Raw genomic sequence first — 71,279 nt, 5'->3', positions numbered from 1 at the left:
CGGGCTTCACCAGCTCTCTCAGAGCTTGTTCCACACTCTGAGCCGCCGTGATGTCCAGGCTGATGTCCAGATAAGGGGCAAACGTGTCCGAGACTCCGAGGCGGTGGACACACTGGATCTGAGACCTCCAAGTCCCGCCGAAGATCTGCCGGATGAGGGTGGTGTCCTCGGAGGGATGGCCCGACGGCTGCGATGCACTCAAGCACCCTTGCTGCATGGCATTCAGAGTGAATATCAGAAACTCGTGGGCATCGTCCTGCTGGTGTCTGTGGAAGCCCGCCAGCAGGTGCTTGCGGGGCCAGATCACCTCTCCCGGGTGAAGGAGGGCTCGGGTCCAGTGAGCTCGCACGGCACAGAGCGTGCAGGAGGTGCTGGCCGGACAGAGGGTGGCGTGCTGCTGGGACACCATCCAGCCGGCCAGGGGCGGCGTGTGGCTCAGACACTGCAGCGCTGCATTCACGTGGCAGGTGTTCCCCAGATTCTGAAGCCCAGCCCCGACCCCCCACGGCCCCCTGCAACTCAGGGCGACTTGGTGGCCAGGCGCCAGCCCTGCTGACCCAGGAGCCAAGTCACCCCGCTGGGGCCGCCCGACCACCGGCGACGGCCCCTCACGGACACAGGGTTCCCGAAGGGCATCCGCACCAGCGGCGCTGGGCCGACAACCTTGCCCTCCGGGGAAGACGTTGAAGGGAGCCGGACATGCACCTCCCCCGTGCGCAGAAGCAGCCCCCGGGTCTCTGCAAACAAGGCCCACGCGTCTTTCCATCTCCTACCTGCCTCTGCACAACGAAGCCTCCTTCCCTCAGAGGGTGCTTCTCTGAGAAAGGGCCTGGGCCCCGCCCCCTCGGGCCTTTCATGGCTTTCCCACAGCCCCACCCCCGCACGCGCAAGCTCCTCATTGGCTGAGGCGTCCCAGGGCGTGCTCACTCCCACTCCCGACATCCCACCACCGACACTTTTCTCCGGGAATTCCCCATGACGAAGCCCCGCACGCACTTCCGATCTGGCCCTGCACCAAAGGGCTCAGGATGCAAATGATTCCAAGGGCCTTTGGCCTTCCAGACTTGCCTGCTAGACAGTCACTGCAGGGCTTCCAAGTTCAGCACACACATGCGGGCTGGGGAGGAATTCCGTGGGCTCGCCCTTCAGATCCTAACACACTTGTGGAAACACATGTCTGCCCACCTACCCTCTCCCCTTGAGGGCTCTCCCCACCCCAGTCCCCTGCCTGAGGACAACCCCACCCCAGACAACAAGAAACCCTTGCCTCAACTTTGCTCCCGACTGAGGTCCACTCCAATCTCTGTGCTTTCTCATGAGCCACTCTTCTAGCGATCAGGGTCCTGCCACCAAAACATGCCGCGACTGTAGCACATATGCTTTTCTCCCTTCAGGGCCGGAGGTCATGTTCCAAGGCGAGCTCCTTCAGAAAGACACAGGCTCGCTGAAACTTGGATTCATTTCTTCAGCTCCTTTTCAACCTTAGTTGTCTTGTTTATTATTTCTTTCTTTTTTTTGAGGGGGGGGGGTATTCGTTCATTTTTCATTTTTATTTTTTTTTTGTATTTTCTGTTCATTTTATTTATTTATTTATTTTTTCTTGTTATTATTCTCTGTTTCTACCTTAATTACACTAGTTGACTTCTAGAGTCATCTTTCCAATGTAGGGGCTCAAAACGCACTATAACGTAAGGTATAAAGAGATTTCCCTCCTGGAGGAGGATGACTGTTGCTTTCCTTCTTGGCGTGTGACATGTATGTTTGTTTGCTCTGCCGACCTGGATATTGTGCTTGCCTTCCAACACTTCGGGCGTTCCACAGTCCATGGGTTTGCCATAGCTGATGTGGTGATTGCGTTGATCCTTACTAGGAAAAGACGGTCCTGACCCCGCTTTCTTCCTTAGCCTATTGCACCCCTCCCACCTCCCGCTGCCCCATCCCATCCCAGGACCCCACTGCTTTGTGCTTTATGACGCACGTCCTCACACACTTGCTGTCCTTTTGCCTCCTTCCTATGGCACAGAGAAGGCAAATCAGCCAGTATTTGTCTCTCTTTTCAACGGATTTCCCCCAGCATCAGGCGACATTCCCCTTCCCTCTGCCACGCCATTCCAATCACTGTTCTTCTCCTTCTTCAACTTCTTCACCTCCTTCTCCTTCTCCTTCTTCTGCTCCTTCTTCTTCTTCTTCGTCTTCTTCTTCAGAGGGTGTAGATGGGGCAAGGAGTAAGTTCACTTGAGGCGATGGGGCAGAGGAAGACTGGTGGTGATACTGAGGGCGGCCTGTGGGTGGCTCGACTTCCTCGTCCAGGGCACGCTTGTTTGTGTTCTTGGGCGAAGGTACTGCTCATCATTCTTTTTCCTCTCTGCGTGTGGTGGGCACGGTGCTTTGTAGGTAACCGTGCGGGGGGAAAAAGCCAGCGGAACGTTCTCTGTTCCTTGCCAAGCCGACTAGCGCGGTCAGGAGCCACACTTGTCCCTCTAGGTCCGAGATGCTAAATCGCTAATTCCAGGCCCACCGTTTTGGGTTTGAAGCCGGCAACCAAGAGAAAGAAAGAAACCGCAAGAGGGGATTGATAAGGGTCCTCGGGCGCCCCTCCACCAGGTCACGGGATCACGAGGCAGGCGGGAAAGCAGCTAGGAGAGGACAGTTTCCCCACCCCCCCAGACACTTCAGAGGCCGGCCGCGTCTCATGGCGTCCACCCGCTTTTGTCCGGGGCCAAGCTGGACGAGACAACTGACTGACAGGTAGGATGGGCAGAGTCGGATGTCCAGTTGTCTTGCTCTCACAATCTAGGGCGGGCTTGGGTCTTTTCTCAGTGCGGGGAGGACCTTTGCTTTCAGAAAGCAATGGTTGCATGACCCATCTCCACTTAGGCCCCTGTGCCATGCTGGTGGAGAAGTTTCTTTGGGACTCCATGGGTCGCCTTTCTCCCCTTGGCCTTCGTGTTGGTGCCGGTGGTGCTGGTGCTGGTGCTCGTGGCACGGTGAATCACTTGTCCCATTTGGCACTTGGAGGTTCTGCAGCAGACTCCTTGCACTGGAAATGGAGCCCAGGCAACTCTGGCACGAGCGTCCTGCCGGTGACGAACACATCCCTGCGTCATTCCTGCCGGAGCTCCCTTTCCCAAGTAGCACTACACCTCCCAAGGACATTCCACATATAGAGCCTGGTCGCCCATCTTCTCCCCGGACACTGCTCGACGTGTGGGGCGTTATCGAGAGCCTGACCGGCCAGAAGGAGATGATTCACGGACCTGCACCCGCTCCTCCCTGCACCCCGGAGGGCTCAGGAGATCGTCTCCTTGCTCCGTTGGCTGTGGGCGTTCTGGGAGAAGTCTCCCTGCCGCATCACTCACCAGAGGCCAGCGGTGCGGCCAGAGAATGCAGACGGGGAAAGAAAGGCAAACCCACACCCAAAGTCCCGTCCAGAGAGGACTCTCCCACCCCCGCAGAAGAGTGAGGCCCTCGGATCGTGCTCAGACCCAGTCACGCACCCCATGTTCTCCAGGAACTTCCCAGCAGAGCCAGCCCTCGAGAGCTCGGCTGCTCAGCGCGATCCAGGTGAACACCGTGGCCCCGGGCACACTGCAGGCCCCGCCTTTTTCCAGGAGGCTGCACCAGCCACACTGCCGAGAGGAACTCGCTCCTCGCCGGAACACTTGGTGGGTCACACAGGGCGTGCCGCACGCAGAGTGTGCCTGGGCGTCTTCACGCATGTGCCTCAGAGCCTACCTCAGAGCCACAGCCCCAGAGATGGCCTCGGCTTCTTGTTCTTCCTCTTGGTCGCTCGGGCCCTCCCGCTGGCATAAGGGCCGTTGCCAACGCTCGTGAGGCCCGGAGGCGGGCTGTCCATGCTGGAATGGCCGAGCCGGTCATGCTCCTGTTCAGGCAGCTTGCCGTGTCTCCCTCCTCCGTGGTTGGACTGGTGAATCACGACTGCACCGGCAGGCAGGGCTGACTGGGTCTTCCGGAGGTCGAAGGTCGGCTTCGGCCGTTTCTGCTCTTGGAGGCGTCTCCACTGCTCTAAGCTGATTCCTTCGACCTCTGTGTCCCCCGTGGACACCTGCGACCCAGGAGCTCTGCGGCTGGCGACTCCCGCAGGCTCCCCGGGGCCGGCGCGGTCAGGCTCCCCGGGGTGTGTGGGGTCAGCCGTGAGGGGGGCCGCTGCCCCTCCCCCAGCACCCCCTTGCCACACACCCTCCCGGGAGTAGAAGAGCACGTAGGCTCTCTGGCTCAGGGCAGCACTCTCGTCACAGGCGCTCACCTTGGCATCGTCCATCTTATACCACTGGCTGTTGCCCGCTCGCACGTAAGAAAAGTAGTGTCCTCGCTCACAGCTCCACTCGGAGTGCACCAGCACGGCATAGAGCACGTAGCCCAGTGGCCCTGCCTTCCGCTCAGACGTGTAGGGCTGCAGGCCGAGGCACTGGGGATAGCGCACTTCCTGAGCCCTTTTGGCCCCGCTCACCTGTGTCAACCGCTTCAGCACCAGCACCACGACCTGGGACGTGCTGTGCAAAGTCAACCTCTTGGTGGCAGGCACCTTCCGGAGACAAACGCCACAGTCATAGGCGTTTTCAGCGTCCAGCTTCTCGGGCTTCACCAGCTCTCTCAGAGCTTGTTCCACACTCTGAGCCGCCGTGATATCCAGGCTGATGTCCAGATAAGGGGCAAACGTGTCCGAGACTCCGAGGCGGTGGACACACTGGATCTGAGACCTCCAAGTCCCGCCGAAGATCTGCCGGATGAGGGTGGTGTCCTCGGAGGGATGGCCCGACGGCTGCGATGCACTCAAGCACCCTTGCTGCATGGCATTCAGAGTGAATATCAGAAACTCGTGGGCATCGTCCTGCTGGTGTCTGTGGAAGCCCGCCAGCAGGTGCTTGCGGGGCCAGATCACCTCTCCCGGGTGAAGGAGGGCTCGGGTCCAGTGAGCTCGCACGGCACAGAGCGTGCAGGAGGTGCTGGCCGGACAGAGGGTGGCGTGCTGCTGGGACACCATCCAGCCGGCCAGGGGCGGCGTGTGGCTCAGACACTGCAGCGCTGCATTCACGTGGCAGGTGTTCCCCAGATTCTGAAGCCCAGCCCCGACCCCCCACGGCCCCCTGCAACTCAGGGCGACTTGGTGGCCAGGCGCCAGCCCTGCTGACCCAGGAGCCAAGTCACCCCGCTGGGGCCGCCCGACCACCGGCGACGGCCCCTCACGGACACAGGGTTCCCGAAGGGCATCCGCACCAGCGGCGCTGGGCCGACAACCTTGCCCTCCGGGGAAGACGTTGAAGGGAGACGGACATGCACCTCCCCCGTGCGCAGAAGCAGCCCCCGGGTCTCTGCAAACAAGGCCCACGCGTCTTTCCATCTCCTACCTGCCTCTGCACAACCAAGCCTCCTTCCCTCAGAGGGTGCTTCTCTGAGAAAGGGCCTGGGCCCCGCCCCCTCGGGCCTTTCATGGCTTTCCCACAGCCCCACCCCCGCACGCGCAAGCTCCTCATTGGCTGAGCCGTCCCAGGGCGTGCTCACTCCCACTCCCGACATCCCACCACCGACACTTTTCTCCGGGAATTCCCCATGACGAAGCCCCGCACGCACTTCCGATCTGGCCCTGCACCAAAGGGCTCAGGATGCAAATGATTCCAAGGGCCTTTGGCCTTCCAGACTTGCCTGCTAGACAGTCACTGCAGGGCTTCCAAGTTCAGCACACACATGCGGGCTGGGGAGGAATTCCGTGGGCTCGCCCTTCAGATCCTAACACACTTGTGGAAACACATGTCTGCCCACCTACCCTCTCCCCTTGAGGGCTCTCCCCACCCCAGTCCCCTGCCTGAGGACAACCCACCCCAGACAACAAGAAACCCTTGCCTCAACTTTGCTCCCGACTGAGGTCCACTCCAATTTCTGTGCTTTCTCATGAGCCACTCTTCTAGCGATCAGGGTCCTGCCACCAAAACATGCCGCGACTGTAGCACATATGCTTTTCTCCCTTCAGGGCCGGAGGTCATGTTCCAAGGCGAGCTCCTTCAGAAAGACACAGGCTCGCTGAAACTTGGATTCATTTCTTCAGCTCCTTTTCAACCTTAGTTGTCTTGTTTATTATTTCTTTCTTTTTTTGGGGGGGTATTCGTTCATTTTTTATTTTTATTTTTTTTTTGTATTTTCTGTTCATTTTATTTATTTATTTATTTTTTCTTGTTATTATTCTCTGTTTCTACCTTAATTACACTAGTTGACTTCTAGAGTCATCTTTCCAATGTAGGGGCTCAAAACGCACTATAACGTAAGGTATAAAGAGATTTCCCTCCTGGAGGAGGATGACTGTTGCTTTCCTTCTTGGCGTGTGACATGTATGTTTGTTTGCTCTGCCGACCTGGATATTGTGCTTGCCTTCCAACACTTCGGGCGTTCCACAGTCCATGGGTTTGCCATAGCTGATGTGGTGATTTTGTTGATCCTTACTAGGAAAAGACGGTCCTGACCCCGCTTTCTTCCTTAGCCTATTGCACCCCTCCCACCTCCCGCTGCCCCATCCCATCCCAGGACCCCACTGCTTTGTGCTTTATGACGCACGTCCTCACACACTTGCTGTCCTTTTGCCTCCTTCCTATGGCACAGAGAAGGCAAATCAGCCAGTATTTGTCTCTCTTTTCAATGGATTTCCCCCAGCATCAGGCGACATTCCCCTTCCCTCTGCCACGCCATTCCAATCACTGTTCTTCTCCTTCTTCAACTTCTTCACCTCCTTCTCCTTCTCCTTCTTCTGCTCCTTCTTCTTCTTCTTCGTCTTCTTCTTCAGAGGGTGTAGATGGGGCAAGGAGTAAGTTCATTTGAGGCGATGGGGCAGAGGAAGACTGGTGGTGATACTGAGGGCGGCCTGTGGGTGGCTCGACTTCCTCGTCCAGGGCACGCTTGTTTGTGTTCTTGGGCGAAGGTACTGCTCATCATTCTTTTTCCTCTCTGCGTGTGGTGGGCACGGTGCTTTGTAGGTAACCGTGCGGGGGGAAAAAGCCAGCGGAACGTTCTCTGTTCCTTGCCAAGCCGACTAGCGCGGTCAGGAGCCACACTTGTCCCTCTAGGTCCGAGATGCTAAATCGCTAATTCCAGGCCCACCGTTTTGGGTTTGAAGCCGGCAACCAAGAGAAAGAAAGAAACCGCAAGAGGGGATTGATAAGGGTCCTCGGGCGCCCCTCCACCAGGTCACGGGATCACGAGGCAGGCGGGAAAGCAGCTAGGAGAGGACAGTTTCCCCACCCCCCCAGACACTTCAGAGGCCGGCCGCGTCTCATGGCGTCCACCCGCTTTTGTCCGGGGCCAAGCTGGACGAGACAACTGACTGACAGGTAGGATGGGCAGAGTCGGATGTCCAGTTGTCTTGCTCTCACAATCTAGGGCGGGCTTGGGTCTTTTCTCAGTGCGGGGAGGACCTTTGCTTTCAGAAAGCAATGGTTGCATGACCCATCTCCACTTAGGCCCCTGTGCCATGCTGGTGGAGAAGTTTCTTTGGGACTCCATGGGTCGCCTTTCTCCCCTTGGCCTTCGTGTTGGTGCCGGTGGTGCTGGTGCTGGTGCTCGTGGCACGGTGAATCACTTGTCCCGTTTGGCACTTGGAGGTTCTGCAGCAGACTCCTTGCACTGGAAATGGAGCCCAGGCAACTCTGGCACGAGGGTCCTGCCGGTGACGAACACATCCCTGCGTCATTCCTGCCGGAGCTCCCTTTCCCAAGTAGCACTAGACCTCCCAAGGACATTCCACATATAGAGCCTGGTCGCCCATCTTCTCCCCGGACCCTGCTCGACGTGTGGGGCCTTATCGAGAGCCTGACCGGCCAGAAGGAGATGATTCACGGACCTGCACCCGCTCCTCCCTGCACCCCGGAGGGCTCAGGAGCTCGTCTCCTTGCTCCGTTGGCTGTGGGCGTACTGGCAGGCGTCTCCCTGCCGCATCACTCACCAGAGGCCAGCGGTGCGGCCAGAGAATGCAGACGGGGAAAGAAAGGCAAACCCACACCCAAAGTCCCGTCCAGAGAGGACTCTCCCACCCCCGCAGAAGAGTGAGGCCCTCGGATCGTGCTCAGACCCGGTCACGCACCCCATGCTCTCCAGGAACTTCCCAGCAGAGCCAGCCCTCGAGAGCTCGGCTGCTCAGCGCGATCCAGGTGAACACCGTGGCCCCGGGCACACTGCAGGCCCCGCCTTTTTCCAGGAGGCTGCACCAGCCACACCGCCGAGAGGAACTCGCTCCTCGCCGGAACACTTGGTGGGTCACACAGGGCGTGCCGCACGCAGAGTGTGCCTGGGCGTCTTCACGCATGTGCCTCAGAGCCTACCTCAGAGCCACAGCCCCAGAGATGGCCGCGGCTTCTTGTTCTTCCTCTTGGTCGCTCGGGCCCTCCCGCTGGCATAAGGGCCGTTGCCAACGCTCGTGAGGCCCGGAGGCGGGCTGTCCATGCTGGAATGGCCGAGCCGGTCATGCTCCTGTTCAGGCAGCTTGCCGTGTCTCCCTCCTCCGTGGCTGGACTGGTGAATCACGACTGCGCCGGCAGGCAGGGCTGACTGGGTCTTCCGGAGGTCGAAGGTCGGCTTCGGCCGCTTCTGCTCTTGGAGGCGTCTCCACTGCTCTAAGCTGATTCCTTCGACCTCTGGGTCCCCCGTGGACACCTGCGACCCAGGAGCTCTGCGGCTGGCGACTCCCGCAGGCTCCCCGGGACCGGCGGGGAAAGGCTCCACGGGGTGTGTGGGGTCAGCCGTGAGGGGGGCCGCTGCCCCTCCCCCAGCACCCCCTTGCCACGCACCCTCCCGGGAGTAGAAGAGCACGTAGGCGCTCTGGCTCAGGGCAGCACTCTCGTCACAGGCGCTCACCTTGGCATCGTCCATCTTATACCACTGGCTGTTGCCCGCTCGCACGTAAGAAAAGTAGTGTCCTCGCTCACAGCTCCACTCGGAGTGCACCAGCACGGCATAGAGCACGTAGCCCAGTGGCCCTGCCTTCCGCTCAGACGTGTAGGGCTGCAGGCCGAGGCACTGGGGATAGCGCACTTCCTGAGCCCTTTTGGCCCCGCTCACCTGTGTCAACCGCTTCAGCACCAGCACCACGACCTGGGACGTGCTGTGCAAAGTCAACCTCTTGGTGGCAGGCACCTTCCGGAGACAACCGTCACAGTCATAGGCGTTTTCAGCGTCCAGCTTCTCAGGCTTCACCAGCTCTCTCAGAGCTTGTTCCACACTCTGAGCCGCCGTGATATCCAGGCTGATGTCCAGATAAGGGGCAAACGTGTCCGAGACTCCGAGGCGGTGGACACACTGGATCTGAGACCTCCAAGTCCCGCCGAAGATCTGCCGGATGAGGGTGGTGTCCTCGGAGGGATGGCCCGACGGCTGCGATGCACTCAAGCACCCTTGCTGCATGGCATTCAGAGTGAATATCAGAAACTCGTGGGCATCGTCCTGCTGGTGTCTGTGGAAGCCCGCCAGCAGGTGCTTGCGGGGCCAGATCACCTCTCCCGGGTGAAGGAGGGCTCGGGTCCAGTGAGCTCGCACGGCACAGAGCGTGCAGGAGGTGCTGGCCGGACAGAGGGTGGCGTGCTGCTGGGACACCATCCAGCCGGCCAGGGGCGGCGTGTGGCTCAGACACTGCAGCGCTGCATTCACGTGGCAGGTGTTCCCCAGATTCTGAAGCCCAGCCCCGACCGCCCACGGCCGCCTGCAACTCAGGGCGACTTGGTGGCCAGGCGCCAGCCCTGCTGACCCAGGAGCCAAGTCACCCCGCTGGGGCCGCCCGACCACCGGCGACGGCCCCTCACGGACACAGGGTTCCCGAAGGGCATCCGCACCAGCGGCGCTGGGCCGACAACCTTGCCCTCCGGGGAAGACGTTGAAGGGAGACGGACATGCACCTCCCCCGTGCGCAGAAGCAGCCCCCGGGTCTCTGCAAACAAGGCACACGCGTCTTTCCATCTCCTACCTGCCTCTGCACAACGAAGCCTCCTTCCCTCAGAGGGTGCTTCTCTGAGAAAGGGCCTGGGCCCCGCCCCCTCGGGCCTTTCATGGCTTTCCCACAGCCCCACCCCCGCACGCGCAAGCTCCTCATTGGCTGAGGCGTCCCAGGGCGTGCTCACTCCCACTCCCGACATCCCACCACCGACACTTTTCTCCGGGAATTCCCCATGACGAAGCCCCGCACGCACTTCCGATCTGGCCCTGCACCAAAGGGCTCAGGATGCAAATGATTCCAAGGGCCTTTGGCCTTCCAGACTTGCCTGCTAGACAGTCACTGCAGGGCTTCCAAGTTCAGCACACACATGCGGGCTGGGGAGGAATTCCGTGGGCTCGCCCTTCAGATCCTAACACACTTGTGGAAACACATGTCTGCCCACCTACCCTCTCCCCTTGAGGGCTCTCCCCACCCCAGTCCCCTGCCTGAGGACAACCCCTCCCCAGACAACAAGAAACCCTTGCCTCAACTTTGCTCCCGACTGAGGTCCACTCCAATTTCTGTGCTTTCTCATGAGCCACTCTTCTAGCCATCAGGGTCCTGCCACCAAAACATGCCGCGACTGTAGCACATATGCTTTTCTCCCTTCAGGGCCGGAGGTCATGTTCCAAGGCGAGCTCCTTCAGAAAGACACAGGCTCGCTGAAACTTTGGATTCATTTCTTCAGCTCCTTTTCAACCTTAGTTGTCTTGTTTATTATTTCTTTCTTTTTTTGGGGGGGGTATTCGTTCATTTTTTATTTTTTATTTTTTTGTATTTTCCTTTCATTTTATTTATTTATATATTTTTTTCTTGTTATTATTCTCTGTTTCTACCTTAATTACACTAGTTGACTTCTAGAGTCATCTTTCCAATGTAGGGGCTCAAAACGCACTATAACGTAAGGTATAAAGAGATTTCCCTCCTGGAGGAGGATGACTGTTGGTTTCCTTCTTGGCGTGTGACATGTATGTTTGTTTGCTCTGCCGACCTGGATATTGTGCTTGCCTTCCAACACTACGGGCGTTCCACAGTCCATGGGTTTGCCATAGCTGATGTGGTGATTCCGTTGTTCCTTACTAGGAAAAGACGGTCCTGGCCCCGCTTTCTTCCTTAGCCTATTGCACCCCTCCCACCTCCCGCTGCCCCATCCCATCCCAGGACCCCACTGCTTTGTGCTTTATGACGCACGTGCTCACACACTTGCTGTCCTTTTGCCTCCTTCCTATGGCACAGAGAAGGCAGATCAGCCAGTATTTGTCTCTCTTTTCAACGGATTTCCCCCAGCATCAGGCGACATTCCCCTTCCCTCTGCCACGCCATTCCAATCACTGTTCTTCTCCTTCTTCAACTTCTTCACCTCCTTCTTCTTCTCCTTCTTCTGCTCCTTGTTCTTCTTCTTCATCTTCTTCTTCAGAGGGTGTAGATGGGGCAAGGAGTAAGATCATTTGAGGCGATGGGGCAGAGGAAGACTGGTGGTGATACTGAGGGCGGCCTGTGGGTGGCTCGACTTCCTCGTCCAGGGCACGCTTGTTTGTGTTCTTGGGCGAAGGTACTGCTCATCATTCTTTTTCCTCTCTGCGTGTGGTGGGCACGGTGCTTTGTAGGTAACCGTGCGGGGGGAAAAAGCCAGCGGAACGTTCTCTGTTCCTTGCCAAGCCGACTAGCGCGGTCAGGAGCCACACTTGTCCCTCTAGGTCCGAGATGCTAAATCGCTAATTCCAGGCCCACCGTTTTGGGTTTGAAGCCGGCAACCAAGAGAAAGAAAGAAACCGCAAGAGGGGATTGATAAGGGTCCTCGGGCGCCCCTCCACCAGGTCACGGGATCACGAGGCAGGCGGGAAAGCAGCTAGGAGAGGACAGTTTCCCCACCGCCCCAGACACTTCAGAGGCCGGCCGCGTCTCATGGCGTCCACCCGCTTTTGTCCGGGGCCAAGCTGGACGAGACAACTGACTGACAGGTAGGATGGGCAGAGTCGGATGTCCAGTTGTCTTGCTCTCACAATCTAGGGCGGGCTTGGGTCTTTCCTCAGTGCGGGGAGGACCTTTGCTTTCAGAAAGCAATGGTTGCATGACCCATCTCCACTTAGGCCCCTGTGCCATGCTGGTGGAGAAGTTTCTTTGGGACTCCATGGGTCGCCTTTCTCCCCTTGGCCTTCGTGTTGGTGCCGGTGGTGCTGGTGCTGGTGCTTGTGGCACGGTGAATCACTTGTCCCGTTTGGCACTTGGAGGTTCTGCAGCAGACTCCGTGCACTGGAAATGGAGCCCAGGCAACTCTGGCACGAGCGTCCTGCCGGTGACGAACACATCCCTGCGTCATTCCTGCCGGAGGTCCCTTTCCCAAGTAGCACTACACCTCCCAAGGACATTCCACATATAGAGCCTGGTCGCCCATCTTCTCCCCGGACCCTGCTCGACGTGTGGGGCGTTATCGAGAGCCTGACCGGCCAGAAGGAGATGATTCACGGACCTGCACCCGCTCCTCCCTGCACCCCGGAGGGCTCAGGAGCTCGTCTCCTTGCTCCGTTGGCTGTGGGCGTACTGGGAGGCGTCTCCCTGCCGCATTACTCACCAGAGGCCAGCGGTGCGGCCAGAGAATGCAGACGGGGAAAGAAAGGCAAACCCACACCCAAAGTCCCGTCCAGAGAGGACTCTCCCACCCCCGCAGAAGAGTGAGGCCCTCGGATCGTGCTCAGACCCGGTCACGCACCCCATGCTCTCCAGGAACTTCCCAGCAGAGCCAGCCCTCGAGAGCTCGGCTGCTCAGCGCGATCCAGGTGAACACCGTGGCCCCGGGCACACTGCAGGCCCCGCCTTTTTCCAGGAGGCTGCACCAGCCACACCGCCGAGAGGAACTCGCTCCTCGCCGGAACACTTGGTGGGTCACACAGGGCGTGCCGCACGCAGAGTGTGCCTGGGCGTCTTCACGCATGTGCCTCAGAGCCTACCTCAGAGCCACAGCCCCAGAGATGGCCGCGGCTTCTTGTTCTTCCTCTTGGTCGCTCGGGCCCTCCCGCTGGCATAAGGGCCGTTGCCAACGCTCGTGAGGCCCGGAGGCGGGCTGTCCATGCTGGAATGGCCGAGCCGGTCATGCTCCTGTTCAGGCAGCTTGCCGTGTCTCCCTCCTCCGTGGCTGGACTGGTGAATCACGACTGCGCCGGCAGGCAGGGCTGACTGGGTCTTCCGGAGGTCGAAGGTCGGCTTCGGCCGCTTCTGCTCTTGGAGGCGTCTCCACTGCTCTAAGCTGATTCCTTCGACCTCTGGGTCCCCCGTGGACACCTGCGACCCAGGAGCTCTGCGGCTGGCGACTCCCGCAGGCTCCCCGGGGCCGGCGGGGTCAGGCTCCCCGGGGTGTGTGAGGTCAGCCGTGAGGGGGGCCGCTGCCCCTCCCCCAGCACCCCCTTGCCACGCACCCTCCCGGGAGTAGAAGAGCACGTAGGCGCTCTGGCTCAGGGCAGCACTCTCGTCACAGGCGCTCACCTTGGCATCGTCCATCTTATACCACTGGCTGTTGCCCGCTCGCACGTAAGAAAAGTAGTGTCCTCGCTCACAGCTCCACCCGGAGTGCACCAGCACGGCATAGAGCACGTAGCCCAGTGGCCCTGCCTTCCGCTCAGACGTGTAGGGCTGCAGGCCGAGGCACTGGGGATAGCGCACTTCCTGAGCCCTTTTGGCCCCGCTCACCTGTGTCAACCGCTTCAGCACCAGCACCAGGACCTGGGACGTGCTGTGCAAAGTCAACCTCTTGGTGGCAGGCACCTTCCGGAGACAAACGCCACAGTCATAGGCGTTTTCAGCGTCCAGCTTCTCGGGCTTCACCAGCTCTCTCAGAGCTTGTTCCACACTCTGAGCCGCCGTGATATCCAGGCTGATGTCCAGATAAGGGGCAAACGTGTCCGAGACTCCGAGGCGGTGGACACACTGGATCTGAGACCTCCAAGTCCCGCCGAAGATCTGCCGGATGAGGGTGGTGTCCTCGGAGGGATGGCCCGACGGCTGCGATGCACTCAAGCACCCTTGCTGCATGGCATTCAGAGTGAATATCAGAAACTCGTGGGCATCGTCCTGCTGGTGTCTGTGGAAGCCCGCCAGCAGGTGCTTGCGGGGCCAGATCACCTCTCCCGGGTGAAGGAGGGCTCGGGTCCAGTGAGCTCGCACGGCACAGAGCGTGCAGGAGGTGCTGGCCGGACAGAGGGTGGCGTGCTGCTGGGACACCATCCAGCCGGCCAGGGGCGGCGTGTGGCTCAGACACTGCAGCGCTGCATTCACGTGGCAGGTGTTCCCCAGATTCTGAAGCCCAGCCCCGACCCCCCACGGCCCCCTGCAACTCAGGGCGACTTGGTGGCCAGGCGCCAGCCCTGCTGACCCAGGAGCCAAGTCACCCCGCTGGGGCCGCCCGACCACCGGCGACGGCCCCTCACGGACACAGGGTTCCCGAAGGGCATCCGCACCAGCGGCGCTGGGCCGACAACCTTGCCCTCCGGGGAAGACGTTGAAGGGAGACGGACATGCACCTCCCCCGTGCGCAGAAGCAGCCCCCGGGTCTCTGCAAACAAGGCCCACGCGTCTTTCCATCTCCTACCTGCCTCTGCACAACGAAGCCTCCTTCCCTCAGAGGGTGCTTCTCTGAGAAAGGGCCTGGGCCCCGCCCCCTCGGGCCTTTCATGGCTTTCCCACAGCCCCACCCCCGCACGCGCAAGCTCCTCATTGGCTGAGGCGTCCCAGGGCGTGCTCACTCCCACTCCCGACATCCCACCACCGACACTTTTCTCCGGGAATTCCCCATGACGAAGCCCCGCACGCACTTCCGATCTGGCCCTGCACCAAAGGGCTCAGGATGCAAATGATTCCAAGGGCCTTTGGCCTTCCAGACTTGCCTGCTAGACAGTCACTGCAGGACTTCCAATTTCAGCACACACATGCGGGCTGGGGAGGAATTCCGTGGGCTCGCCCTTCAGATCCTAACACACTTGTGGAAACACATGTCTGCCCACCTCCCCTCTCCCCTTGAGGGCTCTCCCCACCCCAGTCCCCTGCCTGAGGACAACCCCTCCCCAGACAACAAGAAACCCTTGCCTCAACTTTGCTCCCGACTGAGGTCCACTCCAATTTCTGTGCTTTCTCATGAGCCACTCTTCTAGCGTTCAGGGTCCTGCCACCAAAACATGCCGCGACTGTAGCACATATGATTTTCTCCCTTCAGGGCCGGAGGTCATGTTCCAAAGCGAGCTCCTTCAGAAAGACACAGGCTCGCTGAAACTTTGGATTCATTTCTTCAGCTCCTTTTCAACCTTAGTTGTCTTGTTTATTATTTCTTTCTTTTTTTTGGGGGGGGGTATTCGTTCATTTTTTATTTTTTATTTTTTTTTCGTATTTTCTGTTCATTTTCTTTCTTTATTTATTTTTTGCTTGTTATTATTCTCTGTTTCTACCTTAATTACACTAGTTGACTTCTAGAGTCATCTTTCCAATGTAGGGGCTCAAAACGCACTATAACGTAAGGTATAAAGAGATTTCCCTCCTGGAGGAGGATGACTGTTGCTTTCCTTCTTGGCGTGTGACATGTCTGTTTGTTTGCTCTGCCGACCTGGATATTGTGCTTGCCTTCCAACACTACGGGCGTTCCACAGTCCATGGGTTTGCCATAGTGGTGATTCCGTTGATCCTTACTAGGAAAAGACGGTCCTGACCCCGCTTTCTTCCTTAGCCTATTGCACCCCTCCCACCTCCCGCTGCCCCATCCCATCCCAGGACCCCACTGCTTTGTGCTTTATGACGCACGTGCTCACACACTTGCTGTCCTTTTGCCTCCTTCCTATGGCACAGAGAAGGCAGATCAGCCAGTATTTGTCTCTCTTTTCAACGGATTTCCCCCAGCATCAGGCGACATTCCCCTTCCCTCTGCCATGCCATTCCAATCACTGTTCTTCTCCTTCTTCAACTTCTTCACCTCCTTCTCCTTCTCCTTCTTCTGCTCCTTCTTCTTCTTCTTCGTCTTCTTCTTCAGAGGGTGTAGAAGGGGCAAGGAGTAAGTTCATTTGAGGCGATGGGGCAGAGGAAGACTGGTGGTGATACTGAGGACGGCCTGTGGGTGGCTCGACTTCCTCGTCCAGGGCACGCTTGTTTGTGTTCTTGGGCAAAGATACTGCTCATCATTCTTCTTCCTCTCTGCGTGTGGTGGGCACGGTGCTTTGTAGGTAACCGTGCGGGGGGAAAAAGCCAGCGGAACGTTCTCTGTTCCTTGCCAAGCCGACTAGCGCGGTCAGGAGCCACACTTGTCCCTCTAGGTCCGAGATGCTAAATCGCTAATTCCAGGTCCACCGTTTTGGGTTTGAAGCCGGCAACCAAGAGAAAGAGAGAAACTGCAAGAGGGGATTGATAAGGGTCCTCGGGCGCCCCTCCACCAGGTCACGGGATCACGAGGCAGGCGGGAAAGCAGCTAGGAGACGACAGTTTCCCCACCGCCCCAGACACTTCAGAGGCCGGCCGCGTCTCATGGCGTCCACCCGCTTTTGTCCGGGGCCAAGCTGGACGAGACAACTGACTGACAGGTAGGATGGGCAGAGTCGGATGTCCAGTTGTCTTGCTCTCACAATCTAGGGCGGGCTTGGGTCTTTCCTCAGTGCGGGGAGGACCTTTGCTTTCAGAAAGCAATGGTTGCATGACCCATCTCCACTTAGGCCCCTGTGCCATGCTGGTGGAGAAGTTTCTTTGGGACTCCATGGGTCGCCTTTCTCCCCTTGGCCTTCGTGTTGGTGCCGGTGGTGCTGGTGCTGGTGCTCGTGGCACGGTGAATCACTTGTCCCGTTTGGCACTTGGAGGTTCTGCAGCAGACTCCTTGCACTGGAAATGGAGCCCAGGCAACTCTGGCACGAGCGTCCTGCCGGTGACGAACACATCCCTGCGTCATTCCTGCCGGAGGTCCCTTTCCCAAGTAGCACTACACCTCCCAAGGACATTCCACATATAGAGCCTGGTCGCCCATCTTCTCCCCGGACCCTGCTCGACGTGTGGGGCGTTTTCGAGAGCCTGACCGGCCAGAAGGAGATGATTCACGGACCTGCACCCGCTCCTCCCTGCACCCCGGAGGGCTCAGGAGCTCGTCTCCTTGCTCCGTTGGCTGTGGGCGTACTGGGAGGCGTCTCCCTGCCGCATCACTCACCAGAGGCCAGCGGTGCGGCCAGAGAATGCAGACGGGGAAAGAAAGGCAAACCCACACCCAAAGTCCCGTCCAGAGAGGACTCTCCCACCCCCGCAGAAGAGTGAGGCCCTCGGATCGTGCTCAGACCCGGTCACGCACCCCATGCTCTCCAGGAACTTCCCAGCAGAGCCAGCCCTCGAGAGCTCGGCTGCTCAGCGCGATCCAGGTGAACACCGTGGCCCCGGGCACACTGCAGGCCCCGCCTTTTTCCAGGAGGCTGCACCAGCCACACCGCCGAGAGGAACTCGCTCCTCGCCGGAACACTTGGTGGGTCACACAGGGCGTGCCGCACGCAGAGTGTGCCTGGGCGTCTTCACGCATGTGCCTCAGAGCCTACTTCAGAGCCACAGCCCCAGAGATGGCCGCGGCTTCTTGTTCTTCCTCTTGGTCGCTCGGGCCCTCCCGCTGGCATAAGGGCCGTTGCCAACGCTCGTGAGGCCCGGAGGCGGGCTGTCCATGCTGGAATGGCCGAGCCGGTCATGCTCCTGTTCAGGCAGCTTGCCGTGTCTCCCTCCTCCGTGGTTGGACTGGTGAATCACGACTGCGCTGGCAGGCAAGGCTGACTGGGTCTTCCGGAGGTCGAAGGTCGGCTTCGGCCGCTTCTGCTCTTGGAGGCGTCTCCACTGCTCTAAGCTGATTCCTTCGACCTCTGTGTCCCCCGTGGACACCTGTGACCCAGGAGCTCTGCGGCTGGCGTCTCCCGCAGGCTCCCCGGGGCCGGCGGGGTCAGGCTCCCCGGGGTGTGTGGGGTCAGCCGTGAGGGGGGCCGCTGCCCCTCCCCCAGCACCCCCTTGCCACGCACCCTCCCGGGAGTAGAAGAGCACGTAGGCGCTCTGGCTCAGGGCAGCACTCTCGTCACAGGCGCTCACCTTGGCATCGTCCATCTTATACCACTGGCTGTTGCCCGCTCGCACGTAAGAAAAGTAGTGTCCTCGCTCACAGCTCCACCCGGAGTGCACCAGCACGGCATAGAGCACGTAGGCCAGTGGCCCTGCCTTCCGCTCAGACGTGTAGGGCTGCAGGCCGAGGCACTGGGGATAGCGCACTTCCTGAGCCCTTTTGGCCCCGCTCACCTGTGTCAACCGCTTCAGCACCAGCACCAGGACCTGGGACGTGCTGTGCAAAGTCAACCTCTTGGTGGCAGGCACCTTCCGGAGAAAAACGCCACAGTCATAGGCGTTTGCAGCGTCCAGCTTCTCAGGCTTCACCAGCTCTCTCAGAGCTTGTTCCACACTCAGAGCCGCCGTGATATCCAGGCTGATGTCCAGATAAGGGAGAAACGTGTCCGAGACTCCGAGGCGGTGGACACACTGGATCTGAGACCTCCAAGTCCCGCCGAAGATCTGCCGGATGAGGGTGGTGTCCTCGGAGGGATGGCCCGACGGCTGCGATGCACTCAAGCACCCTTGCTGCATGGCATTCAGAGTGAATATCAGAAACTCGTGGGCATCGTCCTGCTGGTGTCTGTGGAAGCCCGCCAGCAGGTGCTTGCGGGGCCAGATCACCTCTCCCGGGTGAAGGAGGGTCAGGTCCAGTGAGCTCGCTCGGCACAGAGCGTGCAGGAGGTGCTGGCCGGACAGAGGGTGGCGTGCTGCTGGGACACCATCCAGCCGGCCAGGGGCGGCGTGTGGCTCAGACACTGCAGCGCTGCATTCACGTGGCAGGTGTTCCCCAGATTCTGAAGCCCAGCCCCGACCCCCCACGGCCCCCTGCAACTCAGGGCGACTTGGTGGCCAGGCGCCAGCCCTGCTGACCCAGGAGCCAAGTCACCCCGCTGGGGCCGCCCGACCACCGGCGACGGCCCCTCACGGACACAGGGTTCCCGAAGGGCATCCGCACCAGCGGCGCTGGGCCGACAACCTTGCCCTCCGGGGAAGACGTTGAAGGGAGCCGGACATGCACCTCCCCCGTGCGCAGAAGCAGTCCCCGGGTCTCTGCAAACAAGGCCCACGCGTCTTTCCATCTCCTACCTGCCTCTGCACAACCAAGCCTCCTTCCCTCAGAGGGTGCTTCTCTGAGAAAGGGCCTGGGCCCCGCCCCCTCGGGCCTTTCATGGCTTTCCCACAGCCCCACCCCCGCACGCGCAAGCTCCTCATTGGCTGAGGCGTCCCAGGGCGTGCTCACTCCCACTCCCGACATCCCACCACCGACACTTTTCTCCGGGAATTCCCCATGACGAAGCCCCGCACGCACTTCCGATCTGGCCCTGCACCAAAGGGCTCAGGATGCAAATGATTCCAAGGGCCTTTGGCCTTCCAGACTTGCCTGCTAGACAGTCACTGCAGGGCTTCCAAGTTCAGCACACACATGCGGGCTGGGGAGGAATTCCGTGGGCTCGCCCTTCAGATCCTAACACACTTGTGGAAACACATGTCTGCCCACCTACCCTCTCCCCTTGAGGGCTCTCCCCACCCCAGTCCCCTGCCTGAGGACAACCCCTCCCCAGACAACAAGAAACCCTTGCCTCAACTTTGCTCTCGACTGAGGTCCATTCCAATTTCTGTGCTTTCTCATGAGCCACTCTTCTAGCGTTCAGGGTCCTGCCACCAAAACATGCCGCGACTGTAGCACATATGATTTTCTCCCTTCAGGGCCGGAGGTCATGTTCCAAAGCGAGCTCCTTCAGAAAGCCACAGGCTCGCTGAAACTTTGGATTCATTTCCTCAGCTCCTTTTCAACCTTAGTTGTCTTGTTTATTATTTCTTTCTTTTTTTGGGGGGGGTATTCGTTCATTTTTTATTTTTTATTTTTTTTTTCGTATTTTCTGTTCATTTTCTTTCTTTATTTATTTTTTGCTTGTTATTATTCTCTGTTTCTACCTTAATTACACTAGTTGACTTCTAGAGTCATCTTTCCAATGTAGGGGCTCAAAACGCACTATAACGTAAGGTATAAAGAGATTTCCCTCCTGGAGGAGGATGACTGTTGCTTTCCTTCTTGGCGTGTGACATGTATGTTTGTTTGCTCTGCCGACCTGGATATTGTGCTTGCCTTCCAACACTACGGGCGTTCCACAGTCCATGGGTTTGCCATAGCTGATGTGGTGATTCCGTTGTTCCTTACTAGGAAAAGACGGTCCTGGCCCCGCTTTCTTCCTTAGCCTATTGCACCCCTCCCACCTGCCGCTGCCCCATCCCATCCCAGGACCCCACTGCTTTGTGCTTTATGACGCACGTGCTCACACACTTGCTGTCCTTTTGCCTCCTTCCTATGGCACAGAGAAGGCAGATCAGCCAGTATTTGTCTCTCTTTTCAACGGATTTCCCCCAGCATCAGGCGACATTCCCCTTCCCTCTGCCACGCCATTCCAATCACTGTTCTTCTTCTTCTTCAACTTCTTCACCTCCTTCTCCTTCTCCTTCTTCTGCTCCTTCTTCTTCTTCTTCGTCTTCTTCTTCAGAGGGTGTAGATGGGGCAAGGAGTAAGTTCATTTGAGGCGATGGGGCAGAGGAAGACTGGTGGTGATACTGAGGGCGGCCTGTGGGTGGCTCGACTTCCTCGTCCAGGGCACGCTTGTTTGTGTTCTTGGGCGAAGGTACTGCTCATCATTCTTTTTCCTCTCTGCGTGTGGTGGGCATGGTGCTTTGTAGGTAACCGTGCGGGACAAAAAGCCAGCGGAACGTTCTCTGTTCCTTGCCAAGCCGACTAGCGCGGTCAGGAGCCACACTTGTCCCTCTAGGTCCGAGATGCTAAATCGCTAATTCCAGGTCCACCGTTATGGGTTTGAAGCCGGCAACCAAGAGAAAGAAAGAAACCGCAAGAGGGGATTGATAAGGGTCCTCAGGCGCCCCTCCACCAGGTCACGGAATCACGAGGCAGGCGGGAAAGCAGCTAGGAGACGACAGTTTCCCCACCGCCCCAGACACTTCAGAGGCCGGCCGCGTCTCATAGCGTCCACCCGCTTTTGTCCGGGGCCAAGCTGGACGAGACAACTGACTGACAGGTAGGATGGGCAGAGTCGGATGTCCAGTTGTCTTGCTCTCACAATCTAGGGCGGGCTTGGGTCTTTCCTCAGTGCGGGGAGGACCTTTGCTTTCAGAAAGCAATGGTTGCATGACCCATCTCCACTTAGGCCCCTGTGCCATGCTGGTGGAGAAGTTTCTTTGGGACTCCATGGGTCGCCTTTCTCCCCTTGGCCTTCGTGTTGGTGCCGGTGGTGCTGGTGCTGGTGCTCGTGGCACGGTGAATCACTTGTCCCGTTCGGCACTTGGAGGTTCTGCAGCAGACTCCTTGCACTGGAAATGGAGCCCAGGCAACTCTGGCACGAGCATCCTGCCGGTGACGAACACATCCCTGCGTCATTCCTGCCGGAGCTCCCTTTCCCAAGTAGCACTACACCTCCCAAGGACATTCCACATATAGAGCCTGGTCGCCCATCTTCTCCCCGGACCCTGCTCGACGTGTGGGGCGTTATCGAGAGCCTGACCGGCTAGAAGAAGATGATTCACGGACCTGCACCCGCTCCTCCCTGCACCCTGGAGGGCTCAGGAGATCGTCTCCTTGCTCCGTTGGCTGTGGGCGTACTGGGAGGCGTCTCCCTGCCGCATCACTCACCAGAGGCCAGCGGTGCGGCCAGAGAATGCAGACGGGGAAAGAAAGGCAAACCCACACCCAAAGTCCCGTCCAGAGAGGACTCTCCCACCCCCGCAGAAGAGTGAGGCCCTCGGATCGTGCTCAGACCCGGTCACGCACCCCATGCTCTCCAGGAACTTCCCAGCAGAGCCAGCCCTCGAGAGCTCGGCTGCTCAGCGCGATCCAGGTGAACACCGTGGCCCCGGGCACACTGCAGGCCCCGCCTTTTTCCAGGAGGCTGCACCAGCCACACCGCCGAGAGGAACTCGCTCCTCGCCGGAACACTTGGTGGGTCACACAGGGCGTGCCGCACGCAGAGTGTGCCTGGGCGTCTTCACGCATGTGCCTCAGAGCCTACCTCAGAGCCACAGCCCCAGAGATGGCCGCGGCTTCTTGTTCTTCCTCTTGGTCGCTCGGGCCCTCCCGCTGGCATAAGGGCCGTTGCCAACGCTCGTGAGGCCCGGAGGCGGGCTGTCCATGCTGGAATGGCCGAGCCGGTCATGCTCCTGTTCAGGCAGCTTGCCGTGTCTCCCTCCTCCGTGTGTGGACTAGTGAATCACGACTGCGCCGGCAGGCAGGGCTGACTGGGTCTTCCGGAGGTCGAAGGTCGGCTTCGGCCGCTTCTGCTCTTGGAGGCGTCTCCACTGCTCTAAGCTGATTCCTTCGACCTCTGTGTCCCTCGTGGACACCTGCGACCCAGGAGCTCTGCGGCTGGCGACCCCCGCAGGCTCCCCGGGGCCGGAGCGGTCAGGCTCCCCGGGGTGTGTGGGGTCAGCCGTGAGGGGGGCCGCTGCCCCTCCCCCAGCACCCCCTTGCCACGCACCCTCCCGGGAGTAGAAGAGCACGTAGGCGCTCTGGCTCAGAGCAGCACTCTGGTCACAGGCGCTCACCTTGGCATCGTCCATCTTATACCACTGGCTGTTGCCCGCTCGCACGTAAGAAAAGTAGTGTCCTCGCTCACAGCTCCACTCGGAGTGCACCAGCACGGCATAGAGCACGTAGCCCAGTGGCCCTGCCTTCCCCTCAGACGTGTAGGGCTGCAGGCCGAGGCACTGGGGATAGCGCACTTCCTGAGCCCTTTTGGCCCCGCTCACCTGTGTCAACCGCTTCAGCACCAGCACCACGACCTGGGACGTGCTGTGCAAAGTCAACCTCTTGGTGGCAGGCACCTTCCGGAGACAAACGCCACAGTCATAGGCGTTTTCAGCGTCCAGCTTCTCGGGCTTCACCAGCTCTCTCAGAGCTTGTTCCACACTCTGAGCCGCCGTGATGTCCAGGCTGATGTCCAGATAAGGGGCAAACGTGTCCGAGACTCCGAGGCGGTGGACACACTGGATCTGAGACCTCCAAGTCCCGCCGAAGATCTGCCGGATGAGGGTGGTGTCCTCGGAGGGATGGCCCGACGGCTGCGATGCACTCAAGCACCCTTGCTGCATGGCATTCAGAGTGAATATCAGAAACTCGTGGGCATCGTCCTGCTGGTGTCTGTGGAAGCCCGCCAGCAGGTGCTTGCGGGGCCAGATCACCTCTCCCGGGTGAAGGAGGGCTCGGGTCCAGTGAGCTCGCACGGCACAGAGCGTGCAGGAGGTGCTGGCCGGACAGAGGGTGGCGTGCTGCTGGGACACCATCCAGCCGGCCAGGGGCGGCGTGTGGCTCAGACACTGCAGCGCTGCATTCACGTGGCAGGTGTTCCCCAGATTCTGAAGCCCAGCCCCGACCCCCCACGGCCCCCTGCAACTCAGGGCGACTTGGTGGCCAGGCGCCAGCCCTGCTGACCCAGGAGCCAAGTCACCCCGCTGGGGCCGCCCGACCACCGGCGACGGCCCCTCACGGACACAGGGTTCCCGAAGGGCATCCGCACCAGCGGCGCTGGGCCGACAACCTTGCCCTCCGGGGAAGACGTTGAAGGGAGCCGGACATGCACCTCCCCCGTGCGCAGAAGCAGCCCCCGGGTCTCTGCAAACAAGGCCCACGCGTCTTTCCATCTCCTACCTGCCTCTGCACAACGAAGCCTCCTTCCCTCAGAGGGTGCTTCTCTGAGAAAGGGCCTGGGCCCCGCCCCCTCGGGCCTTTCATGGCTTTCCCACAGCCCCACCCCCGCACGCGCAAGCTCCTCATTGGCTGAGGCGTCCCAGGGCGTGCTCACTCCCACTCCCGACATCCCACCACCGACACTTTTCTCCGGGAATTCCCCATGACGAAGCCCCGCACGCACTTCCGATCTGGCCCTGCACCAAAGGGCTCAGGATGCAAATGATTCCAAGGGCCTTTGGCCTTCCAGACTTGCCTGCTAGACAGTCACTGCAGGGCTTCCAAGTTCAGCACACACATGCGGGCTGGGGAGGAATTCCGTGGGCTCGCCCTTCAGATCCTAACACACTTGTGGAAACACATGTCTGCCCACCTACCCTCTCCCCTTGAGGGCTCTCCCCACCCCAGTCCCCTGCCTGAGGACAACCCCACCCCAGACAACAAGAAACCCTTGCCTCAACTTTGCTCCCGACTGAGGTCCACTCCAATCTCTGTGCTTTCTCATGAGCCACTCTTCTAGCGATCAGGGTCCTGCCACCAAAACATGCCGCGACTGTAGCACATATGCTTTTCTCCCTTCAGGGCCGGAGGTCATGTTCCAAGGCGAGCTCCTTCAGAAAGACACAGGCTCGCTGAAACTTGGATTCATTTCTTCAGCTCCTTTTCAACCTTAGTTGTCTTGTTTATTATTTCTTTCTTTTTTTTGAGGGGGGGGGGTATTCGTTCATTTTTCATTTTTATTTTTTTTTTGTATTTTCTGTTCATTTTATTTATTTATTTATTTTTTCTTGTTATTATTCTCTGTTTCTACCTTAATTACACTAGTTGACTTCTAGAGTCATCTTTCCAATGTAGGGGCTCAAAACGCACTATAACGTAAGGTATAAAGAGATTTCCCTCCTGGAGGAGGATGACTGTTGCTTTCCTTCTTGGCGTGTGACATGTATGTTTGTTTGCTCTGCCGACCTGGATATTGTGCTTGCCTTCCAACACTTCGGGCGTTCCACAGTCCATGGGTTTGCCATAGCTGATGTGGTGATTGCGTTGATCCTTACTAGGAAAAGACGGTCCTGACCCCGCTTTCTTCCTTAGCCTATTGCACCCCTCCCACCTCCCGCTGCCCCATCCCATCCCAGGACCCCACTGCTTTGTGCTTTATGACGCACGTCCTCACACACTTGCTGTCCTTTTGCCTCCTTCCTATGGCACAGAGAAGGCAAATCAGCCAGTATTTGTCTCTCTTTTCAACGGATTTCCCCCAGCATCAGGCGACATTCCCCTTCCCTCTGCCACGCCATTCCAATCACTGTTCTTCTCCTTCTTCAACTTCTTCACCTCCTTCTCCTTCTCCTTCTTCTGCTCCTTCTTCTTCTTCTTCGTCTTCTTCTTCAGAGGGTGTAGATGGGGCAAGGAGTAAGTTCACTTGAGGCGATGGGGCAGAGGAAGACTGGTGGTGATACTGAGGGCGGCCTGTGGGTGGCTCGACTTCCTCGTCCAGGGCACGCTTGTTTGTGTTCTTGGGCGAAGGTACTGCTCATCATTCTTTTTCCTCTCTGCGTGTGGTGGGCACGGTGCTTTGTAGGTAACCGTGCGGGGGGAAAAAGCCAGCGGAACGTTCTCTGTTCCTTGCCAAGCCGACTAGCGCGGTCAGGAGCCACACTTGTCCCTCTAGGTCCGAGATGCTAAATCGCTAATTCCAGGCCCACCGTTTTGGGTTTGAAGCCGGCAACCAAGAGAAAGAAAGAAACCGCAAGAGGGGATTGATAAGGGTCCTCGGGCGCCCCTCCACCAGGTCACGGGATCACGAGGCAGGCGGGAAAGCAGCTAGGAGAGGACAGTTTCCCCACCCCCCCAGACACTTCAGAGGCCGGCCGCGTCTCATGGCGTCCACCCGCTTTTGTCCGGGGCCAAGCTGGACGAGACAACTGACTGACAGGTAGGATGGGCAGAGTCGGATGTCCAGTTGTCTTGCTCTCACAATCTAGGGCGGGCTTGGGTCTTTTCTCAGTGCGGGGAGGACCTTTGCTTTCAGAAAGCAATGGTTGCATGACCCATCTCCACTTAGGCCCCTGTGCCATGCTGGTGGAGAAGTTTCTTTGGGACTCCATGGGTCGCCTTTCTCCCCTTGGCCTTCGTGTTGGTGCCGGTGGTGCTGGTGCTGGTGCTCGTGGCACGGTGAATCACTTGTCCCATTTGGCACTTGGAGGTTCTGCAGCAGACTCCTTGCACTGGAAATGGAGCCCAGGCAACTCTGGCACGAGCGTCCTGCCGGTGACGAACACATCCCTGCGTCATTCCTGCCGGAGCTCCCTTTCCCAAGTAGCACTACACCTCCCAAGGACATTCCACATATAGAGCCTGGTCGCCCATCTTCTCCCCGGACACTGCTCGACGTGTGGGGCGTTATCGAGAGCCTGACCGGCCAGAAGGAGATGATTCACGGACCTGCACCCGCTCCTCCCTGCACCCCGGAGGGCTCAGGAGATCGTCTCCTTGCTCCGTTGGCTGTGGGCGTTCTGGGAGAAGTCTCCCTGCCGCATCACTCACCAGAGGCCAGCGGTGCGGCCAGAGAATGCAGACGGGGAAAGAAAGGCAAACCCACACCCAAAGTCCCGTCCAGAGAGGACTCTCCCACCCCCGCAGAAGAGTGAGGCCCTCGGATCGTGCTCAGACCCAGTCACGCACCCCATGTTCTCCAGGAACTTCCCAGCAGAGCCAGCCCTCGAGAGCTCGGCTGCTCAGCGCGATCCAGGTGAACACCGTGGCCCCGGGCACACTGCAGGCCCCGCCTTTTTCCAGGAGGCTGCACCAGCCACACTGCCGAGAGGAACTCGCTCCTCGCCGGAACACTTGGTGGGTCACACAGGGCGTGCCGCACGCAGAGTGTGCCTGGGCGTCTTCACGCATGTGCCTCAGAGCCTACCTCAGAGCCACAGCCCCAGAGATGGCCTCGGCTTCTTGTTCTTCCTCTTGGTCGCTCGGGCCCTCCCGCTGGCATAAGGGCCGTTGCCAACGCTCGTGAGGCCCGGAGGCGGGCTGTCCATGCTGGAATGGCCGAGCCGGTCATGCTCCTGTTCAGGCAGCTTGCCGTGTCTCCCTCCTCCGTGGTTGGACTGGTGAATCACGACTGCACCGGCAGGCAGGGCTGACTGGGTCTTCCGGAGGTCGAAGGTCGGCTTCGGCCGTTTCTGCTCTTGGAGGCGTCTCCACTGCTCTAAGCTGATTCCTTCGACCTCTGTGTCCCCCGTGGACACCTGCGACCCAGGAGCTCTGCGGCTGGCGACTCCCGCAGGCTCCCCGGGGCCGGCGCGGTCAGGCTCCCCGGGGTGTGTGGGGTCAGCCGTGAGGGGGGCCGCTGCCCCTCCCCCAGCACCCCCTTGCCACACACCCTCCCGGGAGTAGAAGAGCACGTAGGCTCTCTGGCTCAGGGCAGCACTCTCGTCACAGGCGCTCACCTTGGCATCGTCCATCTTATACCACTGGCTGTTGCCCGCTCGCACGTAAGAAAAGTAGTGTCCTCGCTCACAGCTCCACTCGGAGTGCACCAGCACGGCATAGAGCACGTAGCCCAGTGGCCCTGCCTTCCGCTCAGACGTGTAGGGCTGCAGGCCGAGGCACTGGGGATAGCGCACTTCCTGAGCCCTTTTGGCCCCGCTCACCTGTGTCAACCGCTTCAGCACCAGCACCACGACCTGGGACGTGCTGTGCAAAGTCAACCTCTTGGTGGCAGGCACCTTCCGGAGACAAACGCCACAGTCATAGGCGTTTTCAGCGTCCAGCTTCTCGGGCTTCACCAGCTCTCTCAGAGCTTGTTCCACACTCTGAGCCGCCGTGATATCCAGGCTGATGTCCAGATAAGGGGCAAACGTGTCCGAGACTCCGAGGCGGTGGACACACTGGATATGAGACCTCCAAGTCCCGCCGAAGATCTGCCGGATGAGGGTGGTGTCCTCGGAGGGATGGCCCGACGGCTGCGATGCACTCAAGCACCCTTGCTGCATGGCATTCAGAGTGAATATCAGAAACTCGTGGGCATCGTCCTGCTGGTGTCTGTGGAAGCCCGCCAGCAGGTGCTTGCGGGGCCAGATCACCTCTCCCGGGTGAAGGAGGGCTCGGGTCCAGTGAGCTCGCACGGCACAGAGCGTGCAGGAGGTGCTGGCCGGACAGAGGGTGGCGTGCTGCTGGGACACCATCCAGCCGGCCAGGGGCGGCGTGTGGCTCAGACACTGCAGCGCTGCATTCACGTGGCAGGTGTTCCCCAGATTCTGAAGCCCAGCCCCGACCCCCCACGGCCCCCTGCAACTCAGGGCGACTTGGTGGCCAGGCGCCAGCCCTGCTGACCCAGGAGCCAAGTCACCCCGCTGGGGCCGCCCGACCACCGGCGACGGCCCCTCACGGACACAGGGTTCCCGAAGGGCATCCGCACCAGCGGCGCTGGGCCGACAACCTTGCCCTCCGGGGAAGACGTTGAAGGGAGACGGACATGCACCTCCCCCGTGCGCAGAAGCAGCCCCCGGGTCTCTGCAAACAAGGCCCACGCGTCTTTCCATCTCCTACCTGCCTCTGCACAACCAAGCCTCCTTCCCTCAGAGGGTGCTTCTCTGAGAAAGGGCCTGGGCCCCGCCCCCTCGGGCCTTTCATGGCTTTCCCACAGCCCCACCCCCGCACGCGCAAGCTCCTCATTGGCTGAGCCGTCCCAGGGCGTGCTCACTCCCACTCCCGACATCCCACCACCGACACTTTTCTCCGGGAATTCCCCATGACGAAGCCCCGCACGCACTTCCGATCTGGCCCTGCACCAAAGGGCTCAGGATGCAAATGATTCCAAGGGCCTTTGGCCTTCCAGACTTGCCTGCTAGACAGTCACTGCAGGGCTTCCAAGTTCAGCACACACATGCGGGCTGGGGAGGAATTCCGTGGGCTCGCCCTTCAGATCCTAACACACTTGTGGAAACACATGTCTGCCCACCTACCCTCTCCCCTTGAGGGCTCTCCCCACCCCAGTCCCCTGCCTGAGGACAACCCACCCCAGACAACAAGAAACCCTTGCCTCAACTTTGCTCCCGACTGAGGTCCACTCCAATTTCTGTGCTTTCTCATGAGCCACTCTTCTAGCGATCAGGGTCCTGCCACCAAAACATGCCGCGACTGTAGCACATATGCTTTTCTCCCTTCAGGGCCGGAGGTCATGTTCCAAGGCGAGCTCCTTCAGAAAGACACAGGCTCGCTGAAACTTGGATTCATTTCTTCAGCTCCTTTTCAACCTTAGTTGTCTTGTTTATTATTTCTTTCTTTTTTTGGGGGGGTATTCGTTCATTTTTTATTTTTATTTTTTTTTTGTATTTTCTGTTCATTTTATTTATTTATTTATTTTTTCTTGTTTTTATTCTCTGTTTCTACCTTAATTACACTAGTTGACTTCTAGAGTCATCTTTCCAATGTAGGGGCTCAAAACGCACTATAACGTAAGGTATAAAGAGATTTCCCTCCTGGAGGAGGATGACTGTTGCTTTCCTTCTTGGCGTGTGACATGTATGTTTGTTTGCTCTGCCGACCTGGATATTGTGCTTGCCTTCCAACACTTCGGGCGTTCCACAGTCCATGGGTTTGCCATAGCTGATGTGGTGATTTTGTTGATCCTTACTAGGAAAAGACGGTCCTGACCCCGCTTTCTTCCTTAGCCTATTGCACCCCTCCCACCTCCCGCTGCCCCATCCCATCCCAGGACCCCACTGCTTTGTGCTTTATGACGCACGTCCTCACACACTTGCTGTCCTTTTGCCTCCTTCCTATGGCACAGAGAAGGCAAATCAGCCAGTATTTGTCTCTCTTTTCAATGGATTTCCCCCAGCATCAGGCGACATTCCCCTTCCCTCTGCCACGCCATTCCAATCACTGTTCTTCTCCTTCTTCAACTTCTTCACCTCCTTCTCCTTCTCCTTCTTCTGCTCCTTCTTCTTCTTCTTCGTCTTCTTCTTCAGAGGGTGTAGATGGGGCAAGGAGTAAGTTCATTTGAGGCGATGGGGCAGAGGAAGACTGGTGGTGATACTGAGGGCGGCCTGTGGGTGGCTCGACTTCCTCGTCCAGGGCACGCTTGTTTGTGTTCTTGGGCGAAGGTACTGCTCATCATTCTTTTTCCTCTCTGCGTGTGGTGGGCACGGTGCTTTGTAGGTAACCGTGCGGGGGGAAAAAGCCAGCGGAACGTTCTCTGTTCCTTGCCAAGCCGACTAGCGCGGTCAGGAGCCACACTTGTCCCTCTAGGTCCGAGATGCTAAATCGCTAATTCCAGGCCCACCGTTTTGGGTTTGAAGCCGGCAACCAAGAGAAAGAAAGAAACCGCAAGAGGGGATTGATAAGGGTCCTCGGGCGCCCCTCCACCAGGTCACGGGATCACGAGGCAGGCGGGAAAGCAGCTAGGAGAGGACAGTTTCCCCACCCCCCCAGACACTTCAGAGGCCGGCCGCGTCTCATGGCGTCCACCCGCTTTTGTCCGGGGCCAAGCTGGACGAGACAACTGACTGACAGGTAGGATGGGCAGAGTCGGATGTCCAGTTGTCTTGCTCTCACAATCTAGGGCGGGCTTGGGTCTTTTCTCAGTGCGGGGAGGACCTTTGCTTTCAGAAAGCAATGGTTGCATGACCCATCTCCACTTAGGCCCCTGTGCCATGCTGGTGGAGAAGTTTCTTTGGGACTCCATGGGTCGCCTTTCTCCCCTTGGCCTTCGTGTTGGTGCCGGTGGTGCTGGTGCTGGTGCTCGTGGCACGGTGAATCACTTGTCCCGTTTGGCACTTGGAGGTTCTGCAGCAGACTCCTTGCACTGGAAATGGAGCCCAGGCAACTCTGGCACGAGCGTCCTGCCGGTGACGAACACATCCCTGCGTCATTCCTGCCGGAGGTCCCTTTCCCAAGTAGCACTACACCTCCCAAGGACATTCCACATATAGAGCCTGGTCGCCCATCTTCTCCCCGGACCCTGCTCGACGTGTGGGGCATTATCGAGAGCCTGACCGGCCAGAAGGAGATGATTCACGGACCTGCACCCGCTCCTCCCTGCACCCCGGAGGGCTCAGGAGATCGTCTCCTTGCTCCGTTGGCTGTGGGCGTACTGGGAGGCGTCTCCCTGCCGCATCACTCACCAGAGGCCAGCGGTGCGGCCAGAGAATGCAGACGGGGAAAGAAAGGCAAACCCACACCCAAAGTCCCGTCCAGAGAGGACTCTCCCACCCCCGCAGAAGAGTGAGGCCCTCGGATCGTGCTCAGACCCGGTCACGCACCCCATGTTCTCCACGAACTTCCCAGCAGAGCCAGCCCTCGAGAGCTCGGCTGCTCAGCGCGATCCAGGTGAACACCGTGGCCCCGGGCACACTGCAGGCCCCGCCTTTTTCCAGGAGGCTGCACCAGCCACACTGCCGAGAGGAACTCGCTCCTCGCCGGAACACTTGGTGGGTCACACAGGGCGTGCCGCACGCAGAGTGTGCCTGGGCGTCTTCACGCACGTGCCTCAGAGCCTACCTCAGAGCCACAGCCCCAGAGATGGCCTCGGCTTCTTGTTCTTCCTCTTGGTCGCTCGGGCCCTCCCGCTGGCATAAGGGCCGTTGCCAACGCTCGTGAGGCCCGGAGGCGGGCTGTCCATGCTGGAATGGCCGAGCCGGTCATGCTCCTGTTCAGGCAGCTTGCCGTGTCTCCCTCCTCCGTGTGTGGACTGGTGAATCACGACTGCGCCGGCAGGCAGGGCTGACTGGGTCTTCTGGAGGTCGAAGGTCGGCTTCGGCCGCTTCTGCTCTTGGAGGCGTCTCCACTGCTCTAAGCTGATTCCTTCGACCTCTGTGTCCCCCGTGGACACCTGCGACCCAGGAGCTCTGCGGCTGGCGACTCCCGCAGGCTCCCCGGGGCCGGGGGGTCAGGCTCCCCGGGGTGTGTGGGGTCAGCCGTGAGGGGGGCCGCTGCCCCTCCCCCAGCACCCCCTTGCCACGCACCCTCCCGGGAGTAGAAGAGCACGTAGGCGCTCTGGCTCAGGGCAGCACTCTCGTCACAGGCGCTCACCTTGGCATCGTCCATCTTATACCACTGGCTGTTGCCCGCTCGCACGTAAGAAAAGTAGTGTCCTCGCTCACAGCTCCACTCGGAGTGCACCAGCACGGCATAGAGCACGTAGGCCAGTGGCCCTGCCTTCCGCTCAGACGTGTAGGGCTGCAGGCCGAGGCACTGGGGATAGCGCACTTCCTGAGCCCTTTTGGCCCCGCTCACCTGTGTCAACCGCTTCAGCACCAGCACCAGGACCTGGGACGTGCTGTGCAAAGTCAACCTCTTGGTGGCAGGCACCTTCCGGAGACAAACGCCACAGTCATAGGCGTTTTCAGCGTCCAGCTTCTCGGGCTTCACCAGCTCTCTCAGAGCTTGTTCCACACTCTGAGCCGCCGTGATATCCAGGCTGATGTCCAGATAAGGGGCAAACGTGTCCGAGACTCCGAGGCGGTGGACACACTGGATCTGAGACCTCCAAGTCCCGCCGAAGATCTGCCGGATGAGGGTGGTGTCCTCGGAGGGATGGCCCGACGGCTGCGATGCACTCAAGCACCCTTGCTGCATGGCATTCAGAGTGAATATCAGAAACTCGTGGGCATCGTCCTGCTGGTGTCTGTGGAAGCCCGCCAGCAGGTGCTTGCGGGGCCAGATCACCTCTCCCGGGTGAAGGAGGGCTCGGGTCCAGTGAGCTCGCACGGCACAGAGCGTGCAGGAGGTGCTGGCCGGACAGAGGGTGGCGTGCTGCTGGGACACCATCCAGCCGGCCAGGGGCGGCGTGTGGCTCAGACACTGCAGCGCTGCATTCACGTGGCAGGTGTTCCCCAGATTCTGAAGCCCAGCCCCGACCCCCCACGGCCGCCTGCAACTCAGGGCGACTTGGTGGCCAGGCGCCAGCCCTGCTGACCCAGGAGCCAAGTCACCCCGCTGGGGCCGCCCGACCACCGGCGACGGCCCCTCACGGACACAGGGTTCCCGAAGGGCATCCGCACCAGCGGCGCTGGGCCGACAACCTTGCCCTCCGGGGAAGACGTTGAAGGGAGACGGACATGCACCTCCCCCGTGCGCAGAAGCAGCCCCCGGGTCTCTGCAAACAAGGCCCACGCGTCTTTCCATCTCCTACCTGCCTCTGCACAACCAAGCCTCCTTCCCTCAGAGGGTGCTTCTCTGAGAAAGGGCCTGGGCCCCGCCCCCTCGGGCCTTTCATGGCTTTCCCACAGCCCCACCCCCGCATGCGCAAGCTCCTCATTGGCTGAGCCGTCCCAGGGCGTGCTCACTCCCACTCCCGACATCCCACCACCGACACTTTTCTCCGGGAATTCCCCATGACGAAGCCCCGCACGCACTTCCGATCTGGCCCTGCACCAAAGGGCTCAGGATGCAAATGATTCCAAGGGCCTTTGGCCTTCCAGACTTGCCTGCTAGACAGTCACTGCAGGGCTTCCAAGTTCAGCACACACATGCGGGCTGGGGAGGAATTCCGTGGGCTCGCCCTTCAGATCCTAACACACTTGTGGAAACACATGTCTGCCCACCTACCCTCTCCCCTTGAGGGCTCTCCCCACCCCAGTCCCCTGCCTGAGGACACCCCACCCCAGACAACAAGAAACCCTTGCCTCAACTTTGCTCCCGACTGAGGTCCACTCCAATTTCTGTGCTTTCTCATGAGCCACTCTTCTAGCGATCAGGGTCCTGCCACCAAAACATGCCGCGACTGTAGCACATATGCTTTTCTCCCTTCAGGGCCGGAGGTCATGTTCCAAGGCGAGCTCCTTCAGAAAGACACAGGCTCGCTGAAACTTTGGATTCATTTCTTCAGCTCCTTTTCAACCTTAGTTGTCTTGTTTATTATTTCTTTCTTTTTTTGGGGGGGGGGGGGTATTTGTTCATTTTTTATTTTTTTTATTTTTATTTTTTTTGTATTTTCTGTTCATTTTATTTATTTATTTTTTTTTTCTTGTTATTATTCTCTGTTTCTACCTTAATTACACTAGTTGACTTCTAGAGTCATCTTTCCAATGTAGGGGCTCAAAACGCACTATAACGTAAGGTATAAAGAGATTTCCCTCCTGGAGGAGGATGACTGTTGCTTTCCTTCTTGGCGTGTGACATGTATGTTTGTTTGCTCTGCCGACCTGGATATTGTGCTTGCCTTCCAACACTTCGGGCGTTCCACAGTCCATGGGTTTGCCATAGCTGATGTGGTGATTTTGTTGATCCTTACTAGGAAAAGACGGTCCTGACCCCGCTTTCTTCCTTAGCCTATTGCACCCCTCCCACCTCCCGCTGCCCCATCCCATCCCAGGACCCCACTGCTTTGTGCTTTATGACGCACGTCCTCACACACTTGCTGTCCTTTTGACTCCTTCCTATGGCACAGAGAAGGCAGATCAGCCAGTATTTGTCTCTCTTTTCAACGGATTTCCCCCAGCATCAGGCGACATTCCCCTTCCCTCTGCCACGCCATTCCAATCACTGTTCTTCTCCTTCTTCAACTTCTTCACCTCCTTCTCCTTCTCCTTCTTCTGCTCCTTCTTCTTCTTCTTCGTCTTCTTCTTCAGAGGGTGTAGATGGGGCAAGGAGTAAGTTCATTTGAGGCGATGGGGCAGAGGAAGACTGGTGGTGATACTGAGGGCGGCCTGTGGGTGGCTCGACTTCCTCGTCCAGGGCACGCTTGCTTGTGTTCTTGGGCGAAGGTACTGCTCATCATTCTTTTTCCTCTCTGCGTGTGGTGGGCACGGTGCTTTGTAGGTAACCGTGCGGGGGGAAAAAGCCAGCGGAACGTTCTCTGTTCCTTGCCAAGCCGACTAGCGCGGTCAGGAGCCACACTTGTCCCTCTAGGTCCGAGATGCTAAATCGCTAATTCCAGGCCCACCGTTTTGGGTTTGAAGCCGGCAACCAAGAGAAAGAAAGAAACCGCAAGAGGGGATTGATAAGGGTCCTCGGGCGCCCCTCCACCAGGTCACGGGATCACGAGGCAGGCGGGAAAGCAGCTAGGAGAGGACAGTTTCCCCACCGCCCCAGACACTTCAGAGGCCGGCCGCGTCTCATGGCGTCCACCCGCTTTTGCCCGGGGCCAAGCTGCACGAGACAACTGACTGACAGGTAGGATGGGCAGAGTCGGATGTCCAGTTGTCTTGCTCTCACAATCTAGGGCGGGCTTGGGTCTTTCCTCAGTGCGGGGAGGACCTTTGCTTTCAGAAAGCAATGGTTGCATGACCCATCTCCACTTAGGCCCCTGTGCCATGCTGGTGGAGAAGTTTCTTTGGGACTCCATGGGTCACCTTTCTCCCCTTGGCCTTCGTGTTGGTGCCGGTGGTGCTGGTGCTGGTGCTCGTGGCACGGTGAATCACTTGTCCTGTTTGGCACTTGGAGGTTCTGCAGCAGACTCCTTGCACTGGAAATGGAGCCCAGGCAACTCTGGCACGAGCGTCCTGCCGGTGACGAACACATCCCTTCGTCATTCCTGCCGGAGCTCCCTTTCCCAAGTAGCACTACACCTCCCAAGGACATTCCACATATAGAGCCTGGTCGCCCATCTTCTCCCCGGACCCTGCTTGACGTGTGGGGCGTTATCGAGAGCCTGACCGGCCAGAAGGAGATGATTCACGGACCTGCACCCGCTCCTCCCTGCACCCCGGAGGGCTCAGGAGATCGTCTCCTTGCTCCGTTGGCTGTGGGCGTACTGGGAGGCGTCTCCCTGCCGCATCACTCACCAGAGGCCAGCGGTGCGGCCAGAGAATGCAGATGGGGAAAGAAAGGCAAACCCACACCCAAAGTCCCGTCCAGAGAGGACTCTCCCACCCCCGCAGAAGAGTGAGGCCCTCGGATCGTGCTCAGACCCGGTCACGCACCCCATGCTCTCCAGGAACTTCCCAGCAGAGCCAGCCCTCGAGAGCTCGGCTGCTCAGCGCGATCCAGGTGAACACCGTGGCCCCGGGACACTGCAGGCCCCGCCTTTTTCCATGAGGCTGCACCAGCCACACCGCCGAGAGGAACTCGCTCCTTTCCGGAACACTTGGTGGGTCACACAGGGCGTGCCGCACGCAGAGTGTGCCTGGGCGTCTTCACGCACGTGCCTCAGAGCCTACCTACCGCCACAGCCCCAGAGATGGCCATGGCTTCTTGTTCTTCCTCTTGGTCGCTCGGGCCCTCCCGCTGGCATAAGGGCCGTTGCCAACGCTCGTGAGGCCCGGAGGCGGGCTGTCCATGCTGGAATGGCCGAGCCGGTCATGCTCCTGTTCAGGCAGCTTGCCGTGTCTCCCTCCTCCGTGGTTGGACTGGTGAATCACGACTGCACCGGCAGGCAGGGCTGACTGGGTCTTCCGGAGGTCGAAGGTCGGCTTCGGCCGCTTCTGCTCTTGGAGGCGTCTCCACTGCTCTAAGCTGATTCCTTCGACCTCTGTGTCCCCCGTGGACACCTGCGACCCAGGAGCTCTGCGGCTGGCGACTCCCGCAGGCTCCCCGGGGCCGGCGCGGTCAGGCTCCCCGGGGTGTGTGGGGTCAGCCGTGAGGGGGGCCGCTGCCCCTCCCCCAGCACCCCCTTGCCACACACCCTCCCGGGAGTAGAAGAGCACGTAGGCTCTCTGGCTCAGGGCAGCACTCTCGTCACAGGCGCTCACCTTGGCATCGTCCATCTTATACCACTGGCTGTTGCCCGCTCGCACGTAAGAAAAGTAGTGTCCTCGCTCACAGCTCCACTCGGAGTGCACCAGCACGGCATAGAGCACGTAGCCCAGTGGCCCTGCCTTCCGCTCAGACGTGTAGGGCTGCAGGCCGAGGCACTGGGGATAGCGCACTTCCTGAGCCCTTTTGGCCCCGCTCACCTGTGTCAACCGCTTCAGCACCAGCACCACGACCTGGGACGTGCTGTGCAAAGTCAACCTCTTGGTGGCAGGCACCTTCCGGAGACAAACGCCACAGTCATAGGCGTTTTCAGCGTCCAGCTTCTCGGGCTTCACCAGCTCTCTCAGAGCTTGTTCCACACTCTGAGCCGCCGTGATATCCAGGCTGATGTCCAGATAAGGGGCAAACGTGTCCGAGACTCCGAGGCGGTGGACACACTGGATCTGAGACCTCCAAGTCCCGCCGAAGATCTGCCGGATGAGGGTGGTGTCCTCGGAGGGATGGCCCGACGGCTGCGATGCACTCAAGCACCCTTGCTGCATGGCATTCAGAGTGAATATCAGAAACTCGTGGGCATCGTCCTGCTGGTGTCTGTGGAAGCCCGCCAGCAGGTGCTTGCGGGGCCAGATCACCTCTCCCGGGTGAAGGAGGGCTCGGGTCCAGTGAGCTCGCACGGCACAGAGCGTGCAGGAGGTGCTGGCCGGACAGAGGGTGGCGTGCTGCTGGGACACCATCCAGCCGGCCAGGGGCGGCGTGTGGCTCAGACACTGCAGCGCTGCATTCACGTGGCAGGTGTTCCCCAGATTCTGAAGCCCAGCCCCGACCCCCCACGGCCCCCTGCAACTCAGGGCGACTTGGTGGCCAGGCGCCAGCCCTGCTGACCCAGGAGCCAAGTCACCCCGCTGGGGCCGCCCGACCACCGGCGACGGCCCCTCACGGACACAGGGTTCCCGAAGGGCATCCGCACCAGCGGCGCTGGGCCGACAACCTTGCCCTCCGGGGAAGACGTTGAAGGGAGACGGACATGCACCTCCCCCGTGCGCAGAAGCAGCCCCCGGGTCTCTGCAAACAAGGCCCACGCGTCTTTCCATCTCCTACCTGCCTCTGCACAACCAAGCCTCCTTCCCTCAGAGGGTGCTTCTCTGAGAAAGGGCCTGGGCCCCGCCCCCTCGGGCCTTTCATGGCTTTCCCACAGCCCCACCCCCGCACGCGCAAGCTCCTCATTGGCTGAGCCGTCCCAGGGCGTGCTCACTCCCACTCCCGACATCCCACCACCGACACTTTTCTCCGGGAATTCCCCATGACGAAGCCCCGCACGCACTTCCGATCTGGCCCTGCACCAAAGGGCTCAGGATGCAAATGATTCCAAGGGCCTTTGGCCTTCCAGACTTGCCTGCTAGACAGTCACTGCAGGGCTTCCAAGTTCAGCACACACATGCGGGCTGGGGAGGAATTCCGTGGGCTCGCCCTTCAGATCCTAACACACTTGTGGAAACACATGTCTGCCCACCTACCCTCTCCCCTTGAGGGCTCTCCCCACCCCAGTCCCCTGCCTGAGGACAACCCACCCCAGACAACAAGAAACCCTTGCCTCAACTTTGCTCCCGACTGAGGTCCACTCCAATTTCTGTGCTTTCTCATGAGCCACTCTTCTAGCGATCAGGGTCCTGCCACCAAAACATGCCGCGACTGTAGCACATATGCTTTTCTCCCTTCAGGGCCGGAGGTCATGTTCCAAGGCGAGCTCCTTCAGAAAGACACAGGCTCGCTGAAACTTGGATTCATTTCTTCAGCTCCTTTTCAACCTTAGTTGTCTTGTTTATTATTTCTTTCTTTTTTTGGGGGGGTATTCGTTCATTTTTTATTTTTATTTTTTTTTTGTATTTTCTGTTCATTTTATTTATTTATTTATTTTTTCTTGTTATTATTCTCTGTTTCTACCTTAATTACACTAGTTGACTTCTAGAGTCATCTTTCCAATGTAGGGGCTCAAAACGCACTATAACGTAAGGTATAAAGAGATTTCCCTCCTGGAGGAGGATGACTGTTGCTTTCCTTCTTGGCGTGTGACATGTATGTTTGTTTGCTCTGCCGACCTGGATATTGTGCTTGCCTTCCAACACTTCGGGCGTTCCACAGTCCATGGGTTTGCCATAGCTGATGTGGTGATTTTGTTGATCCTTACTAGGAAAAGACGGTCCTGACCCCGCTTTCTTCCTTAGCCTATTGCACCCCTCCCACCTCCCGCTGCCCCATCCCATCCCAGGACCCCACTGCTTTGTGCTTTATGACGCACGTCCTCACACACTTGCTGTCCTTTTGCCTCCTTCCTATGGCACAGAGAAGGCAAATCAGCCAGTATTTGTCTCTCTTTTCAATGGATTTCCCCCAGCATCAGGCGACATTCCCCTTCCCTCTGCCACGCCATTCCAATCACTGTTCTTCTCCTTCTTCAACTTCTTCACCTCCTTCTCCTTCTCCTTCTTCTGCTCCTTCTTCTTCTTCTTCGTCTTCTTCTTCAGAGGGTGTAGATGGGGCAAGGAGTAAGTTCATTTGAGGCGATGGGGCAGAGGAAGACTGGTGGTGATACTGAGGGCGGCCTGTGGGTGGCTCGACTTCCTCGTCCAGGGCACGCTTGTTTGTGTTCTTGGGCGAAGGTACTGCTCATCATTCTTTTTCCTCTCTGCGTGTGGTGGGCACGGTGCTTTGTAGGTAACCGTGCGGGGGGAAAAAGCCAGCGGAACGTTCTCTGTTCCTTGCCAAGCCGACTAGCGCGGTCAGGAGCCACACTTGTCCCTCTAGGTCCGAGATGCTAAATCGCTAATTCCAGGCCCACCGTTTTGGGTTTGAAGCCGGCAACCAAGAGAAAGAAAGAAACCGCAAGAGGGGATTGATAAGGGTCCTCGGGCGCCCCTCCACCAGGTCACGGGATCACGAGGCAGGCGGGAAAGCAGCTAGGAGAGGACAGTTTCCCCACCCCCCCAGACACTTCAGAGGCCGGCCGCGTCTCATGGCGTCCACCCGCTTTTGTCCGGGGCCAAGCTGGACGAGACAACTGACTGACAGGTAGGATGGGCAGAGTCGGATGTCCAGTTGTCTTGCTCTCACAATCTAGGGCGGGCTTGGGTCTTTTCTCAGTGCGGGGAGGACCTTTGCTTTCAGAAAGCAATGGTTGCATGACCCATCTCCACTTAGGCCCCTGTGCCATGCTGGTGGAGAAGTTTCTTTGGGACTCCATGGGTCGCCTTTCTCCCCTTGGCCTTCGTGTTGGTGCCGGTGGTGCTGGTGCTGGTGCTCGTGGCACGGTGAATCACTTGTCCCGTTTGGCACTTGGAGGTTCTGCAGCAGACTCCTTGCACTGGAAATGGAGCCCAGGCAACTCTGGCACGAGCGTCCTGCCGGTGACGAACACATCCCTGCGTCATTCCTGCCGGAGGTCCCTTTCCCAAGTAGCACTACACCTCCCAAGGACATTCCACATATAGAGCCTGGTCGCCCATCTTCTCCCCGGACCCTGCTCGACGTGTGGGGCATTATCGAGAGCCTGACCGGCCAGAAGGAGATGATTCACGGACCTGCACCCGCTCCTCCCTGCACCCCGGAGGGCTCAGGAGATCGTCTCCTTGCTCCGTTGGCTGTGGGCGTACTGGGAGGCGTCTCCCTGCCGCATCACTCACCAGAGGCCAGCGGTGCGGCCAGAGAATGCAGACGGGGAAAGAAAGGCAAACCCACACCCAAAGTCCCGTCCAGAGAGGACTCTCCCACCCCCGCAGAAGAGTGAGGCCCTCGGATCGTGCTCAGACCCGGTCACGCACCCCATGTTCTCCACGAACTTCCCAGCAGAGCCAGCCCTCGAGAGCTCGGCTGCTCAGCGCGATCCAGGTGAACACCGTGGCCCCGGGCACACTGCAGGCCCCGCCTTTTTCCATGAGGCTGCACCAGCCACACCGCCGAGAGGAACTCGCTCCTCGCCGGAACACTTGGTGGGTCACACAGGGCGTGCCGCACGCAGAGTGTGCCTGGGCGTCTTCACGCATGTGCCTCAGAGCCTACCTACCGCCACAGCCTCAGAGATGGCCTCGGCTTCTTGTTCTTCCTCTTGGTCGCTCGGGCCCTCCCGCAGGCATAAGGGCCATTGCCAACGCTCGTGAGGCCCGGAGGCGGGCTGTCCATGCTGGAATGGCCGAGCCGGTCATGCTCCTGTTCAGGCAGCTTGCCGTGTCTCCCTCCTCCGTGGTTGGACTGGTGAATCACGACTGCGCCGGCAGGCAGGGCTGACTGGGTCTTCTGGAGGTCGAAGGTCGGCTTCGGCCGCTTCTGCTCTTGGAGGCGTCTCCACTGCTCTAAGCTGATTCCTTCGACCTCTGTGTCCCCCGTGGACACCTGCGACCCAGGAGCTCTGCGGCTGGCGACTCCCGCAGGCTCCCCGGGGCCGGGGGGTCAGGCTCCCCGGGGTGTGTGGGGTCAGCCGTGAGGGGGGCCGCTGCCCCTCCCCCAGCACCCCCTTGCCACGCACCCTCCCGGGAGTAGAAGAGCACGTAGGCGCTCTGGCTCAGGGCAGCACTCTCGTCACAGGCGCTCACCTTGGCATCGTCCATCTTATACCACTGGCTGTTGCCCGCTCGCACGTAAGAAAAGTAGTGTCCTCGCTCACAGCTCCACTCGGAGTGCACCAGCACGGCATAGAGCACGTAGGCCAGTGGCCCTGCCTTCCGCTCAGACGTGTAGGGCTGCAGGCCGAGGCACTGGGGATAGCGCACTTCCTGAGCCCTTTTGGCCCCGCTCACCTGTGTCAACCGCTTCAGCACCAGCACCAGGACCTGGGACGTGCTGTGCAAAGTCAACCTCTTGGTGGCAGGCACCTTCCGGAGACAAACGCCACAGTCATAGGCGTTTTCAGCGTCCAGCTTCTCGGGCTTCACCAGCTCTCTCAGAGCTTGTTCCACACTCTGAGCCGCCGTGATATCCAGGCTGATGTCCAGATAAGGGGCAAACGTGTCCGAGACTCCGAGGCGGTGGACACACTGGATCTGAGACCTCCAAGTCCCGCCGAAGATCTGCCGGATGAGGGTGGTGTCCTCGGAGGGATGGCCCGACGGCTGCGATGCACTCAAGCACCCTTGCTGCATGGCATTCAGAGTGAATATCAGAAACTCGTGGGCATCGTCCTGCTGGTGTCTGTGGAAGCCCGCCAGCAGGTGCTTGCGGGGCCAGATCACCTCTCCCGGGTGAAGGAGGGCTCGGGTCCAGTGAGCTCGCACGGCACAGAGCGTGCAGGAGGTGCTGGCCGGACAGAGGGTGGCGTGCTGCTGGGACACCATCCAGCCGGCCAGGGGCGGCGTGTGGCTCAGACACTGCAGCGCTGCATTCACGTGGCAGGTGTTCCCCAGATTCTGAAGCCCAGCCCCGACCCCCCACGGCCGCCTGCAACTCAGGGCGACTTGGTGGCCAGGCGCCAGCCCTGCTGACCCAGGAGCCAAGTCACCCCGCTGGGGCCGCCCGACCACCGGCGACGGCCCCTCACGGACACAGGGTTCCCGAAGGGCATCCGCACCAGCGGCGCTGGGCCGACAACCTTGCCCTCCGGGGAAGACGTTGAAGGGAGACGGACATGCACCTCCCCCGTGCGCAGAAGCAGCCCCCGGGTCTCTGCAAACAAGGCCCACGCGTCTTTCCATCTCCTACCTGCCTCTGCACAACCAAGCCTCCTTCCCTCAGAGGGTGCTTCTCTGAGAAAGGGCCTGGGCCCCGCCCCCTCGGGCCTTTCATGGCTTTCCCACAGCCCCACCCCCGCATGCGCAAGCTCCTCATTGGCTGAGCCGTCCCAGGGCGTGCTCACTCCCACTCCCGACATCCCACCACCGACACTTTTCTCCGGGAATTCCCCATGACGAAGCCCCGCACGCACTTCCGATCTGGCCCTGCACCAAAGGGCTCAGGATGCAAATGATTCCAAGGGCCTTTGGCCTTCCAGACTTGCCTGCTAGACAGTCACTGCAGGGCTTCCAAGTTCAGCACACACATGCGGGCTGGGGAGGAATTCCGTGGGCTCGCCCTTCAGATCCTAACACACTTGTGGAAACACATGTCTGCCCACCTACCCTCTCCCCTTGAGGGCTCTCCCCACCCCAGTCCCCTGCCTGAGGACACCCCACCCCAGACAACAAGAAACCCTTGCCTCAACTTTGCTCCCGACTGAGGTCCACTCCAATTTCTGTGCTTTCTCATGAGCCACTCTTCTAGCGATCAGGGTCCTGCCACCAAAACATGCCGCGACTGTAGCACATATGCTTTTCTCCCTTCAGGGCCGGAGGTCATGTTCCAAGGCGAGCTCCTTCAGAAAGACACAGGCTCGCTGAAACTTTGGATTCATTTCTTCAGCTCCTTTTCAACCTTAGTTGTCTTGTTTATTATTTCTTTCTTTTTTTGGGGGGGGGGGGGTATTTGTTCATTTTTTATTTTTTTTATTTTTATTTTTTTTGTATTTTCTGTTCATTTTATTTATTTATTTTTTTTTTCTTGTTATTATTCTCTGTTTCTACCTTAATTACACTAGTTGACTTCTAGAGTCATCTTTCCAATGTAGGGGCTCAAAACGCACTATAACGTAAGGTATAAAGAGATTTCCCTCCTGGAGGAGGATGACTGTTGCTTTCCTTCTTGGCGTGTGACATGTATGTTTGTTTGCTCTGCCGACCTGGATATTGTGCTTGCCTTCCAACACTTCGGGCGTTCCACAGTCCATGGGTTTGCCATAGCTGATGTGGTGATTTTGTTGATCCTTACTAGGAAAAGACGGTCCTGACCCCGCTTTCTTCCTTAGCCTATTGCACCCCTCCCACCTCCCGCTGCCCCATCCCATCCCAGGACCCCACTGCTTTGTGCTTTATGACGCACGTCCTCACACACTTGCTGTCCTTTTGACTCCTTCCTATGGCACAGAGAAGGCAGATCAGCCAGTATTTGTCTCTCTTTTCAACGGATTTCCCCCAGCATCAGGCGACATTCCCCTTCCCTCTGCCACGCCATTCCAATCACTGTTCTTCTCCTTCTTCAACTTCTTCACCTCCTTCTCCTTCTCCTTCTTCTGCTCCTTCTTCTTCTTCTTCGTCTTCTTCTTCAGAGGGTGTAGATGGGGCAAGGAGTAAGTTCATTTGAGGCGATGGGGCAGAGGAAGACTGGTGGTGATACTGAGGGCGGCCTGTGGGTGGCTCGACTTCCTCGTCCAGGGCACGCTTGCTTGTGTTCTTGGGCGAAGGTACTGCTCATCATTCTTTTTCCTCTCTGCGTGTGGTGGGCACGGTGCTTTGTAGGTAACCGTGCGGGGGGAAAAAGCCAGCGGAACGTTCTCTGTTCCTTGCCAAGCCGACTAGCGCGGTCAGGAGCCACACTTGTCCCTCTAGGTCCGAGATGCTAAATCGCTAATTCCAGGCCCACCGTTTTGGGTTTGAAGCCGGCAACCAAGAGAAAGAAAGAAACCGCAAGAGGGGATTGATAAGGGTCCTCGGGCGCCCCTCCACCAGGTCACGGGATCACGAGGCAGGCGGGAAAGCAGCTAGGAGAGGACAGTTTCCCCACCGCCCCAGACACTTCAGAGGCCGGCCGCGTCTCATGGCGTCCACCCGCTTTTGCCCGGGGCCAAGCTGCACGAGACAACTGACTGACAGGTAGGATGGGCAGAGTCGGATGTCCAGTTGTCTTGCTCTCACAATCTAGGGCGGGCTTGGGTCTTTCCTCAGTGCGGGGAGGACCTTTGCTTTCAGAAAGCAATGGTTGCATGACCCATCTCCACTTAGGCCCCTGTGCCATGCTGGTGGAGAAGTTTCTTTGGGACTCCATGGGTCACCTTTCTCCCCTTGGCCTTCGTGTTGGTGCCGGTGGTGCTGGTGCTGGTGCTCGTGGCACGGTGAATCACTTGTCCTGTTTGGCACTTGGAGGTTCTGCAGCAGACTCCTTGCACTGGAAATGGAGCCCAGGCAACTCTGGCACGAGCGTCCTGCCGGTGACGAACACATCCCTTCGTCATTCCTGCCGGAGCTCCCTTTCCCAAGTAGCACTACACCTCCCAAGGACATTCCACATATAGAGCCTGGTCGCCCATCTTCTCCCCGGACCCTGCTTGACGTGTGGGGCGTTATCGAGAGCCTGACCGGCCAGAAGGAGATGATTCACGGACCTGCACCCGCTCCTCCCTGCACCCCGGAGGGCTCAGGAGATCGTCTCCTTGCTCCGTTGGCTGTGGGCGTACTGGGAGGCGTCTCCCTGCCGCATCACTCACCAGAGGCCAGCGGTGCGGCCAGAGAATGCAGATGGGGAAAGAAAGGCAAACCCACACCCAAAGTCCCGTCCAGAGAGGACTCTCCCACCCCCGCAGAAGAGTGAGGCCCTCGGATCGTGCTCAGACCCGGTCACGCACCCCATGCTCTCCAGGAACTTCCCAGCAGAGCCAGCCCTCGAGAGCTCGGCTGCTCAGCGCGATCCAGGTGAACACCGTGGCCCCGGGACACTGCAGGCCCCGCCTTTTTCCATGAGGCTGCACCAGCCACACCGCCGAGAGGAACTCGCTCCTTTCCGGAACACTTGGTGGGTCACACAGGGCGTGCCGCACGCAGAGTGTGCCTGGGCGTCTTCACGCACGTGCCTCAGAGCCTACCTACCGCCACAGCCCCAGAGATGGCCATGGCTTCTTGTTCTTCCTCTTGGTCGCTCGGGCCCTCCCGCTGGCATAAGGGCCGTTGCCAACGCTCGTGAGGCCCGGAGGCGGGCTGTCCATGCTGGAATGGCCGAGCCGGTCATGCTCCTGTTCAGGCAGCTTGCCGTGTCTCCCTCCTCCGTGTGTGGACTGGTGAATCACGACTGCGCCGGCAGGCAGGGCTGACTGGGTCTTCCGGTGGTCCAAGGTCGGCTTCGGCCACTTCTGCTCTTGGAGGCGTCTCCACTGCTCTAAGCTGATTCCTTCGACCTCTGTGTCCCCCGTGGACACCTGCGACCCAGGAGCTCTGCGGCTGGCGACTCCCGCAGGCTCCCCGGGGCCGGCGGGGTCAGGCTCCCCGGGGTGTGTGGGGTCAGCCGTGAGGGGGGCCGCTGCCCCTCCCCCAACACCCCCTTGCCACGCACCCTCCCGGGAGTAGAAGAGCACGTAGGCTCTCTGGCTCAGGGCAGCACTCTCGTCACAGGCGCTCACCTTGGCATCGTCCATCTTATACCACTGGCTGTTGCCCGCTCGCACGTAAGAAAAGTAGTGTCCTCGCTCACAGCTCCACTCGGAGTGCACCAGCACGGCATAGAGCACGTAGCCCAGTGGCCCTGCCTTCCGCTCAGACGTGTAGGGCTGCAGGCCGAGGCACTGGGGATAGCGCACTTCCTGAGCCCTTTTGGCCCCGCTCACCTGTGTCAACCGCTTCAGCACCAGCACCACGACCTGGGACGTGCTGTGCAAAGTCAACCTCTTGGTGGCAGGCACCTTCCGGAGACAAACGCCACAGTCATAGGCGTTTTCAGCGTCCAGCTTCTCGGGCTTCACCAGCTCTCTCAGAGCTTGTTCCACACTCTGAGCCGCCGTGATATCCAGGCTGATGTCCAGATAAGGGGCAAACGTGTCCGAGACTCCGAGGCGGTGGACACACTGGATCTGAGACCTCCAAGTCCCGCCGAAGATCTGCCGGATGAGGGTGGTGTCCTCGGAGGGATGGCCCGACGGCTGCGATGCACTCAAGCACCCTTGCTGCATGGCATTCAGAGTGAATATCAGAAACTCGTGGGCATCGTCCTGCTGGTGTCTGTGGAAGCCCGCCAGCAGGTGCTTGCGGGGCCAGATCACCTCTCCCGGGTGAAGGAGGGCTCGGGTCCAGTGAGCTCGCACGGCACAGAGCGTGCAGGAGGTGCTGGCCGGACAGAGGGTGGCGTGCTGCTGGGACACCATCCAGCCGGCCAGGGGCGGCGTGTGGCTCAGACACTGCAGCGCTGCATTCACGTGGCAGGTGTTCCCCAGATTCTGAAGCCCAGCCCCGACCCCCCACGGCCCCCTGCAACTCAGGGCGACTTGGTGGCCAGGCGCCAGCCCTGCTGACCCAGGAGCCAAGTCACCCCGCTGGGGCCGCCCGACCACCGGCGACGGCCCCTCACGGACACAGGGTTCCCGAAGGGCATCCGCACCAGCGGCGCTGGGCCGACAACCTTGCCCTCCGGGGAAGACGTTGAAGGGAGACGGACATGCACGTCCCCCGTGCGCAGAAGCAGCCCCCGGGTCTCTGCAAACAAGGCCCACGCGTCTTTCCATCTCCTACCTGCCTCTGCACAACCAAGCCTCCTTCCCTCAGAGGGTGCTTCTCTGAGAAAGGGCCTGGGCCCCGCCCCCTCGGGCCTTTCATGGCTTTCCCACAGCCCCACCCCCGCATGCGCAAGCTCCTCATTGGCTGAGGCGTCCCAGGGCGTGCTCACTCCCACTCCCGACATCCCACCACCGACACTTTTCTCCGGGAATTCCCCATGACGAAGCCCCGCACGCACTTCCGATCTGGCCCTGCACCAAAGGGCTCAGGATGCAAATGATTCCAAGGGCCTTTGGCCTTCCAGACTTGCCTGCTAGACAGTCACTGCAGGGCTTCCAAGTTCAGCACACACATGCGGGCTGGGGAGGAATTCCGTGGGCTCGCCCTTCAGATCCTAACACACTTGTGGAAACACATGTCTGCCCACCTACCCTCTCCCCTTGAGGGCTCTCCCCACCCCAGTCCCCTGCCTGAGGACAACCCCACCCCAGACAACAAGAAACCCTTGCCTCAACTTTGCTCCCGACTGAGGTCCACCCCAATTTCTGTGCTTTCTCATGAGCCACTCTTCTAGCGATCAGGGTCCTGCCACCAAAACATGCCGCGACTGTAGCACATATGCTTTTCTCCCTTCAGGGCCGTTGGTCATCGTCCAAAGCAAGCTCCTTCAGAAAGCCGCAGGCTCAGTGTAACTTTGTATTCATTTCTTTAGCTCCTTTTCAATCTTAGTTGTCTTGTTCTTTATTTCTTCTTCTTCTTTTTTTTTTGTTTGTGTGTATTCGGTCATTTTTTTTTTTTTTTAATTTCTGTTCATTTTATTATTATTTTTTTTTGCTTTTTTTTATTCTCTTTTTCTACTTTAATTACTCTAGTTGTATTCTAGAGTCATCCTTCCAATATAGGGGCTTAAAATGCACTATAACTAAGGTAGAAAGAGATTTCCCTCCTGGAGGACGATGACTGTTGGTTTCCTTCTTGGTATGTGATAGGTAAGTTTGTTTGCTCTCCCATCTTGGACATTATGCTTGCCTTCCAGCACTACGGCCTGTCTCTGAAGAGGTGACATTTTAGATGGGCTCCGGGCCTCTTTCACACTTCCCCTGTCACCAGAGCCAGGCAGCTATGATGGCCGCTAGGACCACATGCACTTTTCAGTCCTGAACCTGAACACCAAGCTCCCTGTTGCCTCCTGAGGAGTCACAGGAAATGACCCTGTACTGAATATCCCTCCCTCCCTCTCTGCACAAATCTGGTCCTGTCCTGTGTGGCCCAACACGTGGCCTGTCCGTCTACTTGGGAGCTGTAAGCCATTAACTCTCTTTTCAATGACGGTTGTCTCCTGATCTGTTTGCCTTATTATGTCTCAAATTTCCTATTAATACACTCTATTTTAAAGTTGCCAAGAATCACAGCAGACTCTAGACAATTACGTGTGGACAAGTGGAGAACGAAGGAGTATGACTTGCTGCAATGTCCTCGGTCAGTTTACTATTTGATTGTGTGTTAAGTGTGTTTTGCGTTTTCCTGCCTGGTTAGGTTCCTCTGGGTCAGCTGTGCTTTCATCCACCAGCTGTTTGTCCTCACAAAGTTACTTGCAAGCACAACTGAAATTCAGAATATGTTCAAATTGTTCCCTATATGGCAGGCATCTTAGAGCAAAACTTAATGCGTTCATGTCTTTCTCCAAGTTGGCTAAGAACGAGCATAGTAGTAGGGATGTAATATTAGTCCCTCTGTTGTGTCCAGCTCTTTGTGACCCCTCCTTTGAGAGAAGCCTGGCAGGCTACAGACCCTGGGGTCCCAAAGAGTTGGACATGACTCTTTGAGAGACTATATATTCTTTCAGATTCTTCCCCATTATTGATCATTGCAAGATATTGAGTATAGCTCCCTGCACTATACAGTAGGTCTTTGTTGTCCACCTAGTTTATATACAGTAGTGTGTGCATATTGATCCCAAACTCCTAATTTACCTCTCCCCACATCCCCCGTGATCCTCTTTGATAACCATAAGCTTGCTTTCTATGTCTGTGACTCTACTTCTGTCTTGTACATAAGTTCATTTGTATCATTTTTCAATATTCCACATATGTGATATCATACGATGTTTGTCTTTTTCTATCTGACGTACTTCACTTAATATGAAATCACCATGTTCATCCATTTTGCTGTGAATGGCATTATTTCATTCACTTTCATGGCTGAGTAGGTTTCCATTGCACATATATTCCATGCCTTCTGGAGCAAGCACTTCTTAGAATTTACAACTTGACTTACTTTCAAAGAACAAAAACTGTGAGTAAACCTAAGTTTTTTAGAGATGGAGAATTTCTCTGCAAATGTTCTTATATCATTTATTAGTATTTAATAGATTAGGATTTTGAGGCCAAGAATAGTAGGTAAAATTGGTGTGTGCTTTTGTTTTATGTCACTTATGTCAAGTTCTGACAGCAGGGTTAAATTATATTCACAAAATACAGATGTCTTCTGTTCTTCTATTCTTGATTCTCTAAAACTCTGTGGTACTTTTGTAGCCAGTTGTTCTTTGCTTGCATAGCTTTTACATGATTTCCAGAAGTAATTCTCAAAAAGTTTTTATTTGATAGCCTTATTTGCTTATTTTTCTTTTGCTTTAGTTGCTTTAATTAATGGTCTTGACAGTTCATATTTTTCCAAAAAGTTGTCAATTTCTTGAATATTCTAAAATATTTGAAGTGTATATAAAGGGATTTAAATTCACTTTTTATGGGTGGGTATGAGATAATATGAAATATACATCAGACCTGCTGTCTGACACAGGACTCCTAAATGTCTTAAAGCTTCCTGGGTGATAGAAATGCTTTTGTTTTGTTTTATTTATATGTTTTCTGAAAGTGTTGATTTATTCTCTCTCTCTCTCTCCCTCTTTCTTTTTCTTTCTTTTTTTTTTTTTTTTTTAGTTTCAGCTCTAATACATGCATATTTTCCTGCCTTGGTTTAATGCCCTGCATATTCAAGGAGGTTTCTTCACTCTAGCTGGTGAGGACTCTCAGTCTGACATAAACGTTGGACATTATTCAATGCATTAGAAATTTATACATTTTCCTGCAGTGGAATAACATAGGCTAAGGTTATGCATTACATTGTTTTTTGTGATGTCAAGATGTAATTGAATATTAGTGTTTATTCCAATGTGGACCAGTAAAGTGTCTTATACTACCTCATCTATTCAGTGGACTGAATTGCAGAAAATAGTGTCCCAAGAGAGAGTTTTCCCCAAGATATTGTCAGCTGAATATAAGCAAGATATAATAAAACATTGTGCACAGTACACTACTATTTATATCTTTAAATGTGGTTGTGTGCTAAGTCATTCAGTCATGTCTGACACTTTGTGACTCTGTGGAATGTAGGCCACCAGGCTCCTCTGCCCCATGGAGGTTCTCCAGGCAAGAATACTAGAGTGGATTGCCATTTCCTTCACCAGAGGATCTTCCAGACCCAGGGATTGAACCCGAGTCTCTTCTGTCTCCTGCATTGGCAGGTGGGTTCTTTACCACTAGCACCACCATATAGAATGAAGAAGAAACGATATTCATAGTTGCTTGTGTCTGCATAAATGACATTCTGGGACATCACTCCTGGTCCAGTGGCTAAGACTCTGCACTCTCATTTTAGGGGCCTGAGTTCAGTCCCTTGTCAGGAAACTAGGCCCCACATGCCACAGCTAAGAGTTCCCATGGAAAAGGTCCCACAGGCGACAACTAAGACCTGGCACAGCCAAATAAATAATTTGTAAAAAATTCAAATCTCTGGAAAGATTCCTGGGAAATGAAACACCGTGACTGATGGTGAAAGCAGCAGAGCTTTCACAAGAAGGGAGGGGGTAGGAGGAACAATGTAATATAAAATATTTTATATTTTTAGGTTCTTGAACCTTGTACATGTATTATAAATTTCTCATAAATGTCAAAAGATTATAAAAAATGTTAAAGCTCTAAAGAGTAAAGCTCATAGTGTTATTTCTACCAACTGAATGAAAGTCAAGTTTGTTTTATCAGAAAGATTACCTGGCCTCTCTAAAACATCTTCTCAGGCTTTTCCCACACTACCCAGACAGCGGTCCATATGGCACTGTCTGGACTCTTGTCATACCTTGAAGTGAATCTTTTACACTATTCTGGGTCCTTGATGTCCGGCAAATGCAGGGGGACATCATCACGTTCCTTGCAGCAGGAGCCCTTAGGTGGCACCAGCCTTTACTTCCCGGTGGAGCAGTACATCTACAGAAGGAAAAGTGAGGGTGTCTACATTAGGAATCCGAAGAGAACATGGGAGAAACTTCTGTCGGCAGCTCATGCCATTGTTGCCATTGAAAACCCAGCTCTGTCACCGTTGCGTCCTCCACGAACCCTCGGCAGCGAGCTGTGCGGCAGTTTGCTGCCGCCGCTCCTGTGGTCGGCCGCTTCACTCCTGGAGCCTCCACTAACCAGACCCAGGCAGCGTCCAAGAGCCAAGACTCCTGTGACCTTCTCACCATCGGTCTGTGTGACACAGACTCTCCTCTGCATTCTGGAGACGACCCATTCCCGGCACAAAGGGAGCTCAGTCGGTGGGTCTGATGGCGGGTGCTCACCCGGGCAGTTCTGCCCGTGCGCGGCACCATTTCCTGTGAACACTCGGGAGGTCATGTCTGATCGCCACGTCTGCACATTCTGAAGAGATTAAAATGAAAGGCAGGTGGCAGTGAGCAGGCTCTGACCAAGGAGGACGTCAGGGTGAATCGGTGACTTCAGCACCTGAGTGCAACGCTGCTCCATCTGAGGTGGTGGCCTAGTCCACAGGTGGGCAGGCGAGCTCGATGCCCACTCCGCAGTGCCCCCGAGGGCTGGCCTGCAGCGCCCACTGCTCAGGCCACGGGGTGGGGAGGGACAAGACGGAGTGGGCTTCGGCTGGTCTTGCACAGGCTCTTTCCTTGGGTGGGGCTGTGCTGGGTCCTTGCTGCTGCACGGGCTTTGCTCTGGTTGCGGTGAGCGGGGCGCACTCTCTGGTTGCGGGGCACGGCCTTCTCCTCGCAGCGGCTTCTCCTGTCATGGGCTGCGGTAGTGGCAGAGCGTGGGCTCAGCAGCTGAGGACCCCAGGCTCTAGAGCATAGGCTCAATAATTGTGGTGCAAGGGCTTAGTCCCTCTGAGGCACGTGGGATCCTCCTGGACCAGGGATTGAACTCATGTCTCCTGCATTGGCAGGAATCTTTACCATGAGCCATCATGGAAACCCCACAAACTCGTAAAATGGAAGTAGGTTGACAGAAAATAAAGTTTGTAAATAAATAAATATGTCTACTCATGACAATATTCTGTGACTTTTGATTTTTTCCTTTCACATAAGAGGAAAATTTCCTAATTCATAATTCATTATGTTCTTCCCTCAAACAACATTTACCACTGCTAATTTTATTAGCTAAGCTCGGTCCAATTTTTAAAATACTTTTCTCCCACTTTCCCCTATGCACTGTACATTCATTATGAATTGGGATAATATTTTACCATTGCTCAGTCACTCAGTCATGACCAACTCTTCCTGACCCCATGGACTGCAGCACACCAGGCTTCCCTATCCTTCACCATCGCCCAGAGACTATATTTATATACTTCATATGGATAGGATAATCATTTGACTTCATAGTTGAATTATTTCTCTGAAGATGACATATTAATATGCTAGTAAGATATAAAACACTTGACTGACTTCAGCACAATAAAGAATATTAGAATCAGGTGACCATATCTTAAGACTGATTATAAAACCAGCAGCCATGTTGATGAGGAGCAGTGACACATGGGGGGACATTTTATGTGGTGAGAGAGTGGAGCGCTGTCCTTGGGGATTTAAAGGGCTGTTTGAAAACAGAGTAAAACTAGGCTCAGTGGTTGGACCTCATGGGAATCACTTCCCCAGGACACATGGGATGGAGTCCTGAGCATCTTGAGTGCCCCACAAGGTGGTCTGAAGCGATGGCCGGAGCACCCCTCTGTGTATCAGTGGAGATGGTAGTTGCATTGTGTGTCTGTACAAGTCTGTATAAAGTGATCTGGCATGCAGAAAAGTAAATTTGACTAAATGGCAGATGACCTCAGCTCTAATAATAAGATCTTTTCTTGAATCAATTTGTTTCTCCTCTCAGCTTCTCCATCCCAAAGGAGTTACTCTTCATGAGACCCATTCTCTTTTAATTCCATTCTTCAAAGCCTCAAACTTTGTAGCTTTTTTCCAGTATTTGTCCATGTTTATTCCTCAGACAAGATAAGCAAGAGTAAACTTTTCTCATTGGGCTTTAAAGATAAACAAATACCTTTAAAATTAGACTTTCTAAAACTTCTAAATTCATTCATGTTCTCACATTAGTATGTTCAATCCTAAGTCTGTAATGAGCATTTTTACCTGATTCAAACACAACTCTGGAGAGTGAATTTGGTGGTGGGACTTCACAGACCACTGGAATCTTGAACTCTTGACAGTTAGATCTCCTTTTACAGAAATGTTAGCAGCCAATAGAACAAGGAGCATATAGTGCCAGATTACAGGGCTGACAGCAAGGAAAAGACAGTTTATTGATGACAGAAAAGATCTGCCTTCTGACAAGCAGTCGCCTCTCACCGTGAGGCAAACCGGAAGTGCCTGCAGACGCAGAGACGCGCGCGCAGGGAGCAGGACGCTTCAGCCACGTCCGTTATCCGCACAGCCGGAAGTGGGTCGTTCCTTGACTTGACTCATGCTTCCTGTCTCTTTAGCTCCCTCGAGCATCTGGCCGCTCTGCTGAGTTAGACTCCCCTTTGCTTTTCCTAGATCTCCTTGGGGCCTTCTCACAACGCCCGGCAGCAGGCAGGAAGCAGCAGGCCGTTGGGCAGGGCCGCGCCTGTAACTCGTCTGGCAGCCGTGCGGCTGGGACAGCGAGCTGAGCGTCCACCGTCCCTCTCAGGGGTGAGGCTGTGATGGGACCAGAGGTCGGAATGGGAAGATGGAAGGGCTGCCTTTGTTTTCTTTCACTCCCGGGCCAGGAGCTCTTAAGCTGAGGGATTTGGAGAGCCCAGGGAGCCTGTGGCCACCCTGAAGTGATGCATAAAATGAGTCAGTGCACAAGCTTTTGTTCAGATAAGATTAAATGCCCTGGATTCACCCCTTCAGAATATTTAATCATTGTTCCTAGTCTGTCCAGATCCTGTGCATTGGAGCAGAACACTGCTGCAGTGATTTCATCACACTTCCATTGCTACCAGGCCCTAGTAAACCCAGCTTCCAGAATCAAGAGAATCTGGTGGCTGACAAGGCTTAAAAACATCCTATGAAGTACCTAGAATCAACAGCATTTGATTGTACTCTACTGGAACATTTTATGGTCTAGTAGTTTGTTTTTCACTTGAGAGCAGCTGGGTCAAATTGTTTCCAAGCAAGAAAAACCAAACTTTATAAAGTCTATGTGTCTGACCACGGTTACAGGACACAAAGTAGTTTAGCACAGGGCCTAGGTCGACCTGAGATTCTGTCATTATCAGAAATTAAAATAGCAAAGAGCATTTGTGACACAAACACCAAAAGCATTTTATCCTGGATAATTTGGGTTGGGAAGATTCCCTAGATGCCGAGGTCCAGCCCTGGCAGAACCAGGAATACCCAAGGGATGAGTGGCATCGGCGAGGAAGAAGACAGACACACAGAAGTTTGGGTAGAAGAGGTAGCTTTTTTTAATTTTTAGGATACCTCAGTTTGTAAAGAATGAACGTTACCTCCCCCTTAAGTCACCACATATTACACCACATATTACCACGAAACTGATATAGTTTCGTGCATCTGTCAATATTTTTCTTTCCCATGTTTTTCCCCTATGCATTCATCTAGAACGTTTCTGATTACAGGGTTTATTTTTAAATGTCCTGTACATAGTCTTCTTGCCTCAATGGCCTAACATTTTCACTCTAACAAAAACAATGTCCTACAAATCTCAGGTACAGTGTAAATTCTTTGGACAATAAAACAATACATGGGAAGGGTCACAGTAACATGTTTGACATTTCTGAGAATAGTACCATGAGAAAAACCTGATATTTTTCTTTACCTGAAACCACAAAATCTCAATTTACAATGATTAACTATTAAACAGCAAAAACACCTCTAAAGCAGCAAAACACCTCTATTAATAGTGAGATAATGGCAGTGAAGCTGGTTAATATAAATCTTCTATTGAAATCTATCTACCCCATTTCCTAACTCTACAAAAATACCCATAATATCATGTTGTTTAAAGAAAGGGAAACAATGAACAAATAGCAGCAAGGAAATAACAATAAAGAAAACCCTCTCAACCAAGGAGCAAGTAAACTGATGCAGTGCATCTACTTCTAAATCTAAATGCCTCTACTCTTTTCTATTCTAGAACATTATAATCTTTTAAGCAAGCAGCCAGACTATACCTCTGACCTTTTCTTTGCTGACTTGATGTTTATGGTCACGTCCTGAGCCAGAGCAATCATGAGCATTTCCAAAAAAGGCTTGGACTTTTCCAGGGAGGCCTTATTACTATATATTATATTTCCAAAAATTAATAGAAAGCCCAACAACAGTAAGACAGAAGGAAGCAAGGGACATACCAGGCCCCCGGAACAACCTGGAGGGGAAGAGCTGCTTGCAGATTCCTTTCTCATCCTGGCGGCTCCTGAGGGGACATATTGGGCCCCTCGGGCAGCCCCGTGTGAGAAAGAGCTGCCTTGCAGGTTCCTCTCTCATCCCGTGACCTTGTCATAGTTTGGGCACACCCCGGCAGCTCCCGACACCTAGAGAAGGGAATGCAAACTCACTCCAGCATTCTTGCCTGGAGAATTCCATGGGCAGAAGAGCCTGGCGGGATTACAGTCCAAGGGGTCACAAAGAGTCGGACATGACTGAGTGACTTTCACTTTCTTTTTGCAGTTTGGATCTACAAAAAGGTAAAGTCTTTTCTGTGGTTATTTGTAAATGCTTCCTACAGATTCAGTTAAATGGCTTTGTGTTCTGAAATTGCTCCCAAGACATTGATCTGGACTTCATACACTTATGTACAAAATGACTTTCTTTTCTGTGCAATGGTGGTAAAACAGTTAAAAAGCAAGCAAAGGAGCCAAAGCCGGTGAACTGTTTTTTAAACAGGCTGAAAGTGCCACCTACTGTCCACTCCGTAGAAATGCCCAAAGAATGTAGTCTGAGCCTTATGTACTGAGAGTCACAGGAACTAGGAATTTAAGGTAAGTTAGACTCACATCTAACTACACTTTCTACTTATATGCTATTTATAACGAGTTATGTCATTATATTTATGCTCTCTCCTGAGCATTCTCAATATTTGCTTACAGAAAGTAAGATATTGAAAATCTTTGAACTCCGGCAGTTGTAAGAAACAGCATCAGGCTATCATATGCTTTCCACAGGTCCAGATTATCCAACACCAAAATGCCTTTAGAATTCTGGAGCAAAAATTCTCTTTGCCACTTTAACTCCTAGTAAGGACTGAGGCCCAGAGCTCCCTGAGTAGCAGCTCCTGCTGGGGACTCCACTGTATTTATTTTGCATGTGTTTAAGAGATGACAGAAAAAGAGAAAGCTCTAAAGTGGCAAAAGCTTTAAGGTACACCTCAACGGTGGTTTTCAATGTTAGTTTGAGTGTTTTGTTTTTAATGAAATAATCCATTGTAGGACAGGCCAAAATAACTTTTGAGAATAAAGTGTACATATTCTTCCCCTCAGAGATATTGGCAGCCAAATTAGTTAAGACATGTCTTTCCTATGGGCCTGGCATAAATTCTGACTTGCCTTGGACAGGTAACTGATTTCCAGGCTGACTTAAACCCAGCAAGTGTTCAAGGGATGTTCTAGTGACTGGAGGAGACAGCAGTGTGCAGCCCGCATTTCATTGATTGGGCTGCTCGTGTGCTCATTCTATCTTTAACCCTTCAGCAAATATTCAGTCTCTTCTACACAGCTTATCATTTGTTTGACTCTGAAATGCATTGGTTCAGTTTTTATGATAAGCTAGTTCTGTACAATCATATGTAAAGTGTTTATTTAATACAAACAGTATACACTCTTGTTCAAGTTCATCCTGAATTAAAAGTACACACAAAAACTGGATAATTTAGAGTAAAAGTAAAATTTCTCTTTCATCCCTATCAAGGTACCTATGGTTCATTTGTATATATTCCTCCAGCTTTTTAAAAAACACTTTCAAATATATATATATATATATATATATATATATATATATATGTATATATATATATATATATGTATATTTACAGAGATAATATAGTATCATTTTTTAGTTCAGTTAGACAAATAATGTGTGTTGTTTTACAACTTGCTTTTGTCATGTAACAGTATGACTTTGAGGTGTCACCATTTCCTGTTTGGGGGAATATAAAAATCTTCGTTTAGAACATATGATTCTGCTCTAAGCAAACTAGGTTCATCTAGCATCCACATTCAGGGAAATGCAGAAATGTCTTTAGTTGCCCTGCACATCTCAGCATCTGGAAGGGAGGAATCTGAGAGCAAGGAAAGCCTCAGTAATAAACCCCAAGCACCCCATTAACCCAGCTCTCAAGGAGGAGGGCGGGGCAAGGACAGCTTACTGGCTGGAGGGAGGTCTTGTGATGCCTGCGTCTCCAGCCTGGCCGGTAGCAGCCCACAGAATAGGAAGGGAAGTAAAGAAAGCCAGTAGGAGAACAGTGGAGGGCACTGAACGGCCTGCTGGCAACAAAAGACAAAGGTTGCAGCAGAGACTGGGGAGGATGAGAGGGTCCCCGGGAGGAGCCGGAGGAGACACCTGGAGGAGGCTTCCTCCTCAGCCTCCCCAGAAGGGGCCGATGGGCCGGGTGAGGGGTCACAACCGCTCCCCTCACTAAGACTGCAGTTCAGGTTGGTCTCGGGAGCACACTTCTCTCACTTGAGTGACTCATTGTGTCTCCCCTGTAATTTCAGGTTGGGTCTTCTCTGCCTGCCTTCCCCTCACTTTCACTCTGGCCTCAGTCTTCATTGTTTTCTGGCAAACAAAATATGGTCAGTAGGAAGAGCTGACGATACAAAAGGCAAAGGCGTGCCTCTGAGGAGTAATATATACCCACATTGTTATGCTAATTTATTTATAATAATTTAATTTATTTTAACATAATGTTATATAAACATATGTATATATAATGCAAGTAAATGTTAAATGTGATGTACTATTATTATTTTATTATAATAATGTCTATAAACCAATAATATATGTTAATATTAATAACATATAGGCTGATTTAGTTAACGACACCCCTGGCGAGAAGACTAACGAAGACTAAAGAAATCAGAAAAAATCAGAAATCTGAAGATCTTTGAGAACTCCATGCTCACGATGTAAATGGCAAGACGAGCATGAAGGTTCTTAGCCAGGGCTCCTCACAGGCTTTTCCAGGCCCCTGTTACGGGTCAGCAGTGAACCGGGGAGTGAGTGTCCAGGCAAAGCCCCCAGGCTGAGGCCAGGCCGGGCCTCCCGCCAGTCTCCTTCCTTCTGTCACCGCGCGTCACCTCCTCACTTACACGAGTGTAAGCGAGTGTTATCACTTCTCCTACAGAATGAAGGTGTGTGTTGCAGGAGAGCTGGAGCAAACTCACTGGTCACATAAATTTAAAACTACAGCAATAGGGAGATGGAGGGAGGGAGACAGATAAACAGACATCACATGCCGTGGCTTCAGTCTATAGTGCAAAATTTATGAAAACAGAAAATGATATTAAAACTGGTTAGTCTTCAGCTTGTATTTTTATTGGTGCCTGTATTAAACAATTGATCAGTCACCTAAATATCATAGATTCTAAATCATAAACTAGGATTTTGAAACACTGTAGTTTTCTGTGTTACCAAAATGTACTTTTGAAGCCAATGTCCAAATCATCCAGTGTCTTCGTGAGTGTTTGGTCACGTGTTGTTGTCTTTTTAACTTTTGCCTTGTATTTGAGGTATAGCCCATTAGCAAACAGTGCTGTGATAGTTTCAAGTGAACACCAAAGGGAGCAATTCAGCCATACACATCCATGTGTCCTTTCTCCCTCAAACTCCCCTCCCGTCGAGGCCGCTACATAGCAAGGAGATCCATGTGCCAAACAGTGAGTCCTTGTTGATTCTTAACCAAAGCGGACATTGGTTGCATCATCAGAGACCCTGTCAGAATGTTTCCCAGAGGTTAGAGAGGAGTTTCCTGGAAAATACTTAGCCCACCCCCTGTTGCCAGAGTGTTTATATACAGGTGCTAGTTTTGAGAGAGCTTGGTGAGCTGGATCAGCTCCTACACAGATGGAAAGAGCTTGTCACCATCAACATTCCCCAGTAGGTTCAGCCTCCCCCGAATGCGCCCTGAGTCCTGACTGCTGAGCAGGCCAAGCCCCGTCCACCCTCCGCCCCCAGCGCCTCATCCCACGAGAGCCACAGGAGACAGAGGGACTGACTGCTCATCCCCTCCTACCCCCCCACTCCCAGGCATGGACGAGCCCAGCTCCCTGCTCTGGTTGAAGGAAGAAGAAGGTCCAACAGCAGCCCCAGAAGAAGCGCAGAGGGGCCCCTCCATTCCCAGGACTGGGGCTCATCGTGCAGGGCTGATGGGACACGGGGGCGGGAGGAGCCTCAGCGCCAGACACTGTGGGAGCTTGTCTGCTGAACAGACTCAGGGACTGTCTGCTGGCCGTGGGATCTGGGGAACGGGAGAGATTTGGATGGATTGGGGCTAGATGGGAGGGTTTCTCATGTCTAAAGCACAGGCTATGTCTCTCTGGGCTGAAAATATTAACCTCTGAGCACTAGATCCCACCAAAAGCAGAGGACTGGTTAGAGATGTCCTAAGACATAAGAGTTTCTCAGGGAGATGAGAGGAGATACTAGGAGGATGTGAAATGCCTCATAGAGCCTGAACCACACACCCAGGCTTCTGACCCCAGTTTTTGGGAGGTGGCAGTTTTTTATGCATGTCTGTGGTAGCTCATGGTAAAGAATATGCCCGTAATGTAGGAGACCTGGGTTTGATCTCTGAGTCGAGAAGATCCCCTGGAGAAGGAAATGACAACCCACTCTAGTATCCTTGCCTGGAGAATCCCATGGACAGAGGAGCCTGGCGGGCTATAGTCCATGGGGTCACAAAGCTTCAAACATGACTGAGAGCCTGACCCATTTCAGGTGAGGCAGCTGGTGTCCTCGGGCCTGATCAGGGAGGAGCCCAGCTGACTGTTGCTTCTGACAGCCCTGTCCGAGAGAAGAGCGCAGACAGGTGCCCCCGGGGAGTCAACACACAGGCTGCTTAGTCAGCAAGACTGTGAGGGGTGGAGTGGGCGCCCCTCGGGGCCTCTCCCCACCGCCCTGTTGTGCCCTTCAGTTCCGAGCTTTGGCCTGAATGTGTCATAGACAAGGACCCTTCATAGTCTACCTATTATGAGGTAACAGCTAAAGGAATGTTGCCTATAAGCTTATACATAAAGTTCCATCTCTGGGAACCCTGCATCCCAGGTAATGGGCACCAAGCTAAAATAACCTTGTTCAGCTCACAGGAAACCTCCTGAGCAGACTCTCCTGTGAGTCACAGCAGGGAGGCAGAAATGAACACATCCCCTCTGGAGGGTGATTGGAATGAAGAAATATTTGACTTTCCTCCCTCTCCCCCCCCAACTCCTTTTAGTATAAATATGAAAGAAGCCTGAATTCTAATTCAGGTAAGATGGGTCCTTGGGGCAAGAGTCTCAGGTTTTGGAATAAAGCCGCTGTTCCTTGCCCCAACAACTCCTCTCTCAATTAATTGGCCTGTCGTGAGGTGAGCAGTACAAGCTTGGACTCAGTTACAGAAGAGCTGGCACTCTTGCTCTCCTGGGAAGATTTCCACTTTCATTCATTTAGTCATTCATCGTGTATTTGAGTCCTGCTCAGAGCCAGGCCCTAGCTAACTGATCACTCACCCTTGGAGACCCAGCTCAGACCTTACCTGGTCCACTATGCCTTTCTCCATCCCCTGCTCTGCCTACACCATTTTCTGCCTCACCCACGGCCCCTCAAGTCTTTAACCACAATTTAATGAGCTCTCCAGCTTGTGAGCCCAGTGAGGACCTTGACAATGCAGTATGGGGCTCAGAAAATGTGATGATGATGAATGATCAAATCAATGAGCTGGTTAAACACAAACCAGGCTTAGGTCACATTCACCAAAGTTGTCATCTTCTTCTCCCTCTTTCCAGGGCCAGAGTTTCAGGGAGGCCTTTACCCAGAGCCCAAGGATCTTCTCTGACACTAACCTCATCTAAAATATTACCTCTTTGGATGGATTTTATTTTCAATTTTATTTCTTTTTACACTTGATGTCACTTCATGACTATTCCACTGAATATTGAGTAACTGAATGATCACTTCTGTTGTGTCTGGCCCGAGAAAGCCCAATATGGGGTAGGATATTCAGGAGGAGAAGGTCAGGGGAGTGGAGGGTAGGAAACCAATGGAAGCAGGCAGGTCCCATCCCTGTTCCCACAGCCTCACCCTACCCCCTTTGTCCTTAACCAATCTGACTGTGATTACGAGGGGTCAGTTTGTCTCCTCGCTACATAGTCCATCCTATAGAGACAGCTCTAGAGGTCACAAGACAAACCTAAGTTCTAAGGCCCCTGTGTGATCCAGGAGCAGTCGCCTGGGCCTTCAGAGGGTCAGTTTCTGACCCACAGTGATGCTCTCTCAGAGTCGAGGGTGAGTTGTGGCCAGCCCTGCTCACCATGAGACACTGCAGCTCTTGCTGTGCCCTGAAACCCCTCCCTGCAGCCTGGCTGTATTTGGGGGGATGCCTGGACAAAGCAAGGCATGAGTGAGTAAAAGAGAGTGGGCACTTCAGGAGCAGAAGAGATACAGAGAAACTTGGTCTCACTGTGGCCATGTCCAACTGGTCCCAGCCTAACGCCACTTGTCATACATCCTGAGTGGACACGATCTCCTGGGAGCTCAGGGGACTCTCCTGAGAGCTGGGGATGTGGAGCTCTGGAGGGTATGGCTGGCATAGCCCCCCACATGAGGCTGGGGCTCTGGGGCTCTGCAACTGGCCCGGGGACAGAAGCTGGGCCTGGCAGGTTTGCAGTGTAGACTGTCGGGTGTCTGGCTGAAGCTGCTGCTGTCCACGGTCACACTTTCCCCACCCGTCTGACCATTTCTGATCCCAATAGTTAAGCAGGGCTGGTCTGGTGAGCATGCGACTGAGACTTCGAGCTCAGCATGGAAGGCTCTTCCACCCGCCTCTCCTGTCCTGTCTCTCCCCCCTCACCACCACTGCCCCCTCCCCCCATGGAGTTCTCTTCTTAGGCCGCCGTGGGGAGGCCTGTGTGGAGTCCTACTCAGGTGGGTGGTACGGAGGGACCCGAGATGGGTGTTGTGGCTGGGCTGGTGTTCTGTGCTAGCTGGTGGCTCAGGGCCAGTGCAGCAAAGAGGGTCCCTGCACAAAGACAGTTCTTAGTGATGTGGACTGAGCACGTAACATTGCCATAATGGAAATTTTATATCCTGTGAGTTTTTCACAATTAAAAAGAAAATAACTTGGTTGTGTGTGTGTGTGTGTGTGTGAGTGTGTGTATTATAATGGCCTAGAAAGGAAAATTCTCAAGTCAAACAGAGGAATGAATCATGTGCTAAGCCATAGATGGGTCTCAAAGACATAGCACCACGTGTAAGGAACCAGCATACATGGCCACTGTTGTACAAATCCATGCACTTTAAATATGCAGAACAGGCAAATCATTAGGGACAAAAAGCACACAAATTGTCAGAAGTTGGGGGAAGGTGGAAGGGGAAGTGACTGTTGAATAGATAGTGGCTTTCTTTGTGAGGAGATGAAATGCTCTGATTTAGGTAGTGGTGATAGTTGCACAACTTTGTAAACAGATGATAAATCATTCAGTTGTACATTTTACAGAATAAATTTTACGTGACTTAGATTTCAACTTAAATATTGTGATAGATAAAGGATTGTTGTTGTTGTTGTTGTTTTTTAAGATTTAACACAAGCAGCACATATTGTCCTGACTTTTATTTGGTTCTCACTCTTCTAACATCTGTAGGCAAACACAAATCGCCCTAAAGAGAACAAGCAGTGTTTATTGCACTCTTGCTCCATAATGTGAAGGACTCAGTTACCACCCTTTTTGTTCGGCAGAGACTTGTGCATTGTGGTTGTTGTTGTTCAGTCACTTAGTTGGGACCAACTCTTTGTGATCCCATGGACTGCAGGTCACCAAACCTTTCTCTCCTTTGCTATCTCCCAGAGTCAGGCATAGGCATGGGAAAGTTTTCTGGTAGAAAAAGGAAGCACATTGTGATCAGAGATTGTGATGCAGGAAAGCTGGGGGAGGACTGGATAAAAGATGGGCCTCCTCTATGTGTTTGAAGGACATATTTGGTTTCCCCCTTTTGCTTCTAAATAGGAAGGATGATTAAAATAAGGAAGCTGTCAGTCAGTGATTAAAGTCTGACTATCCCTGGGTCAGGAAGATCCCCTGGAGAAGGAAATGGCAACCCACTCCAGTATTCTTGCCTGGAGAATCCCATGGATGGAGGAGCCTGGTAGGCTACAGTCCATGATGTCACAAAGAGTCGGACATGACTGAGCAACTTCAAGAAGAAGAAGAATTGAGGTTTAATACTGCAGGGGTTCTGACTGGGCTTTCTGGGTTGCTTGCTACAGATTATGGATTAAGGCTTCACAGATTGGGCTGAGAAGTTCCTTGGCTCCAGGTGGATTGAGAAAATTCTCTATATTGAAGCTGTTGTCAAAAGCCAGAACTAAGAGTGTTCCCAGAAAAAAAAGATGATCCACACCTCCTGGCTCTCCACCCGTATCCACCACATGTCAACTTCAATTATCCAAAGCAGGAGTGGTGGACACTTTTGTATTCTTATACTGACTATAAATGTCTGAAAGCAAAATTATGGGATTATATTTAATGTATATACATCTAGGTGTATGTACATCTTGGTGACTCTAGTGGTAAAAGAACCCATCTGCCAATGCAGGAGTTGTAAGATATACAGCTTTGATTCCTAGGTCAGGAAGATCCCCTGGAGGAGGGCAAAGTAACCCATTCCAATATTCTTGCCTGGAGAATCCCATGGACAGAGGAACCTGGTGGGCTACAGTCCATAGGGTCACACATAATCGGACATGACTGAAGTGACTTAGCATGCGGGCACAAATGTATATCTTGAAATTCTAAAACAATGCTTGAGAGAGCATGCTTAATGTTTCTTAAATAAACAAATGCATTTTTTATCTTTTCAAATATTAAAAAAAAAATTTCTATTTCAGAATTTGAAAGAATTTTTAGTTTATTTTTTATTCCATAATTCTGTAAGTTAAAGTTACTCACTGTAGCATATAAACAAGAAAATATCAGTTGCATGAACATCATACAATCTTACCTTTACTTGAACATAGGCTTTCAAATGTCAAGTGACTCTGCTTGTTGATTTCCTTTCAACAAAAGGATTCAGGGGCCATGGTACCTTTGAGTTATAGGTTTGTCATCAACAACCGGTGGTTTCAAATCTGGCCCTGGCACTGGGTCTATTCCGCTCAGCTAGAAAGGGAAAAGGATGCCTTGTGGGACATTTTCAGAGGCCAGGCCTGTTCAGAGCCAATGGAACTTCTACTACATTTAGCTTGGCCAGAACTCATGGGCATGGCTGTCCCTGGGAGCTGGGTGGCTACAACAAGAGTCTATTGCATGTTGAGTTGCAAAGAAGTGAGAAGCTTGGTGACTACGACTCTATACTCTGTGTACAAATATTAATTGTAAAACAAATTTCTTTCTTATCCACATTTCATCTGATGAAAAATGTGACTCACTCTCTGATTCTACTAATTAATCCTGGGGAAAAGATCTGTGGGAAAAGACCAAGCATATCAAACAATGCTCTCTGAAAGGAAAAGTCACACTGATTCCCAAGAGTAAAGCTGGAAAATGTCCAAGATTAAAGCTATCCAAAAGATTTTAAAAGATATGATGAATATGTTTAGAAATATTTAAATATGAGCTGCCCTTGGTGCAATAGAATGGGAAAGACTGGAGATCTCTTCAAGAAAATTAAAGATACCAAGGGAACATTTCATGCAAAGATGGGCTCAATAAAGGACAGAAATGGTATGGAGAAGCAGAAGATATTAAGATATTAAGAAGATGTGGCAAGAGTACAAAGAAGAATTGTAGAAAAAAGATCTTCATGACCCAGATAATCACGATGGTGTGATCACTCACCTAGAGCCAGATATTCTGAACTGTGAAGTCAAGTGGGCCTTAGGAAGCATCACTATGAACAAAGCTAGTGGAGGTGATGGAATTCCAGTTGAGCTGTTTCAAATCCTAAAAGATGATGCTGTGAAAGTGCTGCACTCAACATGCCAGCAAATTTGGAAAATTCAGTAGTGACCACAGGACTGGGAAAGGTCCGCTTTCATTCCAATCCCAAAAAAGGCAATGCCAAAGAATGCTCAAAGTACCGCACAATTGGATTCATTTCACTAACTAGCAAAGTAATGCTCAAAATTCTCCAAGCCAGGTTTCAATAGTACATGAACCATGAATTTCCAGATATTCAAGCTGGATTTAGAAAAGGCAGAGGAACCAGAGATCAGATTGCCGGCACCTGTTGGATTATCGAAAAAGCAAGAGAGCTCCAGAAAAACAGCTGTTTCTGCTTTATTGACTACGCTGAAGCCTTTGACTGTGTGGATCACAACAAACTGGAAAATTCTTCAAGAGATGGGAATATCAGACCACCTTACTGCCTCCTGAGAAATCTGTATACAGGTCAGGAAGCAACCGTTAGAACTGGACATGGAACAACAGACTGGCTCCAAATCGGGAAAGGAGTACATCAAGGCTGTATATTGTCACCCTGCTTATTTAAGTTATATGCAGAGTACATCATGCAAAATGCAGGGCTTTTGCATAACTTAAAGATGAGTAAATAATTATTTCTTTGTAAATATACTTTTTTTTTTTTTTTTTTTTTGCTGAGTGCATCATGCAAAATATCGGGCTTTTGAATAACTGAAAGATGAGTAAATAATTATTTATATATTAAAATTGAGATAAAATACACATAACCTAAAATTTAGCCTCTTAGCCACTTTAAGTGGCCGGTTCAGCTGTGACCTGTACATTCACATTAATGTGTAACCCAGCTCCAGAACTCTTAATGCAAAACTCAAACTCTGCACCCACTGACCCAGTCCCCATTTCCCTATTCCCAGCCTCTGCCCACCACTGTTCCACTTTCTGTGTCTATGAATTTCTCTACTTTGAATCATTAAGTACTCTAGGTACCACATGGGCTTCCCTTGTGGCTCAGCTAGTAAAGAATGCCCCTGCAATGTGGCTGATGTGGGTTCGACCCTGGGTTAGGAAGCTCCCCTGGAGAAGGGAAAGGCTACCCACTCCAGTATTCTGGCCTGGAGAATTCAGGCCATGGGGTCTCAAAGAGTTGGACATGACTGAGAGGATTTCACTCCCTGGGTATTTTATATAAGTGGACATAAATGTTTACCCTTTTGTGTCTGGCTTATTTCATTTAGCATGATGTTCTCAAAGTTCATCCATGCTGTAGCCTGTGCCAAAGTTCCCTTTATGTTTTCAGTCTGAGCAATATTCCAGGTTATGCAGTCTGTTTATGCAGTCATCTGTTACTGGACACCTGGGTTCCTTCCACCTGTGGGCTATTGTGCATCACGCAGCTATGAACCTTGCTACACAAATATCTGTTCAAACTTCTGCTTTCAGTTCTTTTGAATATACACCCAGAGGTGGAATTCCTGGATCATGTGGTAACTTTAGTTCCAGTTTTTTAAGGACTGGCCATGGTGTTTTCCACAGTGGCTGTACTATACTATATTGTCAGGAACTCTGCACAAGATTCAGTTTTCACCTACATTCTCACCAACACATCTTATTTCTGTCTTTTGATAATTGCTATCCTAATGGGTAAGAAGTGGTATCTCATTGTGAGTTTTATTTGCATTGAGCATTCTTCTCTGTGCTTGTTGGCCATTTGTATATCTCCTTAGAAAAATGTCTATTGAAGTAAGTCCTTTCAGATCTTCTGTGGATATTATATTTAAGTTGTAGTGAGAACATTCAACAGTAGTCTAGTGAGATCTACACTCTGAACAAATTTCTAAGTGTAGAATATAGTGTCATTGGGGCTTCCCTGGTGCTCAGTGGTGAAGAATCTGCCTGCGAGTGCAGGAGACTTCAGTTCAGTCCCTGGATTGGGAAGACACCCTGGAGAAGGAAGTGGCAACCCAACCCAGTATTTTTGCCTGGGAAATCCCATAACAGAGGATCCTGGTGGGCTAAGGTCCACGGGGTCACAGAGTTAGACATGACTGAGTGACTACACAACAACAAAGTGTCATTAGTTATAGACAAAGTATATACAGCACATCTCCAGGAAGTGTGTATCTTGCAGAACTGAAACGTCTTACCTGGTGAACAGCAGCTCCACATTTTCCTTCTCTTGCCCCCGGCAACTGCAATTCTACACACTGCATCGATGAGTTTGACTATTTTATTTATCGTATATATTATACAGGATTTCTTTCTGCCTCTGGCTTTGTTCACTTAGCATAATGTCCTTCCTGGTTCATACATGTCCCTGTAAAGAGCAGGGTTGACTTCTTTTTGAAAACTGAATAATATTTCAGTATATGTGTGTATGAAGTGAAATGAAGTGAAAGTCACTCAGACGTATCCAACTCTTTAAGACCCCACAGACTATACAGTCCATCGAATGCTCCAAGCCAGAATACTGGAATGGGTAGCAGTTTCCTTCTACAGGGGATCTTCCCAAGGCACGAATTGAACCCAGATCTCCTACATTGCAGGTGGATTCTTTACCAACTGATCCACAAGGGAAGCCCAAGAATACTAGAGTGGGTAGCTTTTCCCTTCTCCTGTGGATCTTCCCAACACAGAGATTGAGCTAGGGTGTCCTGCATTGCAGGTGGATTATTTACCAACTGAGCTATCAGGGAATATGTGTGTATACACCTTATCTTTCTGCATTCATCTGTCAATGGACAACTTGGTTATTGTGAATAATGGTAAAGTCATTTGCCCATTATTTTAGGTCAGTTTGGTCACTTGTTTATTTCAATTTCTAATGATCAAGCTTTTAAACACTTTCATAGCTTTTGTGATGATCATAACTGGGTTACAGTAATGTAATCCGTGTTAGTTTTAAAACACAGCCTTCATTGGGGAACTGATGGAGAGTAGCATCTGGGGAAACACTGGACAGAGATTAGAGCTCAAGACTTTCCTCTTTCAGGGACTGACTTCTCTGAGCTTCCCTTCATCCCCAAACAACGAGGGTCCTCAGCATCTGGAGGAGCTGCTCTCCATGCTCCTGCTGTCCTGCCTCCTCCTTCTCCTCCTCCAGGACTGCTCTGAAGGGCTTCCTCCCTCCAGGTCTCTGCCTCCTGAGTTCAATCTGGGCTCCTCTCACTGGCGCTCTTGCTGGGCTCCTGACAGCCCTCTGGCTACAGCCTCTCTACCTCACGTTATCTTTCTCCCTGTGATAACTCATGTGCTTTAACTGGTTCTCTACTAGTAGCATCTGAGTGGCTGGTATCTCCCTTGGAAGGAGAGTGGCATCCACAGCCAGGCTCTGACGGTCTTTCACTCTCCCCTGACCCCTTCTTCTGCCAGCCCTCACCCCCTGCATCCACCTCGCAGTGCACGCCGCCTCTGACATCATCCAGGAGTTTAGATGAACGCTCTGCCTTCACATCTGCCGTTTTAGGGAGTCTTCCTCTCTCTGCTGCACCTACCGCTGGCCCCTGGCCCCGGGTCCCTGGCTGCTGAGCTGCGTTTCTCTGAGGCCTTGGCTTGGAAACCACCGCTCTGCTGCTTCCCTGTGGCCCCCTCAGGCTGTGCTGTCACTCCTTGCCTTTCCTCTGGCCCTGTGTGGCTTTTCTCGGCGAGCACCTGGCACAAGCTGGGGCACTTATGTCTTGCCTGATGCCCCTCTGAGGCCCAGGGCTTCCTGAGGGCCGGAATCCAGTCTCCACGACTCGCTCAGGCCCAGAGGTGCTCACTGCTCACCTGCTCAGAGACTGAGGCCTGCGGCTCCCCCGTCAGGCCTGCAGGGCCATCTGGGTCTCATCTCAGGCCCTGCCCATGCTGTGGGGGAGCAGCTTTCGCTCTAGGAAGCCTCCCTCCCCGTCTCTCCATCTCCCAGCAGAGCCCCTCGCTCTCCGGTGCACCCAGCCCGGCTCCCTCTCCCGGTCACTCCCCAGGGTCTGCTGCCGCTGGGGCTTCCAGGGCCCAGGATCACCGTGTGCAGAGCTCACCAGCCCTGCCTTCCACGGGTCTTCCAAGCCGGGGAGGGACAGAGAAGGGACCGACAGACGGAAATGCCCTGTGCCGCTTCACACAGACCCCGTGTACAGGCCACCCAGACTTCGGAGTGAGGACAGGCTCCAGGACTTGCCCCCCTGCCAGCCCGCCAGCGGAGAAGGTGGGCAGGAAGAGGGCAGTCCTCTCGGGGTGTCACTGGCCAGCTGCGCCCAGAGCCCCATGGCAGCTTCGTCTGTGGAGACGGCCTCGGCCAGAACCTCCCCACGGGCTCCAGGGGGCTGCTCAGGGCCCAGAGGTCACACACCTCTTCTCTTTAAATAATTTTTTTTGTTCATTTATTTTGGCTGTGCCGAGCCTTCACTACCGTGGGGGCTTTTCTCCAGCGGTGGGGCACGGGCTTCTCTTCGCGCGGCTTCTCCTGCTGCAGAGACAGGCTCCGGGAGGCACGGGCCGCAGGAGTCGCGGCTCCGCGCTCTACCGGCGACAGTCGCGGTGCGCGGCCTCAGCTGCTCCGGCGTGTGGGGGCTTTCTGGGCCGGACCTGTCTCCTGCGTTGGCAGGCAGATTCTTTACCGCTGAGTCCTGCCCGAGAGCACACACTTCCGACATCTGCCAGCTTTCTTGGGGCCCAAGGACTGTTGAAGCATCAAGGGACCGTGAGAAACACCCCAGAGCGGCCGGGCCGCTCATCTTACCCCCGTGGACGCTGACCCCAGCGGAGCGCGGGGATGCTGTCCCTCGGCGCGTGGCCCAGCCCGAGCCCGGGGCCCTCACTCCACGCCCAGGGTCTCTCCTGAGCCCACCGCTTCCTCCCCCAGGTCAGAGAAGAGCACCGGGGCCCACACCAGGCCTCTCAGGACTCGCTTCCCTCGGGAGGCGTGTCTGAGGGTCTTGGGGGTCAGACAGAGCCTTTATCAGAGGAGCTGAGAGGGCGAGGAACTCGGCTGGCTCCTCTCCTGTGGCACATCTGCGTCTTCTGCAGACTCACTTTCTACTCCTCACGGGGACCAAGAACTTAGAGCTTCCCAGGGAAGTCCCTGCCATATTTTAACAAGTGTAGTAAAGGGTCCTTCCTATGTCATTTATGTTTTATTTGCCACCAGAGCTTTGGACAAGCAGTGACACACTCAGGCAAGCCCTCATGTAATTGCAGACACTTCTAAGAAGGGTTCCTGCTGAGCCCTCCAAGATTAATTCAAGATAAAACTTGAAAATAAATAAATAAAAGATTAGACGCAATCCAATTAAAAAAAATAAATAAAAAGATAAAACTTGAAAAAAAAAAACTCCCAGGTAATTGAACCACTTGAGCTGTGGCATAAAATCATTTTGTTTTAATCTAGTTTATTTATTGTGGATAGCATTCCAAAATAATAATTAAAAAATCATAGTGTTATTTTAGTCTTTCTTTCTGAAGGTCTTTGCTAGTGGGCTCCATGTGTCTGCAGATGTTGGTATATGAACATGAAACCACATCATTTCTAGACTGATGAAAGTTGCCATCTTCCTCTTCTCTGCACAAGGAATCGCCACCTCAGCTCACCCCGCAGCTGTTCACACTGTCAGGAATGAAGGCCAAAAAAGCCCCTGTTCTGTACTCATCATAATTGTAACGGGATCCCTTAGAAACCATCCCAGTTAATCTCCACCCTCAGGAGCTTTAACACCTTGCTAGTCAAAGTGCAGCCAGGAATCTGCAGGAATTGGCATTTCCTGGGAGCTTATGAGAAATGCAGAACCCCAGGCCTATCCCATCTGCTGTATCCAAGGCTGTATGTACCCTTTCCATTGATGAGAGGAAGGAAGACTGCAGACTCTGATGCAAAGCTCAATGCTTAATCTTTCTCAGCAATTGTGAGAGTGCACATTGTCCTTCCACCTTTTTCTTGTTTTTATTAATTGATGCATACTTGACTTTTATCTTTATGTTAGCTTTCTGTGTGCAACATAATGATTCCTTATCTGTATATATTCTGAAATTATCACCATGATAAGTCCATCTCATGCCCATCATCTTACATAGCTACAACTTCCGTGTGTGTGATGAAGACTTTTTAGATCCATTCTATTAGGAACTTTTAAGTGCTCAAAATAAATAGTATTATTAGCTATAGTTGCCATGCTACACATGATGACCCTATGAGTTAGTTTTCTATAATTGCAAGTATGTTCCTCTTGACCACCTC

Source organism: Cervus elaphus, chromosome 18 (genome assembly GCF_910594005.1).
Source record: "Cervus elaphus chromosome 18, mCerEla1.1, whole genome shotgun sequence".
Lineage (NCBI taxonomy): Eukaryota > Metazoa > Chordata > Mammalia > Artiodactyla > Cervidae > Cervus > Cervus elaphus.
The sequence above is the reverse complement of the archived record's forward strand: the minus strand, read 5'-3'. Positions refer to the sequence as shown.